Here is a 72,089-nt window from a genome sequence, read left to right as displayed (position 1 = left end):
CATTTGGAGCTCTCTGATCCAGAGACCTCACTGTATTGTTGAGTGACATCACCTAGACAGGTAGGCCCCTTCCGCAAACCCCCTCTCCCTTAAGCATTCCCCTGCCCTCCTCTCCTTCTGGTATTTCCTATGTTGTAAGCCTCTGGACAGTCTTATGCTCTAAGGGATGTCCCCTCTCGTGCAAACATGTCTAAGCACTGCTCAATAAAGCTTTTTGTGTGTTACTGCCTCTGTAGTCATGTATTTTTCCTTCGTCAGCCCTCAATTCCTCAAAACCCCTATAAGCACACACTGGACACTGACTGGCTCAGCCCATCAGAGCCCTTCTTTGGGGGAGTCTTAATTTGAGGAGGGAGAGATAATGAGCATTTGGCAGCAGGGAGCAGAAACAGAAAGGCATGCAGAGAAAATGAGACAGTAAGCAGGAGCCACAAGGCAGCAGGAGCCATGAATCAGATGGAAGGGGCAGAGCACTCAGTCAGTGGTAGCAAAAGACAAAGCACAGACAAATTGGGTTGGAGTGGCTGTATGGTGAAACACTGGGTAAAAAGCCATGGATATGTACAGCCAGCTAGCAAGGAATAAAATAGTACAGGAGCACCCAAAAGGGCATTTTAGTTCCTGAACCACATTCTGGTTTCTACAAGGTCAGTGTCCTGGTTCTAGCCCTGCCATGAGGACATGCCACTCAGTGTAAATTTTATTCTGAAAGACCTTTCTCCAGGCAACCCTAGTATGTCTGTATTCTTCATATCAGAAAGAATCAGCTTCCATATAAGCTATAGAAAGAACATGGACAAGGTCTGGAATGAGGAACCGTGTGGTGTTTGGGGGAATTCCAAGCAATTTGATATTTCTAGATAAGAAAGTACAAGTTGGAGAGGTGGTGGAAATGAGATTACAGAGGTAATGGGGTTAGGTCATGGCATTCTTGTGTGTGCTCTGCTGAGAGTCTCCAGTGTCATCCTACAAGGAACAAGTGGGCTTTTAGAGACAGTAGTGATGAGTCAGACTCATGTTTTCATCAGGTTACTTCAGCAAAGCATAAGAGAAGTTTGAGATGGGCAAGCCTGGAGGCAGCTAGCAATCTGGGCAGAAGTGAGAGAATGCTTAGCAAGATGGAGAAGATGGGACATAGTCAACAAATATTCAAGAGGAAAAAGCAGCAAGAGTTGATAACTTATTACCTGTTGGGGTGGAAAAAATAAACTTGTGATGGATAATTCCTGTTTTCCAGACTTGGGCACTGGATGAATGAGATGAAAGAGGAAATTGGGCTGGAGAAGGGAGGAGGAAGAGGAAGACTCTATGTTTGAGGAATGCATAAGACATCAGGTGGAGAAACTGAGTGGGCAGCTGGCTCCATGCATCTTGGCTTCTGGGTGAGTCCTAAGTCACATCTCGGTAATAGCCACTGCGATCACTCACTCATCCTTGTACTGTTGAGTCTGTGCCCTAATATAGACCAGTCCTTCAAACCTCTTCTCCATCCCAAAGCCATCCTTTGGTATGTCATCAAAGTTTCCTGTCACCAACACCTTCTCAAAGCATTCCTTCTTTCTGGACTTGAATGGGATCTCCTTCAAAGACCTTCTTGTGCTTACAGCTCTCCCAATGAAGCCTGGTTTTTATTTATCTTCCACTCATGCAGCACAAGTTCTTCACACCAGGAAGTGGAGTTGGAGTTCTTGATTCACATTTCCACATACCCATCATTTCTTCTGGAAAGTTTCTGTTCCTTTGAGGATCACTCCATTTGTCTTCTGTCTTCTCTCTCATTATTATAAATGACCAACATCCTCATCACTTTCTTTCATTTGCCAAAGAAGGTGGGTTCCATTTTCACCGTCTTCTTCTCTCTTCAACATTTGCTTCATTCCACATGAATGAAGATTTCTACTTCCATATGGATGAATCATCTTCCATCTTGGATCCCCAGTTCCTTGACTTAATCATCTCTAAAGACTTGTCCATTTTGCCTCTGGCCTCCATTCTTAGGGTCAAACCCTACATCATGACTTCTGAAATGACAACTTCAAATGTACCATTCTAACTACCACCTCCTATCAAAGACTCCACTGAGACTCTCTTTTAACCTTAGTGGAATCTTTGGACTTTTGGTCTTCACTTTTTGTCACTATCTAGAGTTATCTACATATTTATTAAGAAGGTAGTTTTCAAAGCGAGATGCCAGGTTAATTTCTGGGAAAGGCTAAGATGGTGAGAATATAGCAATTTAAAAAAGGAATCCAGGGATCCCTTGGTGGCGCAGCAGTTTGGCGCCTGTCTTTGACCCAGGGCGCGATCCTGGAAACCCAGGATCGAATCCCACGTCGGGATTCCGGTGCATGGAGCCTGCTTCTCCCTCTGCCTGTGTCTCTGCCTCTCTCTCTCTCTCTCTCTCTGTGACTGTCATAAATAAATAAAAAATAAATAAATAAATAAAAATAAAAAATAAAAAAGGAATCCAGATTTCAGAGTTTATCTTGGTGGTTTGGAAAAGGGAGTATGGGCACTTGCAGAGAGTTGGACATCACTAATAGGTGGTTTTCACCATAGCTCATAGCAGGAAAGCAGAAGAAATGCTGGAATCTATCCCTCCCATAACTCTCTCACCACTTATTGTATGCCTGCAATGTTTTTTGGCTCAATCACTGGGCACTTAATTACGCACTCTAATTTTTCACATCTGTCTGTCTGGAGCCTGGAATGTGGTCATGGAAAGCCCCCTGGGCCTGTATTCAAAACAGTGGATTTCAGATACAACTTTTCCCTTCAAGATCTTGAGCAAATCATTTAACTGCACCTGAACATGTAAATAACAGTCCTGGCCTCACCAAGTGATTATAAAAATCAATGAGATGATAGATTAAAAAAAACATATAGTAAGCTTTAAAATGTTTTAAGAACATAAAGTCTAATATATCCTCATTATATTTGAGAATAGGAATTGTGTGTTCTTTGTGTGATTCATCAAGCATGGTGCTCAAATATTTGTAGAATGAATGAGTGACTTATTGAATGAATGAGTGAGCGAGTGAATCAATGAATGCCTATGTGCAAGCTGAGCCTCAAGCTTTTTGGTCCCAGTCCCACAAGGAGAACTGGCTACCTTGTCAAGTTAACACTGTTAATACTATTTATTTGTTCATTCATTCATTCATTCATTCACTCATTCACTTATTTGACAAACACATTTGCTGCCTACCACGTGTGGTAACATGAGTTCCTACTTGCTGTCTCAATCAAAACTGTGCCTGATCACCAACAGTGTGCAAGGATTTCTTTTTCTCTACATCCTTGTCAGCACTTGTTACTTCGAGTCTAGCCCTTCTGATGGATATGAAGGATATCTCATTGTGGTTTTGATTTGCATTTTCCTGATGATTAGTGAAGCTACAGGAGAGGGAATATAGTCGATGGTATTGTAATAGTGTTGCATAGTGACAGATGGTAGCTTCACTTGTGAGCACAGCATAAAACAAAAACAAAACAAAACTGTGCCTCTATCAGGAATTTATTTTGAACTCTATCCTACAGATGAGGAATCTGAAGCACAGAGAAGTTATGCAACTTGCCTAAAATTACACAGGTAGGGTATTACAGAGGTTAAAATACAGATGGGTCTCCTAGAGATACACAGAAACCAACATTGAGGGGTGCTCCCCAAAGAGTATAAAAAAGAGAGAATAGCAGTTTCCAACAACAGTTTCTAAATGCACAGGTATTGCCCAAGGGAGGACACAGAAAACTAGCTTAGGATCCATTAGGCTCAGTCTCAGAGCATCAGTTGTCTTAGGTCCTATTTTCCAGGAAACAGCCTCTAAGACAGGAATTTGTGTGCTGGAGGACTAACACCACGAGTAAACACCTAAAGAGGGCAGGTGGAGGTGTTGGGTATCGCTGGAGCTGTAATAAAGACCTCAGCCAGCCTTATAGGGGAGCTCTGGAGCTGTCATGGCCTGCAGTGAGTTGGGATGGGCTTTTATACCTCTGCATGGTCCAGTCATTGGATGCCAACTGTCCCTAGGGACCGAGTCTGAGCAGGACCGTGGGCAAGGCAGTTTCCCAGGGAGGGACTGAGCTCTAACTGTCAGCAGATGATGCTACAGCAGCTGGGGGACAGAGTCCCTTGGTTCTGAAGGTGGGTGTGGGCAGTGAATCACATCATTTTACAGCAATGTTATTAAAACTTCTAAAAATCAAATGTGTTAACTAGCCTGACTTGAAGAGAGATAGAGACCGGAAAAAAGCAGAGCTTGGAGACAAGGGCTAGCAGTATCCATAGAACACCCGTAACTCCTAACATTAGGATCTTCTTCCAGGGATGACTGCAGGCGTCATCACCTCCTGGTGCCAGGCTGCCTTCCCACTATCTAGCCCGAACTCCTTGCTCAATGCCTGAGCTCCCCTGGAGGCATTTGGGCTTCCTGTGTGGTCAGGCTGCAGAAACTAAATAAATATGGTGGCATCCTGCCCTAACAGGTTAGCTCTCTGGCTATACAGGCTTGAACACCATTCCTAAGTCCCATCACTTCTGGGACAGCGAAAAATCAAATTTCTGACCTGGTAGCCTGTGGTCCACACCAAGGAAAACCCTTTTGCTGTCTCAGAAGCCAACAGGCTTTTCCCAGGCCTTTACCACAGATGTGGTCATTGTTGGTGATTCTGGAGCCTGCTGAGGAGCAGTGGAATCAACCAAGCAGGTAACAGGAAGTATAGGAAATTCATAAGAAAGAGAGATTCAGGCTAAGAGATACACAGCCAGACAATGACTGTGGAAATCCATGTGAGTCGTGATGTCTCTGAGTGGACAGGTGTCCCAGTGGTTGAGGTTAGCACAAAACCATGGAGTGTGTCAGTGTGGGACTGGGCATTAAGAAGATGAAGAAGCTTGAGTGTTTTAATGGTGCAGAACCAAATGAAGAAGAGTACGCACATTTATTTTGCAGGGATTAACTGAGCTCATTCTGTATCATGGGAACAGTTTGGTGCAAGAAACCCAAACCCAGTCAAGCTAATTTCAGTTAAAAGATGTCATTGTAGAAGACTAGAATATCTCACTAAGTTCAACAGGAAGAAGATAGCCATAAGGACAGAGAAAGGATATGAAACATCCCTAAAATGGCCCTGGAGGAGGAAGAAGTCTTCGTGAAGACTTCAAAGTCACTTTTTTATAAATGACTTGACCTCGGTGCTTTTTGCTAACACTTGTAGACACATGATGAAGCAAAAGCAGGATTAAGTCACTGATAGTCAAAGACTCTTTACAAAAGCTGAATTTTGTACACATTTATGAAACATTCATAAACATTTTTTATCAACTTCTGGAGAGCAGATTAGAATGTCAAAATGTGGGGCAGGCCGGGTGGCCCAGCAATTTAGCGCCGCCTTCAGCCCAGGGCCTGATCCTGAAGTCCCGGGATGGAGTCCCACGTTGGGCTCCCTGCATGGAGCCTGTTTCTCCCGCTGCCTGTGTCTCTGCCTCTCTGTGTGTGTGTGTATCTCATGAATAAATAAATAAAATCTTAAAACAAACAAAAAAAGAATATCAAAATGTTATAGAAATCAGGGAAAAGTTTAACTGAGAGATAAAAAAACTTTAGATGCATTAGTACTGTGGCAACCAGCCAGATCATTCCAATTATGTCCCTAATTGGGTCCATAAATAATTTATAACCCACCATTTGTGTCTGCGGCAAAATATTTCTAACAGCAAATGCTTAAGGCAGCTAATGATTTCCGATTTTGAATTCGTCCAAACTCCTGTAGACTGTTGATCTCACAGCCCCTCTTGAAGAAATTTGGAGGGGATTACCCAAGTGTGGAGAGAACTATCTTCAGTGTCTGGTTGGAAAGGACTGTCCAAGAAGCAATGAACTCAACTCACTTTGCTGTGAACTTTACCACTGGATTTCAATTAAGGTCAACAGCCAAATCCATGAAAATCAGAAATAAAACAGAAAGCCAAGCTACCAATGGTCCTGTGATTAGCACCCAGATTTTTCTCATTTCTTCATCAGAAGCAGAATTTACTTTTTTCCTTTCTGAGAGTCTACACTGAGTGTTTCAGGCATCCACATTCTGCTTGTTGATTTCCACAGCTTCTCTAGTTCTTTTTTTTTTATTTTCTAATTGAAACTTAGTAATATATGTATCTAGTGGATGAAGTGCACGTGAAGTGTCTTCACGTTAGAGCTCAATGAACATTTTTGCTAATGGATTCACTCATGTGACCACCACTCACTTTGAGATATAGAACATTCCAGCTCCCCACAACACTCTCTTACTGCTTTCCAGGGTGCTCTGCTTCTCAGTGGAAACAGATGGAGAATGAGGCAAAGGCTCCGAAGCTTCCTTACCACAGGGCTCATGTGCTGTCCATTGCACAGAACCCCTGAAAACACTTCCTTGGTGAGCTCAACGTCTCAGCAACTCTGAGCAGATCATTTTTAAACTCAGATGCCCCAGAGGGTGTTTGATAGTGAGATGGGTGTGGGGCCAACCACAGGGAAAGGTTTTATTTGCTCCTTGCCAAAAGCCTTTGAGGTTTCCAAAACCCCTTCTCCATCCAGAATCGTAAGGGAATAATCTGTAATCCCTGAAAGGCACTCGCCTAACCACACAGGACAGGTGGCAGCCTGGATGTTCGGTTTGGCCAAGGTTACACTTCAAAGCCATTCACCACTTGTCACTGCTGAAAGATGAGACTTAGGCTCCCCAGAAGTCCTGCTTTGCCAAGACCTTGCATTATGCATCCAGAATTGTGCCTTGGGGTGGGTGCGGGAGGCAGTTTTCTCTTTTATACATGGCTTTTGACTCCTGGGGAGGGATAGCTACTAGCTCCTACTCATTGCACATTTATTAAGCGCCAGGCGCTGTGATGAACATGTCTCATTAATCTGTAACTGCACTGACCAATATCTCCATTTAGAAATAATGAAACAGAGGGGAAGAACACAGCTAGGAAAAGGTAACGTCAGGCTCCAGAGCCCGTAATCCTGCTCCACAGCCTTGGCGCTTCCCCAAATGGCCCTGCTGCTTCCCAGAGTTTCTGGGCACCCTGGTCATGCTTAGCAACCTTCCTCCCGCACCACCCCGCCATAGACACGCAGACACACACACAGGGACTCTGGCTTTGGGCTAGGAAAGGAAGTACAATTCACCTGACTTATGAGTTCATTAAATTCCTGAGCTATGGCTGCAAATCAACACTTTATAAATGAAACCCTTATTTCCTAGAGGCACAAAGTTATAAGCTGGGGTTCTGTTTCCAGAAATCCATTTATTTCATAAAAATATAAAAATTGATTATGAAAATAAAACAAAGCACACAAAACACCCACACATACATAGCAAGGATTTATTAAGTAAGAAAGCAAATGAGAAAACTAATCTTAGGAAGGTTAAATTGGGTGGACTTTTCTGCAAGGCCTGGACTGGCAAGGGTTTCTGAAAGCATGAGTTAAATGAGATTGAGATTGGAGATGTCTTCCATGTTTTTGAGTAAAATGTCCCTGGAGTAAAAATAGGCATTCTTCACTGTTCTGAAGGCTTTCAAATTGAGCTCAAAATCAGGAGCATTTTTCCTAAAACTTCTCATGGCATGAAGGCATCTGAATTTTTGAATAGCATTGTTGCTGTTCTGGTCATCTTTTTTGCTTCATTAGAAGCTGTCAGATGGGGGCACCTGGGTGGCTCAGTCAGTTAAGCATCTGCCTTTGGCTCAGGTCATGATCTTGGGGTCCTGGGATCAAGCCCCGCATTGGGCTCCGTGCTCAGTGGGGAGCCTGCTTCTCCCTCTGCCTCTCCCCCCACACTTGCTCTCTCTCTCTCAAATAAATAAATAAAATCTTTAAAAAAATGTTGTCAGATGACAGCAAATGAGGTTTGGTCATTATAGTGGGCTTTTTAGGATGAGAAAGAATGTAGTGATGGGAGTGACAGCTCCTGTGGTGGAGAGTCAAGGGTTAGCCCCATACTCACAAAGTCTCTGGAGCAGCCTGTCTGCCCTGGGCCCTCAAAAGCCTCTCTCTGCCTGGCTGCCAGGGCGCCCAGGATCTCAGACAGTAGGAATAGAGGTGGGTGGCATAGAGACACACAGAGTGAGGGGCAAAAGTAGTGGGGAAAGAGGAAGGAGTGGTTTCCAGCCAATGGCTCTTTCATTTTTATAGTCTGCCCAAAGCCCTCAGAGCTGAAAAACCAGCATCTCAAAGGATTGACGGCAGCCTGGCCCTTATCTTAATGCGCATGGGAACCACTTGCTAGAGAGTAGGCTCTGATTTGGCTTGATGGAGGTGGCTTAAGACTCTGCATTTCTAACAAGCTCTCAGGTAACGCTAAGGCTACTAGTCTGAGGCCTTCATGCTCAGAAGCAAGAGTTCATGGATCCGATGGTCGCAGAGCAGTTGCCTATGTCTTTACTTTCTGCAAAGCATGTCTTCACCCAAGACAATATTTCCTTTAGATCCCTATGCAGGCACATTTAATTTTGGCTCATTAGTACTTTTACTCTTGGTAGTTTTATATTTGATCGTATCAATTGGTCAATTCAACATTTGAAGGCTTCTATGAGTCACAATAGGATAAGGCTTTCTGAAGGGGCTCTGCTGAAATTCTCTGGCTTCCCTTGCAATAGAACCTTCTCCAGACTCTACTCCCCATTCCCTTTCCCCCCAGAAATCTAGCTCTGGAGCTGTCTGGGTGGCTTAGTCGGTTAAGTACCTGCCTTTGACTCAGATCATGGTTCCAGAGTCCTGGGATAGAGTCCCACATTGGGCTCCTTGCTCAGTGGGGAGCCTGCTTCTCCCTCTCCCTCTGCCCCACATTCCTGCTTGCTCTCTGTCTAGTGCTCTCTCTCTCTCAAATAAATAAATAAAATCTTAAAAAAATCTTGGTCTGATCATTTTCATTCTTTTCTATTTGACTATAGACTTCTTGTGACTGATAAATCCTTGCTTCAGTTTGCCTCTTCCGCCATCGTTAATAAAAATGCAGTCCATGCTGGTGATTTTGTGTCCTTGTGAATGCACAGGAAATTTGAAATAAATGAATGAGGTACAGAGTGTAGTTGAGATGCAGTTCTGGGGCTGGGAAACATGCTTATGAAATATAAATGAGCAAACATGATTTGGGCTGAATAAAGCTTTAGGAGGTTTATCATGAGCTGACAACTGCCTGAAATGGGACCCCAGAATTAACAAACTGGACCTGATACCTGAGGGGACAGCCATGTGGCACTAAGTGTCCCTGCCCCCACCATGGCCCTGGACCACAGGCCTACCTCGGACATTTGCAGGGCTTGGGGAAAGAATACAAATAAAGATCCTTAAAGTTATAAAATAAGTTCACAAATGGTAAATAAAATGCTCTAACCTCTACCATGACACATATCTCTAAGACCACCTGGTCAGTGTCCAAATTCTCATATCCCTTGGATTTTTGAGCCAGAACATTATGGTGTCAAGATAACCAACCCCTTGCTGTGGCTCACTCCACTTCCCTTCCCTTATGCCCTCAGCTACATTCCACACCAAAAGGGACATTGCCCCCTTGTGTCTGGGCCCCCTGGGGAGTTCACACCTACAGTATGCTCTGTCCCAGAAAGGAGGGCCCCAGGACCCACGCAGCTTCCTGAGGGATCAGGTTGGAAAGAAAATGTCTACGTCTTCAGAATGGATCATTGTGAAGTAAAATCTCCAAGGATTCTGGCCGTGAAATTGATTCTCCTGGGATATCCCACAGGCCCTGCTCTGTGTGTTGGGTTCTGCTCTGGGACCCATGCCTGATCTCTTAGGCTAAGTCCATACGTGGATTTTCAAGTTTACTCTGTTAAAATTGGCAATTAGCTCTTTAGAGAAATCTGCCTCATTTCCCTGGCACCGATAATAGTGCCTGGAGGGGGGGGGGGGAAGATAGGAACCTTCCCTGTAATTTGATTCATTTTCTGTTGGAGAGAAAAGCAACCAGAGTGCAGGCTTCTGCAGTGGCTGATGGCTTAATTGCCACATGCATCTGGGGGGAGCACTAACTTGGCATCCCTATGCTTGACTCCCTGGCACTGGGAGGCAGCTGACACCTGGAGGGAGCTGAAAACATTGGTGGCTGCCACCCAACAGTGAAGAAGGAGTTGGAAACATCCTTCCTTTTCCTCCCGTTTAAATCACCTCTTTATTTTTAAGGACCGTGTGATTTGGTGCCATTTTGGCCACCAGAGATCGCACCTTAATTGTTCATGTATTGTATCTCCTGTACCCAGTGCAGTACCTGGCACAGGTCAGGGGCAGCAATGTCTGCTTGGTAAGGACACACTGGCTCTGGGCTGGCTCTTTCTGCATGGCCTTATAACATTCGGGACACAGAAGTGGTGGCTTTCAATCCATACTCACAGTATGCCATGTAAGAGGACAAAGATGGTCAATCTATTTGCCATGGCCAAGTAATTGGAGACACTGTTCCAAATTCTAGGCTCTGGTAGATGTTGCTTGAAATGTTGTAGGAAAGAAGCATAATATGGGCCATCCTATCTTCCTGAATGAGTAAAGAGGAGAATTAGTGCTGCTACTGCCCAGCCAGAGGCCCAGGTAGCTTAGAAGACCCTTGACACCAGAAGTATGCCAATGGCATGGTTTCATTTATTACTGGTGAGGATTTCTTTTTCTTCTTAAATGTTTTTCTACCATATCAATCCCATCATATAAAGGTGCTAGCTTCACGCAGATTGTTAACCTACAAATTTAGGAAGGGAAGATAGTGGACCATTGTCCCAGTAGTCAAGAAATTTCAATATGTTAGTTGATGAAATGCCCCAGACTTGTGCTTTGGAGACATTTGACATGAGAAGATTCACAAGGCAAATATCATGGAAACCCTTAGGAAATCACCATGTTTCACAATTAGAACTGCTGCAGATCTACCAGCAAATGATAAACTGGCCAGTCCACACCCAGTTATCAGATATTTGTTGAGCACCTTTTCAGTGCCACCAAGTCCTGGGACCAGGGCAGTGAACTGACATCATCCCTGCCTCATGGAGCTCACAGCACTGCAGGTCCTCATTCCTGTCCCTGAACATCTCCTGCAGTGAAATGCTCAAGTAGTGAGTGGCAGCCAAAAATGGGTTGTGTTCTAGACCTTCCTGGACTCTGGGCTCTGGGATATTAGGGCGGATGGCTTGGATTAATCAGCCGCCAGCCTCTTTACCACTATTTGTCAACGATAACATCAAGTCCAATCAGCTCAGTGAGTTGGAGTTTGGTTACTTTTTCTAATAATCTTCTTTTTTAAAACGAAAAATAATTATCCAAAGTCATTGCTACTTGGTAAGGAAAACATGATCATCAGCTGGAGGAAACATTTGAAATAAATGTTAAAATCTACAGTTAGTATACAAAATCATAGCTTCCTAAACACTATGTGTTTCTTATAGCCTTAGTCCATCATAGTATGATCATAAAACCTTTAAAAATCCGAATACTTTTTCCTACAAGGCGCTTTCATGGTGGCATCTTAACCTTTGAAGACAGAGGAACTCCTGGAACTCAATAATGAGAACACCACAAATTATTTTCTGGCTCTTAGGATATAACTCAGATTCATTTCCATAAACATTCCATTCTGCCCAGGTGGACTTGTCCTTGTGTTGACCAAAATAGAAAAAATTTGCAAAATTTTTGCAATCAAAGCTAAAAGACATTTTCAAAAAACAACCATAGGATGCTCCTAAGAACATGTCTCTATCTCTATCCACTTAGTGAACTACACCTTTCCCCAACGCGACATTTCTTATCTATTTAAAATGTGATTCATGCCCTTTGCCCCCTCTCTGCTTGCTTGTTTTCTCTCTCTAATAAGTAAATCTTTACAAAAAAATTTAAAATGTGATATATGCACCCCTCTGTTTATAGCAACATTATGTATAATAGCCAAGATATGGAAGCAGCCCAAATGTCCATTGATAAAGAGGTAGTACATATATATACAATGGAATATTACTCAGCCATAAAACTGAATGAAATCTTGCCATCTGCAACAACATGGATGGATCTGGAGGGTAGGATACTAAGTTAAATGAATCAGAGAAAGACAAATACCATATGATTTCACTTATATGTGGAGTTTAAAAGACAAAACAAATGAAGTAAGAAAAAAAAGAGACAAATAAAAACACAGACTCTTAACTGTAGAGAAAAACTGGTAGTGGTTTGCCAGAGGGGAGGTAGGTAGGGTGAAATAGGTGAAGGGGATTAAGAGTACGGAGTAATGTATAGAACTATTGAATCAGTATATTGTACACCTGAAACTAATATAACACTATATGTTAATTATACTGGAATTAAAAAAAATTAACAAATAAAATTTTAAAAATAAAATATCATAGTCATCATTACCTTGGATTTTAGCTGATAGCTGCTTCTGCTTGAAGGCAATTTTTGAATTAAATATAGTTTTAAAAGATTTTATTTATTCCTGAAAGACACATGGAGAGAGGCAGAGACATAGGCAGAGGGAGAAGCAAGCTCCCTCTGGGGAGCCCAATGCAGGACTGGGTCCCAGGACCTTAGCCGGGATCACACCTTGAGCCAAAGGCAGATGCTCAACCAACTAAGCCACCCAGGTGCCCTTGAATTAAAGATTTAAGCATATAGCCAAACAAAAGGGGGGGGGGGAAGGATGAGCACCTATATGTAAAAAGAAAACAAAGGGAAGGGGAATTGATAAATCAGCTTAATAGTTTGGAGAAGAACTCAGTTACTGTCCTAAAAGAGCCCAGTAATGCTCTGAAGCAGGATTTATACTGCACCATTTTGGTGAAGGTGAAGATCTGGATTCAATGTATATATTTTATTTCTTCTTTAGTTCTTGCCTAGGAGGGACAGACATACTCTGAAAGCTTCCAAGCATTCATGTTTTAAATATGTTATTCTCTGTGTAGTAGCCCCATCTTGTACCTCCATGGGAGTCCATTTCAATGAAAAGGAAAATGTGGTCTAGAAATTTCAAGAAAGTACATCTCCATTACCAACCCTATTTTGTTGATTTCTGCTGATTTTCTTCCGGAACATTTCAAAATCTGGTGGTGCAGTTACTTGTTATAATGGGAGATGCTATTTTTAACTAACAATCTCAAAAACTGTTCCACTCTGATTTTTCATTTCCCATAAGGACATAAGCACAAAACCTGTTCCAAAGGCAAGTAATTTCATATTTCAAGTTAGAAATTCACCTTACCAAAATAGACACATTCCATCATGAAAAATGTATTAACTCTTAGGGATTTTTAGTTCCATCTTGTTAACTTCCATCTAGCAAAATTTTATTTCATTTAAAGGGCAGAGGTAAAAAAGACAGTGTCATGGTCTATAAGTTTCCTGCCTTCATGGTCCAATAATTTTAAAGAGATAGTAGAAATAGTATCTATCTGCCATATGTGCCAAAGTGGAAAACGTTAGAAGAGCAAAGCTTTGAAAGTTGCCAGGCTGAGCCACTTGGCCCCATCGCTGTCAGGGAGACAGGACAGTGAGGTTTCCTATTCCCAGAAGTAGGGAGTGAATATCATGACTCACTTCACCTAGAGGATGGAAAACAGATCATTTATCCTTATAAAGTGCTTCATTTCAGTTTACCCAAGTATGAAAGAAGATTCGTGTCTCCATATCTGGCCCATTTTTCACAACCCCGTTGGGTTCCTACTAAATTCTTCTAGGTACATTTATCTCTCTCATCTTTGAATTCCTCATTGGTCATGGGTTCCTCAAGCTGGAAGGATTTGAGAAAACACCACCCTTGCTAGACCTAGGGCTTCCAAAGGAACAAGATTTAACATTATTCCTCTTTGGTAAGGTGGCATTTGCAGGTTCTAGAGATTAGGGCATGGATATCTTTGGGTGGTATGTTAGGATTCTCTAAAGAGAAAGAAAAACTAGGATTTATTTATTTGTTTCTTTGTTGTAGGGATTGTCTCACACAAGTATGGAGGCTGAGAAGTTCCACGAACTGCTGTCTACAAGCTGGAGAACCAGGAAATCTGGTAGTGTAATTCAGTCCAAGTCTGAAGGACTGAAAACCATGGGAGTCAAAGGCGTAAGGTGCAGTTCAAGTCCAAAGGCCTAAAACTCAAGAGTCCCATGGTGTAAATTCTGGTCCAAATCTGAAGGCCCAAGAACTAGGAGCTCTGTCTGAGAGCAGGAGAACATGGATGTTCCAGCTCAAGCAAAAAGAGAAAATTAGCCCTTCCTCCTCCTTTTTGTTCTATTCAATCCTCAATGGATTGGATGATGCCACAATGCTGCCCACCTACATTGGTAGGGCAGTCTTCTTAGTTTACAGATTCAAATGTTAATCTCTTCTGGAAAAAAATTCACAGAAATTTTTTTATTAGAAATAATGTTTTACCAACTATCTGGGCATCCCTTACCCCAGCTGAGTTGACACATAAAATTAACCATCACAGGAGCTCATTATTCTACCACAGTGATGGAAACTCTGATCTTTGTGACTCCAAATGCCATGCTCTACCCAAGGGCATGCCCCCTGCTCCTGTGGTCCACACAGCTCCTGTGGAGACACACACACACAGAAAATGTTTCTCTGGGAGTCTACTGAGATACCAAGACTTCTCTGAGCTCTGCCATGGCCACTGGTGGGCACAGCAGCAGCAATAAAGTCAAGCCTTGGTATGGTGGTCCTGAGCCCTCTAGGTACCGTTAGGGGTGAGGGCTTTTCTCTCTGGAGAAGGTGTTGGTATCAGCTAGAGTCTCAAAGGGACAACTGTAACCACTTTATTGAAGCTACTTCAAAAAGAAATGGTTTCACAGTACACTAAGTACTTTGCTGTGGACAAAATTTTTAAAAGTCAGATAATGTAAATGGTGACTAGTAATTTAAAATAAAATATTAATCATCACGAGAAGAAGAGACTGGGGGATTTATAAAACTAACTCCTCACCTTGAATAAGAGGAAGCTGATTTGTTTAAAACTGATAAATCATGAAATTACGGCCTAATCATATTACTTAGAAATATGCAGGAAGCAACCAGAAAAAAAGATGAAAAGAGCTAAATGTTCAGAAGTTTCTGGGGAGCAAAAGCTGGGGATAGGAGACTATTTTGTAGTTGTTTTAATTATAAGCATTTCAGGAAATTTTCATTTAAAGCCAGACCTTAAAAAAAAAAATCCAGACCTATTCTTAGTATAGAACTAGGAAATGTAATAGTTGGAAATTGGACAGATCATTTTAAGAGCTTCCCTAGTACAATTTCAACTCGTTTGCAAAGAGAAAAAACATTTTGCTGTAATATGTAGAAACTAAAATCATATGTAGATTAATACGCAAGTCTTTATTTCCCTTGCAATGCAAACTCAGCACAAATAAGCAATTAGGTCAGATTTTAAAGACAGACAAAATCATATCTACTATGCTTCCACTAGCATTTGGAATAGTTTCAAATAGACATAATTAATTAGGAAAAAAACCAAGTTAATCTTTCCATATATACATAGAGAGAGAGAGAGTGCAAATACTGGCAGATTTACCTTCACCCTCTGGCAGGGAGAACCAAACTATAATCCTGTTAAATACCAGACCTCATCTCCCAGCAGGGCCAAGTCCTGCCTTTGGTGGAAGACTCACTCTAAAGAACATGGCATTTCCTACCTTATGCAAGGCAGCAGCAGCCATTCTGAGTATGTCACATAAGGGGATACATAGGCTAATTGCAAATGCTCTTAGGCAGCCTTCCTTGGAATCAGGACATGGACTGCAGCCCACAATCTCCATGCAGGGCGACCCATTGGGGGTAGGCCTCCAATCATGTGGTCTTAGCACTGTCTCCAGGAAGTGGTGAATTACCCACACTTCAGTCCACGTTGGCTCCAAGTGGGTGGTTCTCTCCTCGGGTTTGATAATTTCCTATAATGATTCACAGAACCCATGGACAACTTTACTACTACTGCTGGTTTCTTATAAAAGATATTATAACTGAGACAAATGACTAGCCAGATGAAGAGGTCTGGAAGGGTCCTGAGCACAGGAGCTTCTGTGGAGTTTGGGGTTCACCTCCTTCCTAGCATGTACATCCCTTCACCAACCCAGAAGCTCCCCACCCCTGTCATTTAGAGTTTGTAGAGAGGCTCTATTAGACAGGCATGAGTAATTGAATTGAATTGGCCATAATGATTCATCCGGTCCCCAGCCCCTCTCCTTTTCATGAATAATGGGGGTGGGGGGGGGTGGGGGCGGGTGTGTGTGAGTGAAAGTTCCAATCCTTTAACCACAGACTTGGTCCTCGGGTAAACAACTCCTATGCTGAAAACAGAATGAAATGTGAATGCTGGAGTAAGTTTACCTAGTTTTACCTGCAATAGTCACCTGTTCTTAGTTATCCCGTAATCCAACTGGCTTTCCCTCAGTTCCCTAAGAAACAGGACATTCAAATTTATCTTAAACTCATTTAGAAAAGAACCATTCATGGACATATACCCAATACAAATCCTGTGGGGCTCAGAGAATATTGAAAGCCATTTCAGTTGAATTCTACTGATTGATCTTCTCCTTATTGAAAAAAATAATTTTTTAAAGATTCTGTTTCCAGCATATTTGGAAAATATTAATATGCAGAAACTAAAATCATATGTAGATTAATATAATAATATTAATATTAAGATCACCAGCTTGTTCTCAAAACACCCCTTCTGACTTTCTTGACTTTTATTTTCTTGACAGAGGAAAGGGTCATGTGGTAGCACGATTCCTCTGATGAGAGTGGAAATCCCTCACGTATTGATAGAAAGGTGCAGTGGCCTTGGCAGGGCGAGCTGCCTTGCTCAGGAAACCCCTTCCGGCTGCATACTCTGACGGTCAGCCTACCCTGAGGTGGGCAACTCCCTGTGTATTTCTGTCTTCAGAGCTTGACCTTTGACACAGTCTTATTTATTTTATTTTATTTTTATTTTTTTATTTTTATTGAAGTTCGATTTGCCGACATATAGTATAACACCCAGTGCTCATCCCATCAAGTGCCCCCCTCCATTTTAAAGGGATCTGGAATAAATATTCTAACCTTATTCTAGAACTAACTTTACATCTTTCTCCCTTACCAAGGGAGAAAGAAAGAATCCTAGGATATTTGCACACATACATACATACATAAAATATTTTTAAAAATAAAATAAGAGAAAATCGGGCCTTAGAAGAAAGGCACTGTGAAGATTAGCAATGGAGTGAGAAGAGGCTTTAGAGGAGATCAGTTCGGTGCACAGTTGCTAAACCACCGCAGTGTTTTGCTAACAGAAATCTGGAGACACTTTACTGGAACAAAACCATATAAGGAAATCCCAATTCTGCAGACAGCTGAGACACACAGAGTCAGTAGCAGTAGCACCTCGGGGGTTTTGTTTTGTTTTTCTCTGAATTGTCCCCTTTGCTGTTCTGTGACTGAATGTATTATAAAAATTAAGCATTCTCTATCTCAGCTTCCACACAGACATTTGAGTTAAACACGAGAGAAAGGCCATCTCTGGGCTCCTCCTTACCCAGCAGAGGTGCCCTGCAGGAAGGAGCCCCCTACCTCCAGCCTGGGACAACCTTACCAGGATCCAGGCACCCAAAATGCTGAAGGTCCAGGGCCTGAGAGAGCCCATGGCACCAGGCACCATGGGGACCCTGTTCTGGTTCTACCCAGCACCTGGTCCTCTCTGCCCACCGGTCCCTAATGACCCAGCCCTCTGTTACAGAAAAGGAGACAGGACACCCTTCCAACTCCCCCTCACCCAGCACGGCCTGTAGTGTGACACTCAGCCCCTCAGAGAGCACAGTCTCCACAAAGGGCCATTGTGCAAGCACATTTCCTTATAGAAGCATCCTGGCTTCCCCTCTGGACTCTGTCCCAGGCCTCAGGACTCTCCTCCAATCCCCCTGTTTTCCTTCCCAAAGAAGAGCTGCTTCCTCATGACTTCCGGCCTTTATTTTTTCCAGACAGATGTGTGTACTCTTGGTCATTCAACTGTTCCCTTATCAGTGTCACACTTTCACAGATGTTATTTTAGTAATATGCAGACGGCCTCAGCTAAGGACTGGAACCATCAATCTCATCTAATGGATGGAGGAGCTGAGGCTGCGAGCCTGTAGGAGCCCAAAGCACACAAGTCCCCCTCAGAGCCGGCTCCGAATGGGTCTTCTGCCACCGCACAGGCTGCTCACTCTGTTCTTCTCAGGACCTGACTTCTTTATAGCCCATAATATTTGTGATTGATTATCTCTTGACTTGGCAAGAGCTCCATGTGGAGACTGCGGCTGGAGCTTTATCATCGGAAAGAGCTCAAAATACTGTGGTGAGGCTGGATGTCAGCACCAGTCTGCGCAACGGCCTCATCCTGCAGCTTTAGGAGAGGGGCTGGGACTGCGGGCGGACTTGGAGGGAGCAGCCCCAGAATTTCAAGAAATCAATTTCTGTTGTTTGTAAGCCACCCAGTTTATGGCATTTTGTTACAGCAGCCTGACTGTTGTTAAGTGTAACTAATGAACAGAAATTTGGAGAAGTTAGGCTCCAAGACCCATGCAGGATAGACCTTTCTTCAAGGCAGCTCCATGTGCTAATGTCATGCCCATCTTACAGATGGGAATTGAGACTCAGAGAAGTTAAGTAACCAGCCAAGACAGAGCCAGGATTTGGACCCCACTTCCCCAAGCCCACCTTCCACTCTGCCTCTTCCTCATCTTACTTCAGGGACCCGAAGAAAACAAGAATCCCCCCGCCAAGGCCACTGTCCTACTCCCTGGGCTGGTCCCCAGTGCTGCCCACAAGTCAAAGGACCAAGCTCTTGGCTAGAATAGAAGGTCCAAAATTTGGTTCCCATTCTCTGTGCCACATAAAAATGTGCTTGCCTTCCCCCAGACCTTAATCCCTTTTGCCAGTGAGTTTGGGTGGTCAAGGCTTTGTGGGGGCAGCAGAAAAGTCTATGTATTTCAATCTCTGAAAGAGCATGTCTCAAGTCTGCCTTGGATGGAACTGTACTAAGGATTTCTGTCATCCCACAATTATCCTATGTTCACAATGCTGCCTTCAGGCACAAACAGAAGCTACTATCTGGGGGACCCTGGATGGCTCAGCTGGTTGAGTGTCCAACTCTTGATCTCAGCTCAGGTCTTGATCTCATGGTCGAGAGTATAAGTCCTGCACTGGGCTCCACGCTGGGCATGGAGCCGACATTAAAAGAAGAAAAGCAACAGGCAGCAGCTACTACATGCTCCGTTGGCCTTTGGCTGGTGCATATGGAGTTGAACCATCTGTTGGGTGGTTTGCCTGAGATGTGTCCTGCTGTTGGCAGTCCATACTTATCAAAACGGGCTTCTCTAATACAAGAGGAGGCTGTGCTGGAGGCCAGTGAAACACGGTAGGAATTAGACTCATGCCCCCTTCCCTAGATTCCCTAGATGCCTTTAGAACATCATCTATCTCCTGACACTTGCTGACTAAAATACTTGCCTCTTCCACAATTGTATTTAAAAATATCAGGTAAAAGTAGAGCAGGTTGGGGAACTTGGGAAAGAGTCCCTGACAGCTGTGTGGGCAAGAGGCCAGCGCACCCTGTGTGGCTGGTTATTCTTTCCCCAGTCTCATGAGCAAGGCAGGACAGGGCTGTTATTCCCACTTGTTGGAGCCCAGAGGTGACTCATCTTGCTGCAAGTGAAAGAGCCTAGGCTTAGAATGAATTTCCATGAGCCTCTCACTCTCCTTTTTAGGCACTCTCCCAGCTGAGGATAGAGACAATACTATACTGGCCTGGAATGAAATAGAGCAGGTGTTAAGATAACTACTTCTCTTACCTGGGTTGTCATGGTGTGTGTTAAAAGATGTGGGCCTAGGCTTTAGACAGTCCTCCCTCTGGGCCTTGAGTGGTGTGCTGCTCCCATCAAGCCTTGCATCCCTGCCAGCTCACTCACCACAGAGCTATACAGAAAAATGTATGGGAAGGCATCACATGGTCTTATCCATGGATTTTCCTCTCTTCTGTGCCAGTGGCTTAGTGACCGACTCCCAACCATGCCCCATTCCAGGTGTCTTCTCATCTTTGCCACCACTGCCAACTATCTGCCCAAAGAAATAAAAATAAAAGCAGAATGAATTATCCTTTATCTTCCATCATTTCTTCTGAACAAAATGGAAGAAGAAGACTCAAATGGGAGAGAATGAAAGATAATGTTGAGGTCTGATGACACGGTCTAGTTAGACCTAAGGAAATTCAGCATCAGCCACACAAAGCCTCCTCCTGTAACCAATGCTGAGGGATCAAAACATGGAGCTCAGAGCTGGAACTCAGATCACACTGTACAGCCTCAGAAGTAGGGCATGTGGATCCTCCATAATCGTAGAATAGAAGGCTCAATTTACTGAGCTTTTTCATCTTCCTCAGGTCTTCCTGTGTTCTATTAAGTTTAGAGATTGTTGTTGACTTTACCTTAAGTGGAGTACATTAGGATTTTCAAATTAGGGTGCCTGGGTGACACAGTTGGCTAAGCGTATGCCTTTGGCTCAGGTCATGATCCTTGGGTTTAAGATCGAGTCCCCCTGCTTCATGAGGAGCCTGCTTCTCCCTCTGTCTCTGCCTCTTTCTCTCTCTGTCTCTCATGAATAAATAAAATCTTTAAAAAAGAATTTTAAAATTAAGTTTTTAAGTTCCTGAAGGCAAAAACTTGTTGGTATCATCTTAGCCTGAGAGTCACATTCGGAGCAAGATCATTTGCTAGATTGAGTCTTCCTGGTCGAAGACTATGTCTTGGGAAATGTGTATGTTAGGATAAGCAGCTCCTTTGAAGTGTTATTATACACAATCTGAATTTCACTCATAATGTACTAAGAGTAACCAATGGTGAGAAGTCCATGTCCTCATGGGGGAAAAAAGCATTTCTCTCTAATTTTTTTTTGAGAAGTCAATGCCTTGGACATAATGTTGCTTCCTCTGAAGAATATCTCTTGATAAGTAGAAATAGTTTTCAGGCAAAAACCTGATGTTCCAATTTTAATCATCTGTTTCAATATTGTGTAAAATTGTAGTATGAAGATAATTTTTTCTGAGACGGTCATTTTTTTTTGCAAGTTGTATGAGTTTTTTAAATCACAAACCCATAGGATGTCCAATAGTCAGAGACTTCTGATTTCAAGCTTCTGTCAGAAAAATAGTTTACAAATCAACTTGCCTAAAACAGAAGTCATTATTTTTAGTTGTTAATGTTGGTATGCACACACAGGGTTAAGTCTGGGGGTGTAGGATTCATACTTCCCAAGTTCAAATCTGTGTTTATTACTTACTGTCAAACTTGGGCAACTCGTTAAACCTTATTAAGCCATAATTTCCTCATCTTTAAAATGAGAATATTAATAGCACATTCTTCATGTGAGAATTATAAAAGTTTATAGGCATTATTAATATCAATGATCTTCTGTGTACTTCCATAGCCTTGAATTTTCATTTGGCCTATAGCCCACATCACTTTTGATTTTTTAAAATTAGAGTTTTTTATAAAAGTTTTAGGCTTACAGAAAAATGGAGAAGATAGTACAGAGAGATCCCATATACCCTGTACTACTTCCCCCTATGGCTAACACCTTACATTACTATGGATGCTTATTACACCTAACAAACAAATATTGACACATTAATATTAGCTAAGGTCCATGCTTTATTCAGATTCCCTTAGCTTTTACCTAATGTCCTTTTTCTGTTTCAGAATCCCATCCAGATACCACATCATATTTAGTTGTCATGTCTCCCTAGGCTACTCTTGACTGTGACAGTTTCTCAGACTTTCCTTGTTTTGATGACCCGGACAGTTTCAAGAGTCCTGGTCAGGTACTTTGTAGGATGGCTCTCTATTGGAATTCATCTGATGTTTCTCTCATGATTAGACTAGAGTTATGGATTTTAGGGAGGAAAAGTATGCTGGTAAAATGCCATTTTCATTACATCATAGTGTAAAGAGAACACACTATCAACATGACCTTTCACTATTGATGTTGACCTTGATTACCTGAGGTAGTGTTTGTCAGATTTCTCCATTATAAAGACACTACTGCTCTGCTCCTGCCCTTTTTCCATACCATGCTCTTTCGAAGGAAGTCACTACGTATAGCCTACACTTAAGAAGTGGGAATTTACCCTTCCTCTCTTCAAGAGCAAAGTATCTACATAAATTATTTGGAATTCTGCATTGTCTCTTCTCTCCTATATATTCATTCATTCAATAATTTATTTATACAGGGACATCTGGGTGGCTCAGTGGTTGAGTGCCTGCCTTTGGCTCAGGGCGTGATCCTGGGGTCCTGGGATCAAGTCCCACATCAGGCTCCCAACAGGGAGCCTGCTTCTCCCACTGCCTGTGTCTCTGCCTCTCTCTGTGTCTCTCATGAATAAATAAAACTGTAAAAAAATAATTTATACAGTTATGGTCTCATGGATATTTACATTACATTTGATATTTACATTATTTACATTATATTTGATATTTACATTACATTACATTAATCCAATACTACTTTATTTCTTTACTCACATTCTTCTGCTTTGCATTGGGAGATCTTCAGTTGGTTCCTGTGTCCCTCTGATGCATTCCCATCAATGTTTTTTTATTGTTGTTGAGTTTTCGTTTTTCAGCATTTCCTTTGAGGCACTACAAGATGCTCCAGACTCATCTCGTATATTTCCTTCCCTGGTCCTAGAATCAGTCATTTCTCTAAGAAGCTCTATTTCCTTTAATGGAGAATGGTAATAGAAACCAAGGTCTGGGATCCAGGGGTGCTAGTTGCTACTGGGTTTCACTTCTTGTAGTTACATACACCTCAAGGGAATACATGTGTGTCTACTAACCCATATATATGCACATCTATAAACGTTTCTATGTAATCCTCTGTAGCTATGTTAAGTAAATGCAAATTCATCTGATGTCTCCAACTCTAATCCATTAGACATGGATCATTCTATTCTTCTAATCCCCTTTCTTATCTATAATTTTCACTCCACAAACAAGAAATTTGGCTCCTACCTTTTGCCATCCATTTGTTTAATTGTATGATTCCAATATACATATATATCAGTGTCAGAATTGTTAATCTGTAGTCCCATAAAAAACTTCATCAACTCGAGTACAGTGCTTGTGTGCAATTCCTTTTATCTTCAGTGTTACAGACTCCACTCATTTCCTTTTATTTTTTTTGAAATAATTTTATTTATTCGTGAGAGACACAGAGAGAGAGGGAGAAATGTAGGCAAAGGGAGAAGCAGGCTCCCCACGGAGAGCCTGATGAGGAACTCGATCCCAGGACCCTGGGATCACGCCCTGAGCAGAAGGCAGATGCTCAACCACTGAGCCACCCAGGCACCCCCAGACTCCACTCATTTCCAGAGTTACTTAGGTCAGCATCATTTCTCCTAGCCACTTCAGTGATATTGGAAATTGTAATTTTCCAAAGTTTTTTTTTTAATATTTTATTTATTTATTTGAGAGAGAGCAAGTGGGGAGAGAGAGAGGGACAAGCAGTGCACTCAGAGCTCTGCACTGAGCATGGAGCCAGATGCAGGGCTCAATCTCAGGACCCTGAGATTATGAGCTGAACTAAAATCAAGATTCGGGCACTTAACCAACCAAGCCACCCAGGTGCCCCAGAGATTGTCATTTTTGAACCAATAATTAAACACTTGGACACTATATCAATAATAAAGGAATGTCCTATGATTAAATATAAATTATATTTTATTTTTCACTGGCTTGGGAAAAAGAAAGTTGTAGAAAAAGATAAAAAGATCAATTTTTTGAGATAAATAAAAGCTCTAATATAAATTATCACCAGTAAGCTTTTCATACATATATTTTTGACCTATTTTTTTTATCAGGTGTGTCCAATATTGTTGATGCCACCTACCAAATGTAATTCACTTTGGCTCCTGTCATCAAGGAAGATTTTCTCCTCTCTACTACTGCGTTTGAACCTATACATGATTTTTTCCTGAGAAATAAACTTTAGGATCTTGAACCACACCAAGCCTTGACCCCAGGCTGAAATGAGCCATACTAGTTTCTTATTAGGCTAAATCCTCTTTGTGCATATCCATTTTTTAAAAATTTACAAATTAAACTGTTTCCCTCACCTTGACACCTCTATGTCTGTGTCTGCCTCTACCTCTATAACACACACTTACTCAAATCCTATTGAACCCCAGACAGCAAGAGACTATAGTCTGAACAAAAACAAATTATGTTGAAGGTGTAGGGCATATATCATGGCTACAGGAAGGTCAAACTTCAGGAATGCTTAGCTCCAAACAGTGAAAGCAAAGAGATAAATATGTCAACTTGAAAATGTCCCTTTCCTTGACTAACCGTTTTTTTTTTTTTTTTGATAGTGCAGAAAATTTGAGGTTAAATAAAGATATTTTTGAAAATAACTCCTGTGTTCCTAAAACACGAACGAGGCAGGACAGACATGACAGTGACCTGCATCATTGCAAAGGGAATTTCTGAGGCAGTTTTAATGAAGTGGCAATTTTGCAGACAATGTAGAATTCAAAAACACTAAGGAGATGTTAGGCACCAACATGCCACGCATGTAAAACAGCATCTGGCAGTTTCCCGTTTGAGGACTCCTGTGCCAGCATTTCACTTAGATAAGAAAAAAAAAAAAAAAGTCTTTTTTCAGCAATCTTCTTACATGCTTTAATTTGACACTATCTGAAAGTGATACTTAAGTTGTGGTAAATCACATTTAATTTAATTGCAGCAGTCTGCTTGCTATTATTTTACTATTGCTTCTTTTCTCTCTAAGCTCTCCAAGACCCCGTGGAAAATAAAATAGCCCTTAATTGAAATGCTTCCCTGCTGGATGACTTTTTGCCCATCTAGGTCAATTATTCTGACCTATGCTAAAGCAGGAGCAGTCATATTTGAAGATCATGGAAAGCTAAAAAATACAACTCAGCTCTCAGAACTCGGCATTTGCCTGTTTTTATCTCACTTGCTCCAGTGTAACTTCCTTGAGAGTCTAGATCTTGTCTGGCCCTGTATCCACAGCACCGTTTCTCTGCCTCGGTAATGTCTGAGTAATGAGTTCATAAAGTGCCTGCTAACTGTGAGGCTCTGGGCTAGGGCCTGGGGATACAGATAGAGAAGACCCAGACCCTACCCTCTGGGAGGCTAGAGGGAGGGAGGACAAGTGAATCGGTGGTCACAAGACACGGTTGCCAGGCTACAGATGCGTCTGTGTACTGAGAAACTTTGTGCTGGATACTGGCTTGTCCTTCATATTCATTATCACTCTTTCCACAGCAGCTCCATGATGCAAGAGGAGAGAAGGAGACCGGGGTCCACATGAGTTAGTGAATTCTCAGGGTTTCATAGCTACTTGGTGGTCAAGTTGGGATTAACAGCTGGGTCCCTCCAGACCATGACAGAGGTTGCCATGGAGGTGCAGAGAAGAAGGGAATGGAAATCACTGTGGGGGCAGCCCCGGTGGCTCAGCGGTTTAGCACCGCCTGCAGCCCAGGGCCTGATCCTGGAGACCCAGGATCGAGTCCCACGTCGGGCTCCCTGCATGGAGCCTGCTTCTCTCCCTCTGCCTGTGTCTCTGCCTCTCTCTCTCTCTGTGTCTCTCATGAATAAATAAAAACCTTAAAAAAAAAATCACTGTGAATGGAGATAGGATGGGGGGAGGGCAATTGGCAAGGCAGAGTATGCACCCCAGAAATGGTGAGGAATCAAAATATTTTATGTATAATGATTAATTCTGGAAATAACCTTCAATACCTGAAGCAACTTCCTTCACTCGAGAGACTGGCAGACCGTCACTGAGATCCCGCTCAAATATCTCTAGGGACAGGAGCCTATCTCCTCATGGGGCAGGGAGCCCTTGGCACATTCTGACCACACCATCTGCTCCACTGGGGAATCATTAATCAAAATGACGTTATAAAGAGGAAGGAAGAAGCTCCTATTTGTCGGAGTATATAGGTATATAAAATTCTTAACAAAGGCTCAGAGAAATAAGATATTCTAGATACTACCACTCAAAATGCTATGCCATGAGGAGTTGGCAGGGTCCAGAGAAAGACTTTGTGTGGATGTCTGCCTGGAAAAAACAATGGATGTTGAAATTTAGTTCAAGAAAGAAAAAAGAGGATACTTCAAATGATGTCAAACCGAGCCTTTCCATTTGTGTGGGCCAAAATTAGCTTGTTGAGAAAGAAGTGCCAGGTGGTCTATGACATTCAGGGTATTGGTAGCCTGAGAGTAAGGTAGAAATCATATGTGACAACACCCACCAGGGCAGAGCTGCACACAGTGTGGGTCAGCAGGCTAGGACTCACTTTCTAATCTTCCGGCTCCTATTTTCCTCATCTGCATAATGAGGAATTTGCTACAGATCTTGCTAATGTCCTAGAGTGGGTTCTAATTTTATTTTACATTGTTTGTTGCAAAAAAATTACCTTTTTTCCTCTAGATCTGATATAGCTTCCTGGATGGAGAAGCATTTTCCTTTAGGCATGTTTTCTAGGAGTCTCTGGATCTAATGCAGTCTGGAACATTCAGCTAAGAATCTTCTAAACACTTTAGTCCCTTTCATGGGTCCATGGTTTGGGCCACCTTCAAGAAACAATTTCACCATTCTCCAGCCAAGCTTGGAGATGGGAGTTTGTAGAGAAACGAAAATCTGGGCTATAGGGGTCTCTGGAGACTGCACCTGAGGTCCAGCTATGCTCTGAAGCACTGAGAAGAGGGGTTTGCTCTATGCTGTTCTCAGAGCTGGGTCCCAGTTTGAGGAAGCAACTGGAGCCTCTTCCCTCTTTCATTAGGCCCATTTGCATCCCTTCCAACCTTTGGTTTCTCCCTCTCCACCACACACTCAATCCATCACCATCATATTGCTTAATTTTTCCACCACAGAAGCTATGGGTGAAGGATATTTTCTGGGTGGCTAGAAAATTCTGCATTTGACCATATCTTGGGTCGTCTTTGGTTGCGTGCTGGACGTGGCATTTGTAAAATATTTGTTGAAACAATTTAAGGCCAAGGATAATATTCCCTTCTTCCGAAGAGGATTTGATTTGCCTTTGCAAAGGACCTTGGGGAACACGCCACCTAAGATCGTTAATTCATGTACAAACTCTTTACAAAGCAGCATAGAAATAGTTCAATATTTTAACAATAGGGGTGTATAGTTGTCTCCTAAATGATTATCAGCCTTGACTGTCACCACTACTTAGAAAGGTGAAGTTCTTGTTAATATGGCCATGTAACACATTGCCCCCAAATGTAGGATTTAAAATCACCACCACCACCACCAGTGATTATCTTTCATAGTTTCAGTGAGCTAGTTCAGAAGCAGCTCAGCTGGGTGACTCAAAGTCAAGGTCCCTCGCAATGCTGCAGTTATATGTCTCCTAGGGCTAAAAACCCCACTTCAAAGAGGCTTCACAGCCAAGGTTGGCAAATTGGTACTGGCTATTGGCTGGAAGTATCAGTTCTTCTCCACGTGGGTGAGAGCAACTTGAGTGTTCTCACTAGGTGATAGCTGGCTTCCCCCGAAAGAGTGATCCAGGAGGTCAAGGCAGAAGCCACAATGCCTTTTGTGACCTCGCTTCAAAATTCATACACTGTCATGTCCACAATGTTCTATTGGTCCCCTAGCACCAGCCTTGATTCAATATATGGGGGGAACTGGCAAGGACATGAATACCAAAGGTAGGATCACCATGGGCTGTGGCGGAGAATGACTACCACATGTGGGGATTAGGGCTCCCATCCAGGTCCATCCGATGGCAATGCCCTTGACCTCACTGTGCTGCCCTCCTCAAGCATTCTCTTTGAATTTGGGGGTCCTTCTGAAAGGGAGATTACCTAAAGCCTGCAACAGCATGGAGTAGATAAGCTGATTATATTAGGAATGCCGTGAGAGAGGTGGAGAAGCCTGGATCCTTGGGCCTGGTATAAGGGGAGAGAAACAGGGGACACTGAGCAGAAGACAGGCCTAAGGAGCAGAGCTGGGAGGGGCCAGTTTACGGCCACCCACTGCGCATTTTGCTTTTGCTGATCCTGACATCGGCTGTCAGAAAGTCTCTGTGGGTGAACCTTCGAGCACTCTTTTATACCATTAACAATCCTCCTGCAAAGTGTCCATTTGATGGGTTTGGATTTTCTTTGTGACAGGTTTCTAGAAGACACATTGACTTGTTCCTGCCCTCCTCCCCCAACACCGTTCCCCCTTGAAAGTCTGCAGCCTACCCAGTTAACCTGGGCCTCAGGAAACTGTTCATGTCGCTCCCGCAGGGTCTGTGGAACAGAGTCTCAGCTGGAAACAAGGCAGTGAGCAGCTTGATGTTTTTTCTCCTTTTCTTCCAGTTTATTCTATATTGCCATTTAATAAGTGTCTCTTTGGGGGTATCTCTATGCCCATTATTTAAACTCTGAAAACTGAAGCCCTGTGGCTTTCACAGGAAATAACCGTTGAGTCACTGTGGTGAGATATACAAATATTGTTCTAAATTCTTATCACAATGACCACTGGGATCATTTTTCACAGAACATAATTTTCATTATTTTGAAAGACAGGCCTTGAGTTGGGATCTAGAAAGAGGAGCTCTTTCCTTGGAGGTTTAAGCTTTCATCACTAGGTTTTTCCTACTCACATTTCCTTCTTTCCATACTCCTTTGTACGGCCTCCCTTCGTTTCTTCCACGTTATTGCTAACATTACTAATAAGACCTTGGGACTCCTAGCTTGACAAGTAAATAACTGTTTACCTGCTTCTATCATTATTTTCAGCCAGGTCATTATTTGTACAAATAACCTCATTTAAGGCAAGTCCTAACTCAGTAGAGAGGACAAACATCATCCCATTTTACAGATGAGGAAGACAAAGCCCCATAGATCCGTGTCTCTCTAGGGCTGCTTAGATCAGAGCAGGGCCTGGTACCTCCCCTACAGTGTGCTGCCCTCCCTTAGGATCATTCTGCCCCACCTGGGCCTGGAAAACCTAAGACTCTCTATGCCCGCATGTCTTTAGCTATGGAAAGTTCTGTTGGGGTGGGGGGTGGGAACTGCCTTAGGCCAGTTCCGTTCTGAGGTGTTCCGAGAGTCTGGTGGACTCTGTTATCTTAAAAATAACTATAAATCTTTTTTCCTTTACAGTTAAAAGAATAGGTAAAAAAAAAAAAAAAAAAAGAATAGGTCAAACACAGGATTATGGAGAACAATTTAAGAACCAACCAGATTTATCGGAGTTGACATTTTGCTACAGATGGTTGAGGTCTGCCTGCCTCTTCTGAAATAGAATGCTACAGAAACAATTCCTTCTCTCCTTCCTCCTTGTGGTCTCCTTTCCAAGGCTGCCCCCATCCTGAATGGTGCCTCATGCATTTGCATGTCACTCTACTGTTACGCACAAGAACGCATCTTATATTACAGCCATCATCATCTCTGTGCTTTGGAAGAACTTGTGTGAATAGTTTTCTCCTGCATGTGCCCATTTGAGGCTCACTTCTGAAGGATGCCCCGGACTGCTTCGGCTCTCCTGAATGTTTCACTCCTCTGGTTGGGCCTGGATCATCTCACGAAGAATACGGGGAGCATCCAGGACATTAGCAGTTCCTACTGCAGCAAGGGCTGCAGGCTTGCACAGTGCCGGTGACTGCGATTCCCGGAGAGAGGCAGAAAGCAGGGACTAACCTCGTGCGTGGTCTGAGTTGCATGCACACCTACCGCCCAGGAGGGTTCCGAGAGCTCACGTCCCCCCACAGCCTGGAACTGGAGTCCAGCCATTTCACAGAAGGAAACCAGGCCCAGAGAAGAGAATGATTTTCTTAAGGCCACACTTCCAGACATTGGTAAAGCAGGGACCAGACAAGACAGCTCAGGACTCAGCACCACCGTGGCCCCAGCGCCCTGGTGGGGTTTTTCCTGCCCTGTTCATCCAGCAAACAGGCCACCATCAATTTGGTGATTTTCTTGCCTCTGCTCTCCCAGCAAACTGTGACCGCCCACGCCTGACACCGGCGGCCGCCGGGACTCCCGCGCCTCCCGCCTCTGGGTGAGTTGGCTCGGAGCGCCCTCCCGCGGCCGGCAGGGAGCAGCATTCTGATTCCCGATCGGAGCTGCAAAGCCGTTGCAGCCAAAGAGCTGGGGTCGAGCGAGGCCCTTCCACCGTGAGTGCTCCCCGGTGCACGCTCTGTACAGGACACATTCACTTGTCCTTGCATCCCCAGAAGCACTGGCTCCCAGCCGACAGTCTCTGGGTGTGCCAGGCACCCTGTGACTGGAGCTGCTGCAACCCCAGGGAAGGAGACGTGGCTCTTGCCTGGAGCAGTTTAACGTTTACTGGGTTCTCAAGAGAGGCACCCCGGGGGCCGCCAGCCGCAGAGCCAGAGCGGCCAATGCCGACCCACAGAGGCCTGGGGGCTACAGAGAAGGCAAGAAGGCAGTGTCCGCCACGGAGAGGCGGCCACAGAGATTTGGGAGGCCCCTCCGGGGAAGCCAGTGTCTGAGTGCTCAAGGAGAAATGAATTTCCATTGTGGGAGGGGACAGACCTGGCCTCCCTTCCGCTTTCCCCTTCTCCAGGGCCTTCTCCTCGTTCCCTTCCTCCTGACTCATCCATCAACTGCCCCAGTTGTTCTCCAAAGCGCCACTAGGCAAAATGTCCACGTGCCAGGGAGTTGGGCCTCTTCTGATAGATGTGCCCTCTCTGCCCCCTGCCATGCCTTCCATGGTATCTCACGCCCTCCCACCTGGATGCCTGAATCCTGCACCGGCCTGTGTGCTGTAGAAATCAATAGGGAGGCACCCGGGCTGCAGGGAATTAGGTAATTAATCCAAGGCAGCCTGATGGAGGAGTCCTATTGCGGGTGGAGGGGGTGGTAGGCAAAAAGTACCTGTCCAGAGGCGGGTTCCATTCATCCGAAATGTTTGGGATGTGGGTGGGGAGCTTGGGAGAAGGCTGAAGCACAGGGTGTTTGGTGAGGAGCACCTCTCTCTCCTCCAGGGTTCGTTTTCATGGGGACAATGTCACAGTCATCTGCAACTGTCATCTAGTTTCCAGGCAAAAGACAGGAAGGTAGCAGAATTGTCTTGAATCTCATCTTGACTCTGGTTGGCCCCAGCTGGATCATCTTGGGCAAATCACTTCACCTCTCTGAGGCTCAGTTTCCTTGTCTGTTAAGTGGACACGCTGCTTTATAAGGTGATCGTGAAGATTGGGGAAGATAGTACCTACTACCTCCCTAATGCAGAGCCTTGGCAAAGGAGAACTGTTATTAAGAGAAGCTCCCCGATTATTTGAAACACGTTTGATCTATTTGGATTCGTTACTGAAATCCACAATGCCTGATAGGTAGCTCACCTAGAGAATCACAGGGCATTAGTAGGAAAAAATGTAGTTCCCGAATTTGTAGCATGCTCGGGCTGCTATAACAAAATACCATATACTGAATGGCTTAAACAATAGAAATTTATGTCTCACAGTTCTGGGGATGCAAAGTCCAAGATCTAGGTCCAGGAGGGTTTGTTGATGGTGAGGGATCTCTTCCTGGCTTGTAGAGGCCAACTCTTCACCATGTCAGGGATGCAAAGAGAGGGAGAGAGGAGCTCCCTGGTGTTTCTTCTTCTGAGGGTACTAATCCCATCACAAGACCTTCACCCTCAAACTTCACCTAAAACTATCTCCCAAAGGTTCCTACTCCTAAAACTATCAGTGGGGGCTAGGGCTTTACCCTATGAATTTTGAAGGACATAACTCATTGTCACCTCCAGCCCAAGCCTTGGCATCCCCTGAGGTGCCCCCATGCCACCCTGGGCTTCTGGGAACAGGGAAATGGGACTTGGAGACTATTATTCTGAGATCTTCCTGACCTTCCTCAGCAGCTAAGTACCATCTTTTAGGTCTAAGATGGTGATCGTTAAGAGCTGGGTAATTACTGGGCACCCTATCCTGACAAAGGTGAACATGTTTTCAGGAACTTGGACTCATTAGACCTCACAACAAGACTTCGCTAAAGTGGCTCTGAGCACTACAGGGCCACACAGAGGAGAGCAGATGGGGCCGAGGCTCCAGAAAGTCGCTGAGCCAGTGGTTAGCCCCAACATTCCCCTTCAGGCTAGTCTGTCTCCCGTTCCACCTCCCTCTCAGGCCCTCCAGGCTCTGAGGGTCTGTCCCTCCACAGGCAGCTGCTGGCCAGTCGCCCAGGGGCCATGCCGCTCACCGGTCAGCATCACCGCCGGCAGTTGGCTCCCTGGAGACAGTCAGTTAAACCGACAAAGCCTCTGTCAGACTCCGCAGGGCGTCGCGCCATCTGCCGCTCCAGGCTCAGCCAGGAGAGCAGTTCCTGGAACGTTCGGGCTCAGGGAGGCGGCCAACAGTCACAGGGTCGGCCCCGCAGGGACAGGGCATATACACGGGTTGCCCTGGGCCTGCAGACGCGCAGGTCCCTTGCTGCTGGCGGTGGCCAGAGGAGGAGGTGAGGATGGGGGAGCCGCCATCTGCCCAGTAAGAGGTGACAGCGCGCAGCGGGGCTGGGCAGGCTGACAGGCCTCCGGGCTCAGGCCCACCTCCGGGGGCTGGACTCCCTCCTGCGCCCCGCTCCAGGCCTCCTTGAGAGCACACCGGGGACAGGCTGGGACCCGGGGGAGGTGGGGGCTGGGGCTCGGACCCAGGGATTAGGCCAGGATCCTGGGATCCCACCTGTCGGGGTGGACACGGAGCCGACAGTTTCCCGGGCTGCTCAGAAGAATCGGATCCCGGGCACTCAGCTCACGGGGACGTTTCTGCTCAGCGCGTGCCCACAAACGCGTGGCCGTAAGTGTGCATTCACGGGGTGGCAGACACGCCGACCACGCCCCCTTCGGACACCGCCCTCCTCCTCCCTGCAGCCCCAGAGCAGAAGGAGGCCGCTGGAGTGGCTGGCTGCTGACCCGCTCCTGGGGACGAGGACGGGAGGCCAGCCCCCTCCCCCGCACCCCCCCCCCAGCTCGGCCAGGCCAGGACAGAGCCCCAGCTCACCAGCTGCCGCAGGGACACGGCCACACCCGGGGCCACACCCGGAGCCGGAGCCGGAGCCGGAGCCGGAGCCCGAGCCCGAGCCGGGCTGAGCAGCCGGGCTGAGAGGTCAGAGCAGGTGACGGGGCCCAAGGACCCGCTCACCACCTGCACACACTCCCGGGCTCCTGCAGGTTCCCAGCACCTTCCTCCAGGCTCCTCCGAGGTCTCTAGTGCACAGGGAAGGCCTGAAGCAGCCCCCGAGCTCCTCCCCCTGCAGACAGGCAGCCCCTTCGGCTCTCACCCCCTTCTCCCCCCTATAAAACCCTGATCTCCACCTTCCCAGGCTCGCCCCACGCTGTACAGCCTCCCCACCTGCCCACCTGGGCTCTGGCCCTGCACGTCCAACAGGAAGGAGGTCCCTGGCTTTCCTGCCCCGTAGGGACCCAGAGTCATGGAAACGAGGCGAAATTTCCATGACCCTGTTGACGGTGACATTATTTTGTATATGCCCCCCACGCTTGACAACAGCCTCTAAGCAGACACACCAGTCAGCAGGTCGTCCTCAGAGCCGAGCTTGTGCTCGCTGCTGATTCTGCGCCAGCTGGTGTTTGACCGTGCTGCGGGCGTCAAGTGGTCAGACTCCCGGAAGGACCGCCAGGTGGAGAGATGCCGGAGGCCGGGCCCACGGGACCCTGCGCGCATCCCCGGCCCTGGCCACCCTGCCGGGGCCGGGAGGAAACCCGGGGCTGGCCGCGAGGCCTGCCCTCCCCCCACCCGCCCTGTCCACCCCGGCCTCCCGCTCTGAGCAGGACACGAGGCACACGGTTCTGAGAACCGACAGGCAGTGAGGACGATCAAAGCGCTTGGGCCTTTCACTCTCTCCTTTTGCCATTTCCAGGCCGGCGTGGACCGGGGTTGCGAGCTGATGCAGCGGCCGCAGGTGGCCCCGTGGGCGGCTTCCTCCCCCCACAGCATGACCCAAGCCCCTCCCGTCCCCTCAGGTTCACTTTTCCGCCTGGACGGAGCCTGGGAGAGCACAGGTGCCTCCCCGCGGCCCCACTGGGGCCAGGACAGGCCTCGGCGGACCCTGGAGGGACTCTGCGCCCCTGGCTTCCCGGGCCCCTTGTGCCCCGCGGGGCTCCCTCTCGCTGCCCTCCTGGTCTCGGCCCTCACGTCTGCCAGGCCAGGGCCTGGACTCAGAGGCCTGGAGCCTGCCCGCAGCCTCCGCCGGGCCAGCTGGGTCCGCGTCCTCGCCTCTCGGGCCTCCGCCTGCGCCGCCTCCTGAGTGGCCCCGGGAGAGCCTGAGAGCAGGGCAGACAGCGGGAGGGGCAGCCCAGGGACAGGACTCACCGGGGACTGCCCCCCGGGCTGCGGGCAAGGGTGAGCGCCGCGTGGTGCCTTTGCTGCGCCCCCCCCGGAGCCACCTGGAGAACCTACCCCACCAACGACTGTGCAGGGATCGGGCCAGCACCTGGGGCTCTGCGCCAGGGCCGCTCCTCACTGGGATTCGCTGCCAAGAGACACGCGGAGCACCGCGGCCTCCCAGACCTTGGCCATCCGTGCACACCTCAGGCCTCCATCCAGGGGCTCAGTGAGGCCAAGGCCAGAGCTTGCTCAGCAGCCACCCAGGGAGCCACGTTTCATTCCCTCTGGACTTCCCACGCCCGAGGCCTGTGGACGTGGCTAGTGGGGCCACTTCCCGAGGAGGACTCTCTAGGTGAGGTGATTGGTGCTCCTTTCGGGTGTGTTTCCCATTACTGAAAACAAACGTATGTGACTGTTTCGGGTACCCTCACCTTGTAATCATGTTATCACCTGGGGGGCGGGGAGTGAAGTCCCAAGTTCAATGCTAAGCCCGTGTCTCTCTGGAGAAGGGAAGGAGGTCCTTGCAGGTGGGACATGATTGGGGGCACCGGGGACCTCGCCAGGGTTGGTGCGTGCGTGGCCCAAGCCTGAATTTGGGTTTGAGGACCTCTCTCTGGAAGGGTTTCATGACCAGATGGTCCTGGAGATGGCAGCACGGGTTTCGGTCTTCAAAGCATTTCTCTTACTGGGCCATGACTCTTCTCGTTTATTCTCTGTTCTCTTCCGTTCCGTCGTCTTTGGGGCTCATTTGCTGGTTGTTCACAGGGTGTTACAGAGTAATCCCCTTCCAGGGACCCCTATGCCCTGAGAGCTTATGCTGGCCTCCTCCCATTCTTTCTGGTATCTGCTCCTTTGGAGGGGCCATGCTGTTGTTTTCTAAAGATTCCCTGCTGGCTTTTCCTTTTTTCATAATCTGATCATCTTTAACACTCTCCCTTTTTATTGTCCCTGTTTTTTTCTGGTGACATTTTTTTGAGTTTTTACCAGATCCATCATTGATCCCCTGTTATCGTTGGCTTACAGTTTCAAAAGAAAAATATGGTCATAATGGGCTCCGCTGAGACTTCAAAAAAATAAACCTGGTATAGGTCTGTGAGCTTGGATTGGGTCGCCAGTACCAATCCAATCTTTATCCTCCTGTCTGTAGCTTAATCTTCTAAGGTTATGGTGACAGTTTAGTGTTTTGGTTCCAAAGGGCCAAACGAGTCAGAGCTGGCATAGGCACTTCCTGTAGAAGACTCGTTTTCTCATGTCCTTTCATATTTTCCAGGAAAAATGGACTTCATTTATTTCACTTACTGATGTTTCAATTCCTTTCTTGTAAGTGCCTTGCTGATTAGGGAGTGTCACTAAGTAGTTGTCATCCAAGGTCCAAGGAATGGCCAGTGAGACGTGAACCTCCCCTATAGGGGGTTTGTTACTGGTTTGTTGGGCTTTACAGGCAGTGACCTGCCACCTTCCTCATCCCTATAGTGTCTCATCATCTTGAAGTAGCCATTCCCCCCAGCTATGTCCCACTGCCCCAGTGGTACCAGGTGGACTCATAAATAAGAGCTGAGTTTGTAGGATGTCAGAAAGAAATGTGGCAGAAGAAGTGCAGGGACTGGAGAATCTCTGTGCCCAGACTTCTTTATGTCTTGTCCCCAGGGGTTTTATCTCCTCTCAGTGATGACCTGGCCACAGCCAGCTCCTACTGTAATTGGATCTCAGTGAGACCTTTGCATCCCCCCATTCCTTCCCACTGTGACTCATCCACAGTCACCTCCCTGATCTGCTTGCTCTCTGAGTCCATGCTGCAGAGGGAACCATCCTGACATTGTTCCTTGTCTTCTTTCATCTTGGCCTGTCTCCCACTGCATCCTACCTGTTCACTGTTCCCTATGGAGTCAGAAATGTCCCATGCTTTAGAGGTTAAAAAAAAAAAAGGATTCAGAAAGAGTGGTCTTCACAAGTTGAGGTAAGACCTCATTCCAGAGCTTAGTAATACTGGGCAGCCTCCCGGGAATTCCTGATGTCCTGATTTATTCCTGTCCTTATGAGACAGGATAAGCAGGAGGCCCAAGGAGGGTTGTCCCAGCCTGCCTCCTCGGAAGTCCTGCCCAGTGCACCTGGCCTGAGGTTTCCATGGTGATGGTAAATAAACTTTACCTGTTGCCTCTTCCATTATTGCCATGTCTCATCTCATTCTATTCCATAAGGAATGTCCAAATGTCATTAACAGAATTGGGGAATGGAGCCCAAAGGTGAGGGGCCAAACTCTGGAAGTGGCTGTATTAGAGTCAGAACAGAGGCTGGAGGCTTGGAGGCTCGGAAGTTCTGGGTTCAAGGTCTCCCACCTTGGCAGGAGACCAGTAGTGCCCAGGGGGATTGGGGGCCAAGTTTATACTGGGAAACAAGATTATAGACATGGTCTGAGTAATGATATTTATGTGGTCCCAGCACACACAGCTGGATCTGGCTGGATCGAAGCCTGGATGCTAGAAAGTTGTCTGAGAACAGGGCAGACATGTGGATCAATGTGGGATCTCCCAGGCCCAGAGGCCCAGACATTGCAATGGGGACAGTGCCAAGGGGACTCCAACATGGGGTAGGGACAGGCTGCTTTGTATAAATTTTCAAAATCCAAGTGACAAATTCACAGTTTAAAAGGCTTTACAAGTGCACAAGTAGCTTTACAAGTGCACAAAGAACTTCCTCTTCCTCTCCCCACTGTCTGTCCTCAGACCGAAGCGCTGTCCTTTGAGCTTGTATTTTTAAAAAAGACCTCCTTTGGCTCTCTTTTCATCTCATCGTTTACCCTTGATATTTCTTCCTTAGTCTCTTGTATCTCTACATTTGCCTCTTGCTTTTGGAGATGACTGCTTTATTAGCCTTATAAACTGCTTTATTAATTTGATTGAAAATGTTTGGTCATACTATTCATTTGCCTGTGAACAACATTTTTTTTTGTGAATGATTTTCTCATCCTTTTTCTCATCTTTGATTCAATTTGTGCTCATCCTATTTAGATAACTCATTTAAATGAGTTTAATTTAGTTGTACTCAATTTTTGTAAAGGTTTCATGTGGGCTATGTCTCAAGCTCCAGTATACTTCCTTGTGTCTCGAGGTTTTGTGTGTGGTTATTTTTACCCATCCGAAGGAGAATGAAATGCATCATATATATGAGGGGTTTTATAATTGTATAGTAAACTGTAGTGAGTACTAATAACCTATGTGTCCAACTCTCAGCTTAAGAAATAAACCGCCAATATCTGATGTCCTCTCTGTGCCCCCAAACATTGTATCTCCCTCCTTATACCCAAGGTACCACTATCCTGAATATTGTTTATTAGTCACTCACTTTTCTTTATAATTGTACTACATTTTTGTTATATTCGCAGAATTCATTAACTGTGTTTATATGCCCTAGAACATTATATATAAATGATTTTAGTCTGTATGTCTCTAATGTAGTGGTTGAGTGTCTGCCTTAGCTCAGGACATAATCCTGGGGTCCTGGGATCAAGTCCCACATCGGGCTCCCTGCATGGAGCCTGCTTCTCCCTCTGCCTGTGTCTCTACCTCTCTCTATGTGTCTATCATGAATAAATACATAAAATATTTAATAATAAATAAATAAACAAATAAAACATCATGGTCTGAAACTATGCAGTGGAATAATCCCAATCTTTAAGAAAAAAAAAAACCCTCAGCCATTCCATCTTTCAGTTAGGGAGCCCACTTCTGGGTGATGAAGTATGTAGTCAAAAGTTAGTTCCATGGGCAGGAGCCCATTGCTGAATGTCCTTTTTGTGAAATGAGCTCTTTGATCAGACATGACAGTGGATTGATTGTTGTAATGGTGGAGAAGTCATCCTGTAAGTCTGCAGATGGTGTTGCTGGCAGAAGTAGTGTAGCAAGGAAGGCATATCCATTGTCCTTCAGGGTCACCCCATAATGTCACAGCTGGCCGCCTATGTATTACAGCTTCTTGTGCAAATCCAGCTGTAAACCATATTCAAGTGTTTTCCTCAGCCAGGTGGTCATAAAGAACACGTCATGAGGCCATAGGCATGGGTTGAAGGAGAGGACCAATGCAACGGGTTCATGTCAAAGGAGTCCGAGCCACCTGCTCATTCCATGTACTCATATTTCCCCAACTTCCTCAAACTTCATCTCTTATAGGCCATTTCCATTGATGATAAATGCTTCTGCACATGCGCATCCTTATGGCTACATGTGTTTGTGGTGGGAAACTCAGGCCACGGGATTACATGATGTGCTAGAGTCAGGTGTTCAGTATCTTCAGGTCCAGTAGCAAGCCAGAAGCTTCTCTCAAAAGAATTATATGTCCAAAAGGACACAGATTTCTTCTAAAATCTTAGAGATGGAGCTGTCATTCCCCTAGTCAAGCTTGTGAGAAGCTCCATACATCAATTATAGCTAGCCCAAACACTTTGGGAATATATTATTGGATCTACTGGATAATTATACAGCAGTTTGTATGACAGACTGAACTTACTGCAGAGCCTTCTCTTTCTCTGGTCCTAACTGAAACAGGTAGGCTTATCAGTGTCTCTATAGATGGGTCAAAAAAAAATGTACACACATATGTGATACGGATTGCCTCCAGAATCCAAAAAGGGCCACCAAGAGTTGTGTCCCTTTGTTCATGATGGATGGTACAAGGTGCAGAAACTTACTTTTGCTTTGGAGGACATCTCTGCATGCTACAGACTACTGCGCCCCCAGAAACTTCACTCCAGTGACAAACTCTTGAATTTTCATGACCTGTGTCTTCTACAGTGTGGTTCACTTGTCCTACTAAAGGCATCTAAAATACTTGCTACTTCCTGCTCACCAAATCCTATCAGCATAATGGCAGTATAATGGATCAGTGTTACATTTTGTAAAATGTCAAGAAATCAGTATCTCTGTATTCTAGACCATGACAGAAAACAGAATAGGCCTACTTAGCCCTGTGACAACACTGTGAAGGTATACTGTTAGCACTGCTAGGTAAAAAACAAACTTGCTGGTAGGTCTTGCAAGTTGATGTGAAGGAAAATGTTTTAACCTGGTCAGTAGCTGCATATCAAGTTCCAGGGGCCATGTGCACTTGCTCCAGTAAAATTTTTATATCTGAGCTTGCAATCAGTGAGTCCCTACCTGATTAAGTTAATGATAACCAGTCATTAACTGCATAGGCCAAACTGGTGAGATCAGGTCTTGGACTGTGGCATTAGCCTGTACAATTCCCTGAGTGATGCTGTTTGGCTTTGAGTTTTCAGTTTTACTTCTTGGTAGAGAGCAGAAGTTGCAGGGCCTTTCATGTGTCAAGCATACACGAGTCCTTTGGCTTGTTAATATACAAAAGCCACTTTTAGATTTGGCCAGTGTATTACGTACATAGCCAATGAAAGGAAGAGTAGCCTAAAGTCCTAGCTCCATGTGGTTCCTGTACACACACACAAGACACAGAAATAAAAGGAGCCAGATGGCTGAAACAAGGGTAGGGAACACCCATTACTGAGGAGCTGATTATAAACTGCCTATAAGAATTTCTACATTCTGTGACTCTATTCTGAGAGGGGTGGAGCAGAAAGCCTCAGCCCTCATAAGAACCCAAGAGGCAATGGTGGTAGAAAACGGCCCAGAGCACCTCCTCACAGATATCCCATCCTTCCGTGTTCCAGGGAGAACACAAGGTGTTCTGCTAAGGGTCAGATTACCTGTGATTCAAGCCTTTGCTTGTAAGGTTTATGTGGATTATATACAAGGTTGCTAGGGTGCCAAGGTCAAGCCATCTCTCTACATGTCCACACCCTTGGCTTTTTATATATCCCACTAAGAATTCTCAGTAGCCCATCCCATCACATGCTGTAGGCAATTGCACTAATAGGGACTTAGATCCAATCTGTTATTTGTTTTGGGAAACACTGAACGGGAATGTCTACACTGTCACTCCCATCAGTGTCTTAGGCCTATTTGGAAGATGGTCCACAGCCAGATACTCCATCTGGGCCAATCCAGTTAATATGACATTAACCCAGATGCAGCACGAGGTGTTGGCAACCCCCTCACCCCACTAACTGGCCAGCAGGAGATCCAGAGCTATGTGATTGTCCATTACTACTCGTGCTACAGCATTTAGAAGTCAGTATTCAATGAGAAATGTACAAAAAAAGTAACAATAATGTCAGTGTCCATAAAGTTGATCTCGTACTGCTTTTTCAAGTGGAAGTTATTTCTTCCCGGAGTCAGTGGCCATTGGGAGGTTTCTGACCAAGAGTCTATGTTGGCCAGCAGTTGAGAGTAATGGTGGCAGTCTGGGTTATGTTGGCTAAATGCCCTGTGGACAAGGCTCAAAGTGAGATTATGCTCCTCCCTCCACACCTGATATCCTAGGGTCTAAAGTGTTCTCTTCCCACTAACTGAGGTTGGCCCTCTCCTTCCACAGCCAGGAGAGCTGTATGCTCAGTTCCTGCAGTTGTCACTCAGTTATGTTGGCCCGGCTTCTCGTGTCTTACCCACACCATACACTCAGACCAGCCCTGATGTGCTCAACAGTTTTTTCTTATATTCTTTGTACTATCCTAGAAACTCTCACCACCTGATATGTGGGTCATGCCAAGACCACTTTTGGGAGTTCTCACCTTGTATTTCTGATCATTATCATATACATAATTGCCTAAATTCAGCAAGTATAGCTAGACAGCAAGAGAAACACTGGATTAGAGTCACCCACCCCTTGCCTCTTTTCTACTCTTGAAATTCCAGGAGCTCAGTTTCCAAAATGTAAGCATGAGTGGTAGAGTAAGAAGGCTTAATTATGTGGTTTGGGAACCTTATGACCATTCTGGGCCTTCGGGGTGTCCCAACCTGACCAATAGTCTACTTAAAGGGAGGAGGTACCATTTCAGGGAATTCCTTCATTTAGAACCAAAGTGCCTATATGAAGCATAAGCTCCACTGGGAGCAGAGCCTCAGCTATCAGTGCTCTTGATCAATTTCTCATTTCGGAGGGGCCCATTCCATCCTTTAAGGGCACCTGCTACCTGGCAGTACAGGTCAGGTCAGCTTGTGGATTCCAATGACGTGCATCCTCAAAGGCTCCTTTCTCCTTGGTATCCATATGGGTCACAAACAAAGGTTGCGGGGTGGTGGTGGTGGTGGTGGTGGTGGTGGTGTGTGTGTGTGTCTTGTACACTATGCTGCCATAATGTTTGTCCCCATAGAAGATGAAACATCTTCACCCAGTTCTCCCTCCACGTGGCAATTGCCCACAAGTCAGCAAAAATGTACAAGGTGCATTTTGGGGAGTGTTTCTGCGGGCTAGCATCACTGTCTACACCTCCCTGCATTGAGCAAAGGGCCCTTTTCCATGTGGTTTTGAGTTTTCTTTGGGTGTAACCCATCAGCCTTAGCTGATCCATTGGCAAGCCAGGGTCAGATATCCTCAGGAAACTCGGTGTAGTGAAGCCCCAAGAAGCCCAATGCGCAGACACAGACCCTGCATCTGAGACAGACGTATTTGGTGGATGAATGGGCGATTTGCACATACTGTGAGATGCCATCAAGGCCTGGTTCACTTTCCTGAATATACCATTTCCTCTAGTAATGGAGGTCTGTTGGGCAATAGTCACTTTGTTGGTATTCTCCTTTCTGACTCATCTCAAGCTAATAACACTTGCCATTACTTTGGTAGCCTTTTAGTGTCCACCAGAGTGGACATATTTAAAGTTTTAATTCCTTAATTAAGGAAGCAGATGAATGACAACACTAATGAAGATATGAGAAATTAGGATTTATACAATTGGAGGAAAACTTGCTAAATACAAAACATTACTGTACCAAAGTACAATAAAACTGAAAACTTCAGGGTTTGACATCTTTGCCAGATACAAAAATCACAACTTACCAGTTTTCTATAAGTTCACCTATACTTGTTATAAAACATCTATAGGGGCACCTAGGTGGCTCAGTCAGTTAAAGGTCTGACTCTTGATTTTGGCTCAAGTCATGATCTGAAGATTGAGCCCTGAGTCCTACTGACCGCTGAACCTGCTTAGATTCTTTCCCTCCCAGGGTGCCTGGGTGACTCAGTGATTGAGCATCTGCCTTCGGCTCGGGACGTGATACTGGGGTCCTGGGATCGAGTCCCACATTGGGCTCCTTGCAGGGAGCCTCAATCTCCCTCTGCCTCTGTGTGTCTCTCATGAATAAAATCTTTGAAAAAAATTCTCTCCCTCTCCCCGTTCCTCCTCACTCTCCTATGTGCTCTCAAAAAACCCCCCAAAAAAACTCATCTATAAAACTTCATTATGAAACCAATCATTAATAAGTGACATCCCTGAACAAGTTAGATGATTTCAGGAGGCGTGATAAAAATGTTCTTACAAAGCTATTTGAAGATCATGTGATCATTTTTTTGCTTTATTTCAAAGTTTTAGGTAATTTTGCTAAACGGTTTTTTTTTTCTTTTAAGATTTGAGAGATGGAGAACGAGTAACAGGGAGGGTCAGAGGAGAGGGAGAAGGCTCCTCATTGAGAGGGATCCTGACACAGGGCTCCATCCCAGAACACTGGGATCATGACCTAAGCAGAAGGTAGACACTTAACCAACTGAGCCACCCAGGTGCCTCCTATAGTAGTTTAATTTTGAATACTTCTCAAAACACCTGTACTGGAGACATGTGTGAGCATGTTCAAAGCAGCGTTGTTTGAATTAGCAAAACTCAAGTGTCCACAGAGAGAATCCTAGAAACATAAAATACAGTCATTACAGCAGAGTATTACCCAGCAGTTAAAATGAAGTATGGCTACATAATTCCTAGATGGAATCATATTAATATAACTGTGTCCTTCTGGTAGATGGAGTAACATGTGACCTCCTGCTATTGTGTTACAGATCCAGTTCTTCCCAAGGCCTCATGGTCGGCAAAGAATTCCTCACCTCTGGATTTCAAGCTAAGCCATAGGACTCACTTTGGCCACTGGGATGTTGGTGAGTGAGACACAAGCTAACTGTAAAATTGTCCTTGCCTGGTTGGGCTTCTTCTCTTGTGCACCTGCCTTTGGCCCCATGAAGAGAATGTCCAGCCCAGGTGGCTCAGCGGTTTAGCGCTGCCTTCAGCTGAGGGCATGATTCTGGAGAATCCCATGTCAGGCTTCCTGCAAGGAGCCTGCTTCTCCCTCTGCCTGTGTCTCTGCCTCTCTCTCTCTCTCTCTCTCTTTCATGAATAAATAAAATCTAAAAAAAAAAAAAGAAAAAAAAAAGAAAAAAGAAAAAAAGAGAGAGAGAATGCCCAGGATAGACACTGGCCCTCGGGGAGTGAGATATGCATGGAGCAGGCCTGGAGCCAAAACACAGGCCAGCTGAATCCAGCCCCCCAACCAACCCCTAGATATGTGTATGAGAAATAACCACCAATTGTTGCATGAATTTTGGAACTGTTATACACTATTGGATAGTCATTGACTCAAGAAGACACATGGTGTAAAAATATTTTTTCAAGAACATGTGAAGCAGGGGCACCTGGGTGGCTCAGTGGTTGAGCATCTGCCTTTGGCTCAGGTCATGAGCCCAGGGTCCTAGGATCAAATCCTGCATTGGGCTCCCTGTGGGGAACCTGTTTCTCCCTCTGCCTAGGCCTCTGCCTCTCTCTGTGTGTCTCTCATGAATAAAATCTTAAAAAAAAAAAAAGAACATGTTAAGCTACTTAAATTTTTTGAGCATTTGAGCACTTGTGAGAAATACTACAAAGAAAAGCAAGTGATCAATAAAATTCAGGATAGTGATGACTCTTAGGGTAGAGGAGGAGATAGGATTGTGGGGAGTACTAAGGAGATGTCAAAAATGAAGATAGTGTTGCATTTCTGAAGCTGAGAGGTGGGTATACTGGTGTTCATTGGGACTCTCTATACAGTACATATAAACTTTGTATAACCTCTCACTTGTAATAGATATTTCATTTGATTTAAATTGGGGGACTAAGATGATGTGTAAAAGTGTAGGACATAGCCCTAAGCCATCTCTACCGTGAATTCTTAAAGAGAAACATAAGTTAGAAAACATGAGTTATTGAAAAGGAGCCAACGATTTAGTCAAAATCACAAATAAAGGAGTAGAAAAACCAAATATATGACTGTGAAAGAAAACTCACCAGAAAAGTGAGTCCACAAAGCCAGTTTTAAAAAAAAAAAAGAATTTCACTCTGATTTTAAAACCTGATGAATCCATTAGGTCTATGGCAAAAGTAGGATACAAGAGCTCAGGGCAGAGATAGGAGAGCAGAAGCACAAAAGAGCTGGTGAGGCTGGGGGCCAGGGGGACCATCTTAAATGGTCTGAAATGGTTTCTCCTGGAAGCAGGCAGAGTGAGAGTTCTTGGTACAGACCTATTTGACTCTTGAAACTGAATGAGTGTCCAATTGCCTTGTTTCAAAAATGATTAAAAGTACCCCTTTCGGGTAGCCCGGGTGGCTCAGCAGTTTAGCGCCGCCTTCAGCCCAGGATGGGATCCTGGAGTCCCGGGATCGAGTCCCACGTCGGGCTCCCTGCATGGAGCCTGCTTCTCCCTCTGCCTGTGTCTCTGCCTCTCTCTTTCATGAATAAATAAAATTTTAAAAAGAAAAAAGTACCCCTTTCTACCTCTACCTCGTGTTTGAGCATCCTTGCTATCTCCCCGCCCCAGGGTTCGGGCTGCGGGATCTGGGAGACCCTGTGTTGATCCACTGGTCTTCCCTGTTCTCAGACAACCTTCCAGCACCCAGTCTACCCTGGCTCTGGATGCTGGGGCTGCTGAAGAATACGGATGTTCAGTGTTCCTCAAACCTTGCCTACATTCATTCTTGTTTCCGGGTAGAAACTTGGTCCCCAGTCCCCTGTTCCCCCAGGGTACTGCTGCTCTGTTCCCAAGGCTCCCTGGAACTCAGAGCCTCAGGGCTGTCAGCCCCTGCTCTGACTCCAGCACAGCCACTCCCTGGGTCTGGCCCCTTTTCCCTCTGGATCCCATTCCCCCTTGATTCTGTTGATCACACCTGGACATTCAGCATGGAGTGGGAATGGCAGCAGTGGAAGAGGCGGCCCATGAGGTTTCTTTACCATCACCATGGCAATTTCAGGCCAGGTACAGCGGGTAGGGCTCTGGAGGTGGTGGGGTTGGACAACTCATCTTAGGCCCTCTGTTCGCCCCAGCTCGTTGGGACTCTTGGACATCAGGAATCCCTGGGAGAGAAGACAACGCTGTGGAGCCCCCATTTCAAAGGTCTACCCCACTTCTAACTCAAAGTGTGACTCTCTGAAGACCACTTCTGTGAACAACCATATCTTCCCCTGCAAAATATAAATTATCTCCTGACACCACACAGATCAGCCTGCAGGTGGAGTCAGGGGTAAGAGAAAGGATCGAGCTGGAGTAAGGAAGTGATATTATGGGGGTGATTCCTTCTGGAGCAGACTGTTGGAGAACATGCAGCCTGGGGGAGATTTTGATGATGAATTTGGAGTGGGTGGAGTAGGGGGGATATGAAACTCTGATTGTGACCCAACTATGGCAGGAGTATTTGGAACCAGACTTAAGTCTGGATTCTCAGCCCACAAAGCAGACAGTCTGTGCAGAAAAAAAATGATTCGGGCAGCTCGGGTGGCTCAGCGGTTTAGTGCCGCCTGCAGCCCAGGGCATGATCCTGGAGACCCGGGATGGAGTCCCACGAAGGGCTTCCTGCGTGGATCCTGCTTCTCCCTCTGCCTGTGTCTCTGTCTCTCTCGCTCTCTCTCTCTCCTCTCTGTGTATTCTCATGAATAAATAAATAAAATCTTTAAAAAAAAGAAATGATTCCCCAGCTTCTGATACTTTTGGATCCTTTCCCCCCAACACCCTTCAAATCCAACTCTCCTGTCTTACACAGAGGTGAAACTGGGGAAATCAGGGTAGAAATGACTGCTTCAGGAAGATGAACCACTGCAGGGATGAGGGAGGTGACAAGTCAGGACCTCAGTGTGAAGCCCTAAAAATCAAGCACAAATCTTCAAGAGAGATCAATGACTTAACCACTGGGCCCTGGGATGAAAAACCATGGGGACATCATTGATCAAGATGACAGTGTCCATGGGAATTAACGTCACTGGTGGGTGAAATTAATTATTTTAATTACCTAGTGGAGGGAAAAAGCACCAGAGAGTAGAAGTGCCTGAAGAAGGTTTAGGCAGGTAAAAGGAAAAGCTTCTTTGATGCCACCTAAGCTCAGAAACACCAAGGCCAGAGAGGCCATCTGTAGAGAGAGTGGAAAGTGCATTTTTTCCAATGCATCAAGTGTTAAGGCTACACACCTAGGGATTCAAGACTTACCTAGATTTTCTTGAGTTATGAGAGCCTATACCTACAGCCATTTTTTTCTCCAGAATGCATCACTAAGAGAGGGTACTGATCAAGAACTGAGGAGAAGTTCAAATGCAAGAAGGATTAGATATTATCAAATTAAATTAACAAATTAAACCAGATGATACCCATTAAAAACAACAGCATGGCCCCTCCAAAGGAGCAGATACCAGAAAGAATGGGAGGAGGCCAGCATAAGCTCTCAGGGCATAGGGGTCCCTGGAAGGGGATTACTCTGTAACACCCTGTGAACAACCAGCAAATGAGCCCCAAAGACGACGGAACGGAAGAGAACAGAGAATAAACGAGAAGAGTCATGGCCCAGTAAGAGAAATGCTTTGAAGACCGAAACCCGTGCTGCCATCTCCAGGACCATCTGGTCATGAAACCCTTCCAGAGAGAGGTCCTCAAACCCAAATTCAGGCTTGGGCCACGCACGCACCAACCCTGGCGAGGTCCCCGGTGCCCCCAATCATGTCCCACCTGCAAGGACCTCCTTCCCTTCTCCAGAGAGACACGGGCTTAGCATTGAACTTGGGACTTCACTCCCCGCCCCCCAGGTGATAACATGATTACAAGGTGAGGGTACCCGAAACAGTCACATACGTTTGTTTTCAGTAATGGGAAACACACCCGAAAGGAGCACCAATCACCTCACCTAGAGAGTCCTCCTCGGGAAGTGGCCCCACTAGCCACGTCCACAGGCCTCGGGCGTGGGAAGTCCAGAGGGAATGAAACGTGGCTCCCTGGGTGGCTGCTGAGCAAGCTCTGGCCTTGGCCTCACTGAGCCCCTGGATGGAGGCCTGAGGTGTGCACGGATGGCCAAGGTCTGGGAGGCCGCGGTGCTCCGCGTGTCTCTTGGCAGCGAATCCCAATGAGGAGCGGCCCTGGCGCAGAGCCCCAGGTGCTGGCCCGATCCCTGCACAGTCGTTGGTGGGGTAGGTTCTCCAGGTGGCTCCGGGGGGGGCGCAGCAAAGGCACCACGCGGCGCTCACCCTTGCCCGCAGCCCGGGGGGCAGTCCCCGGTGAGTCCTGTCCCTGGGCTGCCCCTCCCGTGTCTGCCCTGCTCTCAGGCTCTCCCGGGGCCACTCAGGAGGCGGCGCAGGCGGAGGCCCGAGAGGCGAGGACGCGGACCCAGCTGGCCCGGCGGAGGCTGCGGGCAGGCTCCAGGCCTCTGAGTCCAGGCCCTGGCCTGGCAGACGTGAGGGCCGAGACCAGGAGGGCAGCGAGAGGGAGCCCCGCGGGGCACAAGGGGCCCGGGAAGCCAGGGGCGCAGAGTCCCTCCAGGGTCCGCCGAGGCCTGTCCTGGCCCCAGTGGGGCCGCGGGGAGGCACCTGTGCTCTCCCAGGCTCCGTCCAGGCGGAAAAGTGAACCTGAGGGGACGGGAGGGGCTTGGGTCATGCTGTGGGGGGAGGAAGCCGCCCACGGGGCCACCTGCGGCCGCTGCATCAGCTCGCAACCCCGGTCCACGCCGGCCTGGAAATGGCAAAAGGAGAGAGTGAAAGGCCCAAGCGCTTTGATCGTCCTCACTGCCTGTCGGTTCTCAGAACCGTGTGCCTCGTGTCCTGCTCAGAGCGGGAGGCCGGGGTGGACAGGGCGGGTGGGGGGAGGGCAGGCCTCGCGGCCAGCCCCGGGTTTCCTCCCGGCCCCGGCAGGGTGGCCAGGGCCGGGGATGCGCGCAGGGTCCCGTGGGCCCGGCCTCCGGCATCTCTCCACCTGGCGGTCCTTCCGGGAGTCTGACCACTTGACGCCCGCAGCACGGTCAAACACCAGCTGGCGCAGAATCAGCAGCGAGCACAAGCTCGGCTCTGAGGACGACCTGCTGACTGGTGTGTCTGCTTAGAGGCTGTTGTCAAGCGTGGGGGGCATATACAAAATAATGTCACCGCCAACAGGGTCATGGAAATTTCGCCTCGTTTCCATGACCCTGGGTCCCTACGGGGCAGGAAAGCCAGGGACCTCCTTCCTGTTGGACGTGCAGGGCCAGAGCCCAGGTGGGCAGGTGGGGAGGCTGTACAGCGTGGGGCGAGCCTGGGAAGGTGGAGATCAGGGTTTTATAGGGGGGAGAAGGGGGTGAGAGCCGAAGGGGCTGCCTGTCTGCAGGGGGAGGAGCTCGGGGGCTGCTTCAGGCCTTCCCTGTGCACTAGAGACCTCGGAGGAGCCTGGAGGAAGGTGCTGGGAACCTGCAGGAGCCCGGGAGTGTGTGCAGGTGGTGAGCGGGTCCTTGGGCCCCGTCACCTGCTCTGACCTCTCAGCCCGGCTGCTCAGCCCGGCTCGGGCTCGGGCTCCGGCTCCGGCTCCGGCTCCGGCTCCGGGTGTGGCCCCGGGTGTGGCCGTGTCCCTGCGGCAGCTGGTGAGCTGGGGCTCTGTCCTGGCCTGGCCGAGCTGGGGGGGGGGGTGCGGGGGAGGGGGCTGGCCTCCCGTCCTCGTCCCCAGGAGCGGGTCAGCAGCCAGCCACTCCAGCGGCCTCCTTCTGCTCTGGGGCTGCAGGGAGGAGGAGGGCGGTGTCCGAAGGGGGCGTGGTCGGCGTGTCTGCCACCCCGTGAATGCACACTTACGGCCACGCGTTTGTGGGCACGCGCTGAGCAGAAACGTCCCCGTGAGCTGAGTGCCCGGGATCCGATTCTTCTGAGCAGCCCGGGAAACTGTCGGCTCCGTGTCCACCCCAACAGGTGGGATCCCAGGATCCTGGCCTAATCCCTGGGTCCGAGCCCCAGCCCCCACCTCCCCCGGGTCCCAGCCTGTCCCCGGTGTGCTCTCAAGGAGGCCTGGAGCGGGGCGCAGGAGGGAGTCCAGCCCCCGGAGGTGGGCCTGAGCCCGGAGGCCTGTCAGCCTGCCCAGCCCCGCTGCGCGCTGTCACCTCTTACTGGGCAGGTGGCGGCTCCCCCATCCTCACCTCCTCCTCTGGCCACCGCCAGCAGCAAGGGACCTGCGCGTCTGCAGGCCCAGGGCAACCCGTGTATACGCCCTGTCCCTGCGGGGCCGACCCTGTGACTGTTGGCCGCCTCCCTGAGCCCGAACGTTCCAGGAACTGCTCTCCCGGCTGAGCCTGGAGCGGCAGATGGCGCGACGCCCTGCGGAGTCTGACAGAGGCTTTGTCGGTTTAACTGACGGTCTCCAGGGAGCCAACTGCCGGCGGTGATGCTGACCGGTGAGCGGCATGGCCCCTGGGCGACTGGCCAGCAGCTGCCTGTGGAGGGACAGACCCTCAGAGCCTGGAGGGCCTGAGAGGGAGGTGGAACGGGAGACAGGGCTGTCGTTGGCGGAACACAGGCTCTCTGAGTCACTTCCTTACGGTTCTCCTCTTTTTGCTTTTCTACAGGTTTATCAAGATGTAACTCAGATACCATGCAATTTACTCATTTTAAAAAAGATTTTATTTATTTATTCATGAGAGACACACAGAGAGAGGCAGAGACATAGGCCAAGGGAGAAGCAGGCTCCCTGTGGGGAACCTGATGTGGAACTCGAACCCAGGACCCCGGGATCATGACCTGAGCCAAAGGCCGTCACTCAATCACTGAGCCACGCAGGTGTCCCCAGTACTCATTTTAAATGTACACTGGTTTTTAGTATACTCAGAGTCACATATCATCGCCACAAACTAATCTTAGAACATTTTTATGACCCCAAAGAAAAACTCTCTACTCATCTGCAGTCCCCCCTCTATTCGCCACCCCCCTCCCAGTCCTAGACAACTACTAATCTACTTTGTCTAGAGATTGCCAATTTGGACACTTCATATAAATGGAGTGATACTGTATGTGTTTTTTTATAACCAGCTTCTTTGACAGAGTGTTTTCAAAGTCCTTCCTTATTAAATCATATATCAAATTTCATTCTGGCGGTGCCTGGGTGGCTCAGTCGATTCAATGTTAAACTCAGGTCATGTCTCAGGGTCCTGAGTTCAATCCGTATGTGGGGCTCTGAGCCGAGTGCAGAATCTGTTTGGGATTCTCTCTCCCTCTTCCCCCCCCCCCCGCCTTGCACACATGCGCTCTCACATTCTCTCTCAAAAACAACCACTTCATTCCTTTATTGCTAAAAATATTCTATTGTACGTAGAAACCACATGGTAATCATGCATTTATCAATGAATGAGAATTTGGATTATTTCCACTTTTTGTCTATTACAACTAAAACTGCTATGAACATTTGTGGTGTTTGCATGGATACAGGTTTTCCTTTCTCTTGAGCATATACCTAGGAGTGGAATTTCTGGGTCAAAGTGTTCAACCTTTTGAGGAGCCACTAAACTTTCCTTTTTTTTAGGTGCCTGTGCCTTTTAAATTCTCACCCACAATGTGTGTGTGTGAGGACTCCCATTTGTGCCCCAACCTGACCCTTGTTCCTACCTGTCTTTTTGACAGACCCCTAGGGGGATGGTATCAGCATTCATCCCAGTGAAATGGTGCCTCATTGTGCTTTTAATTTGCATTTCTCTAATGACTAATGGTGTTGAACATCTTCTCATGTGCTTTCGGCCTTTGTAGATCATCTTTGGAGAAACATCTATTCAAATCTTTTGCTCATATTTTAGTGGATTTTTTTTGTCTTTTTATTGAGTTGTCAGAGTCCTTTATGTATCTTAGATAAGGGTCTCTTACCAGAAAAAAAGTATCTTATCAGATGTATAATTTGTGAATATTGGCTTCCATTCTGTGAGCTGTCTTTTCACTTTCTTGGTGGTGTCCTTTGAAGCACAAAATTTTAAATTCTGATAAAGTCCGACTTATTTTTTCTTTAGTAACTTGTACTTTGGGCCTCATACCTAAGCAATCATTGCCTAACTCAAGGTCACAACAATTTACTCCTATGTTTCCTTCTAGAAGTGTAATAGCTTAGCCCTTACATTTAAGTCTTTGATCCATTTTGAACTAATTCTTGTATATGATGTGAGATGGGGATCCAAGGTTACTATTTTGCCCCTGGCTAGCCAGTTGTTCCAGCACCATGTGCTAAAAAAACTATCCTTTCCCCAGTGAATTATTTTGGCATCTGTCTCAAAAGCAATTCATCATAAATATAAGGGTGTCTTTCTGGACTCTTGATTCTAGTTCATTGATCTGTGTCTATCCTTTTTTTTTTCTTTTAAGAATTTATTTATTTATCCATGAGAGACACAGACAGAGGCAGAGACACAGGCAGAGGGAGAAGCAGGCTCCATGGAAGGAGCCTCCGACGTGGGACTCGATCGACGTGGGACTCGATCCCTGATCTCCAGGATCACACCCTGGGCCAAAGGCGGCACTAAACAACTGAGCCACTGGGGCTGCCCCTATGTGTCTATCCTTAGTGCTAGTACCACACTGTTCTGATTTCCTGTAGCTTTGTAATAAGTTTTGCCACCAGGAAGTGTGAATCCTCCAACTTTGCTATTCTTTGGCCAGATTATTTTGGCTCTCCTGGGTCCCTTGACTTTCTGCATGAATTTTAGGATCAGCTTGTCAGCTTGTTGGACATCAGCTGGAGTTTTGATAGGCATTCTTTTGAACCTGTAGATCCACTTGAGAAGTTGTATTTGTCAGGCTTTGCCAGAGAAACAGAATATATGTATATGCACAGGCAGGTGGGAGCAGAGATGCGTCCCTGCCCATCAGTGTCTCCAGGTGTCCACATGCACAACACGGCTGACACCACTATGTGCCCTGTGACATGAGTCCCGGTGACCCATTTATCACTGAGAGCCCGCCGTGCCTGCACACTGAGGTGGAGCCATAGACCCCACCACCCTCCTTGCTCTCGAGAGATCCACAGGGCTCTATCTGGTACTCTGCAGTGATCAGTAACATGCCAGAAGACCCTGGTGCCAGGCACTCTGCTAAGGAGCAGGTCCTCTGAAACCACATGTTGCCCCCCCAGGGATCCTCCCAAGGCCACAGGGTGGGGGTCCCACGTGAGAATCTTGCCCACGCTGGCTGCTAGTACTGATGGGAAGGGCATCTCCTAGGGTCTCTGGGCTGGAATTTATTTATTTATTTATTTTTATTTTATTTTATTTTTTTATGATAGTCACAGAGAGAGAGAGAGAGAGAGAGAGAGAGAGGTAGAGACATAGGCAGACGGAGAAGCAGGCTCCATGCCGGGAGCCCGACGTGGGATTCGATCCCGGGTCTCCAGGATCGCGCCCTGGGCCAAAGGCAGGCGCCAAACCGCTGTGCCACCCGGGGATCCCTGGGCTGGAATTTAAAGTTAGAGTTCTGCTGTAACCAGATGGTCATCTGGCTGCATGTGAAGCCCACCTGGGAGCCTTCCCCAAGTTCCTGCCACTGCTCCTGAAACAACTGTTTGGTGGTGCTGAGTGAACATCAGGAGTTGTAAAGCACCCCCAGACAAATGCAATGTACAGCCGAGGTTGAAACCCTCTGCTCCAACCCTTCACCCTTCTAGTAAGTACCTCATTGTCACTTGGTAACTCCCTCATCAAAACATCTGTTGCCATCATGGTGACCGACTGTCTTGGTGTGCCCAGGGCTGAGAGACACTCTGAGGATGTGAGCCTTTCCCTGCTAACACCAGCTCAGTCGTGGGCCAGTAGGGATGGCTGGTCATCCTCGTTGCCATACACCAGTCCCAACCTCCAGCCTCATCTTCCCCTGTACCAGGGCCTAATACTTCCTCCTCCAACCCAGCAGTCTATCCTCAGTGACTCCCATTCTTATCTCAACCCTCAAACTCATTCATTTATTCACTCACTGTAGTAATTCTATCAGCAGCTGCATAGCCACACCCCTCCTCCCCTAACGGGGACTCTCTTCACCTGAGATTGCTATATGCTTCCTTTACACATTTCAGGGGGACTTGGTTACTCTATGGAGCAGCCATCTCTCCACCAGAGCGTGGGGGTCCCTCATAAGTCCCAAGCCTCAGGCACACAAACCCACCTGGGTCTTTGCGCCAATACCTAAGAATTCCTCCACCATCCCCCAGTGTATCCTCTTCAATCTCCTGCTTCCTTATTGACAACATTCCTAATCCCAAATCTCAAACCCAGCTATTCCCTAAGACTCTTGTAGCTATTCCATCTCCAACCCAGAGACCACACTCAAATCTAAGGGATGGGGAGGGGGGCTGGGTAGTCCAGTCGCTTAAGCCTCCAACTCTCGATTTCGGCTCAGGTCATGATCTCAGGGTTGGGTGATTGAGCCCCAGATGGGGCTCTGTGCTCTGTGGAGTCTTCTGGAGATTCCCTCTCCCTCTGTCCCTCCCCCTGCTCCTGTGCCTGCGCTCTCTCTTTCTCAAATAAATAAAATCTTAAAAAAAAAATCTAAGGGATTTTTTTTCAGTGTGTTTCACTCTTGAGCTTCCCTGGAGGCTGGCTCACTGCTCCATCACGGGTGTTAGTTCTCCCCTCACGGAAGCCTGGCCCTGCGCTCTCCCAAAACCAGCTCCGCGGTTTATTCCTTCACCCCCCAACCCCCTCCCACTCCTGCACCCCTCATTCAGAGGCCTACCCAAAGCTGACCCTGCCAGGCACTATGCAAGCACTGACACACAGCCACAGACAGGCTCACTGCTCCTTTCACTGTGGCACAGATATTTAAAAAAAAAAAAAAAAAGGCTCTGTTTTATGGAAGGTTGAGTCTGAGACGCTCAGTAAACACCAGAACGAGATGGTCAGGAGCCATTCACTGTCAGGTCCAGAACTCGGAGGAAAGGAAGTGTGGACGAGAGGAAGGCATGGGGGAGGGGGGAGTTGGGGTGTGGACAGCAGCTGCAGGGACTTGCTTGTGCAGAGTGGGAAACAAGGAGAGAACCCGAGGCTGGCCAGGGGCGCCCCACAATGAGTTCCTGTGAGAGACGGCCGGCTGGGGTCCCAGGGGCACGGGGGCTGGCCTAGTGGCTCACCCCTCCTCTGGAGGATGCCCCTTGAATCCTTCCTGCTGTCTCCCTGGAGGCCTGTAGCAAAGACCTGCCTGGGGTGAGGGGCACAAAAGCAGAGGTCCCTCATCTAGTGATGGGACAGACGGCACAGCACAGCACAATTCACACCCTGCAGCAACCAGGATCCGGGAGAGGTTCGAGGTATTGAGCTACCGTGTGCCTTACACATTTTTCCTTTTTTTTTTTTTAATTTTTTTTTTTAAATTTATGATAGTCACACACAAAGAGAGAGAGAGGCAGAGACATAGGCAGAGGGAGAAGCAGGCTCCATGCACCGGGAGCCCAACGTGGGATTCGATCCCGGGTCTCCAGGATCACGCCCTAGGCCAAAGGCAGGTGCTAAACCGCTGCGCCACCCAGAGATCCCGCCTTACACATTTTTAAACCCCGAGGAACAGCTTTAAAAAGGCAACCGAAACCCCTGCCCCCTGGAACTTATATTTTGAGAAGGAGCATGGGAAGAAGCAACAAATAAATACAGAGAGAGTGATATGGGGCTGGGAGATTGCTGAGATTAAAAACACTTTGATGTGGGGACACCTGGGTGGCTCAGCGGTAGAGCCTCTGCCTTCTGCTCAGGTCCTGATCCCCACGTTAGGGATCGAGTCCCACTTTGGGCTCCCTGCATGGAGCCTGCTTCTCCCTCTGCCTGTGTCTCTGCCTCTCTCTCTGTCTCTCATGAATAAATAAATAAAATCTTAAAAATGGAGGAGGAAAGGGAGACTTCCTGTGAGCAGCCTTACAGCTAGCTGCCCCTGTCAGCTGGGTGAAAAGTGAAAGGTATTAAAGCAAACATGAATGTATTTGTAGGGAAGTAGAATGGGAGGAACTAATTTACACTGGGTTTTGTACAGCCACTTTGGGAGTCAGCGTGGTCTTATCCAATGAAGTTGAGCATGTAACTTGGACCCTGCCAATTCCGCCACTAGCTGAAACTTCACACCTCTGTCCCAGAGGACAGGTAAATCTTATTCAAAGGAACAAAACTAAAAACAATCCAAACGTGCATGAACAGAAGAATGGAGGAATAAATTGTGGTAGGACCACTGCCATGGAATACTCCATAGAGGTAAAAACATGCAAACAAGCTCTCTACACTTCAGTATGCAAGAAAGTCACAAACATGGTGGGGCAGCCAAGGAGTCCAGAAGAATGACACGGTGTAAAGAGATGCACAAAACACTTCAATGCATTCTTTGCATATATACAAAGAATTGTACTCAAGCTACAAAGCAAGGCAATAGATTGAGAACCAGGATTCTGGATCTAGGTTTCCAAGGATGTGGCTGGTGGTGAGCACACGGCGGGCCTGTTTCTGGAGCCAAGCGGTGGCTACACAGGGAGAGATTATGTGATTAGTTCTCTTTCTGCCTCATGGATGCAGTGTATGTGTTCTTTCGAGTTTGGCTACTGCATTTCGTTTTTCAAGATGGAGTAAAACACCCACACGCAAAAATTTAGTTTCAGTGAAATTGCTGAGCATCTGGACCACAGGGCTCAATCCTCCTCTGGACAGACTTCCTGCTAAAAAGTGATTTGGGAGCTTACCTCATTCAAGAGTATGCAAGGTAAGAGCTGGAGAGAAGTACAACAACAAAATGAAATAATTGAGAAGAAAAAAAAGAAAAGAAAAGGCAAAGCAAGACCCACTGAGAATGCGCACCAGAAGGTTAGAACAAAGACAACTCTGACCCAAATGGTTGGCACAAATCCCCACGCAGCCACGGTGAGATCTAACAGCTCCCAGAACAGAAGAGGAGACAGTGGGATGCTGTGACCTGGAGCTGGCTGAGCAGGCGGGGTGGGGAGAAGGAGGCACTAGGATAGAAGATCTTGGTGACTCAGCTCCAAGAGGAAAGAATGGCTTTCTGAGGGTCGGGCTATGGGGACCGGTCAGGGGAGGAGTTTTCCTGAAATAAAAACCTCTTAGAAGTTATTCTATTTAGGGGAATAAATAAGTTTGATTTTTAAAAAACAGAAAAGAGGGCACCTGGGTGGCTCAGTCGGTAGCCTTCGGCTCAGGTCATGATGCCGGGGTCCTGAGATCGAGCCCCACGTCGGGCTCCCCACTCAGCAGGAGTCTGCCTCTCCCTCTCCCTCTGTGATCTTTCTCGCTCTCTCTCAAAATAAATAAATAAAATCTGAAAAGATAAATAAATAAAAATAAAATAAGCCCCAGAAAATAATAGAAAGGGGGCCTTTCTTTGGCCATGAGCCAGCACTGACCAGAGTTGCTGTCCCCTGGAGGAGTCGCAGGCCTCTGCTGGCAAAGCGCTGGCTCCCTTCCTGGGCAATCCTACCGTCATCGAGGCCCTCCATAAACACAGCCCCTCCTACCCGCCAGAGTCTGTCCTCCTCAGGCTGGTCCCACTGCTGGCTACCAAGGACACAGAAACAGATGGGCTCCCTCAGTCAAACCTCTGCCCCTATTCCCCAACTTAAGTTGCTGAGACCCTGGTTTCCTGTGCTCCCTGTTGCTGCCACACTGCTCCCCAGGTCCAGAGCCCCAGGCTATAGCACCTCACCTTTCCCTGAGTTCCCAAAACCTGGCCACTCACCTGGGGACTCTGTTCCTCTTTGTTTCTGCTCATGGCATCTGCACACCTGGACTGTTAACCTGTGGCAATGCTACTCTCTTTGAACCTCAAGATATTTTTTTTCAGGGCACCTGGATGGCTCGGTGTTGAGCATCTGCCTTCGGCTCAGGCCATGATCCCGGGGTCCTGGGATGGAGTCCCACACTGGGCTCCCTGCAGAGAGCCTGCTTCTCCCTCTGCCTATGTCTCTGCCTCCCTCTCTGTTTCTCTCAGGAATAAATAAATCTTTAAAAAATAAATAAAAGATATTTCTTTCTAGTGCAAACCTGAGATGTATAATTGACTTCACTGTGGACAGATGAGGTGGGGAGAGAGAACTAGGAGCTAGAAGTGGGGGAGAACAGCGCTGATAGGTCTCTCTGAGACTGGGACCTGGGCTGGGACAAGCAAGGGGCAATTCTCAGAATCAAGTCGGACTGAGGGGAGTAGTCTGAGGTCATGAGGGGGGATCCTTTTGCAGCCCCTACCCTCACACCACAAGGGGAGCTTAGATTGGCCAGGAGGGCACAGAAGGGAGTAAAAGGCTAGTTGCCCAGCAATCAAACTAGAAATCCATAATGTAAAGATAATGAGAAAATCTCCAAAATACTTGAGAACTAATCCACACGTTCCAAATAATCTAGGAATCAAAATGGAAATCTTGGGAAATTTCAAAAATAGAATAAAATGAATAAAAATATCTTGCCGTCTGTTCTCCTATATTTAGAACAACCTTGAACAACTTCATGGGCAAAGTGACCCACTTTGTGAAACCCATTTTTTGTGTGTGCAGAGGTATGGGTGTCTAGAATACATATACGTAGATGTGTGTGTAATGGCACTATGTAATCCTTCTCAGAAAGAGTAGGACTCGCCAAGTCAGCAACAGCTCCAGAATGCATCAGAAATGTGTTCCCCTAAGTATCACGAGATGGCAGCACATGCACACAGCATTTGGAGCTCTTTCACCCACTCATTAGGTCGCGATTAAACAGACCTGCAACGCCTCTGCCCTCTGGAAAACCCCACACTTAAAGGTTTACAACGAAGCATGCTTTCATGCTAATGTATTGCAAATGCATGAAGAATTTCTTTAGGCAGATACATAGATTCAAAGGATGACCATAGATCATGTCATTAGACTTCTTTACCTCTTGGTAAAGAGTATGTGTCTTGCACCTGAAGTCAGAAATTAACCATATATGATAAAAGAATTTCTTAATCACAACTTAACTGCTTTGGTTCATGGCTTGAGACTAGCTGTGCTGGACACTTTCCCTGCATCTCATTTGTTGAGAATTTAGCCAGATGCTGGACCTATTGGTGATGCCTTACATGGATTATGCTTTAAAATTTACTGCAGCCGTTTGGGGGGGCGATTATTAATAGCTTAGTTTTACAGACGGGAAAAGTAAGGACTGGAGCCATTAGGAACTTTGGTAACAGCCCAGAGCTAACGAAGCCCTTGAGGTGCCCTCTGAGCCCAACCAACCTGACTCCCAATGGCCCCAGTACACGAGGAGTCCTCTAGGTGACGCTCATGTCTAGGCTTTTACTGATTCATGATTCCCTGAAGTCTAGAAGGAATGATTTAACTGAAGGGGTCTTTCTTCTTTCATCAAGAATATTTTGCTATTAATATGATCATTGACATGTTCGATCTAATACTGATTGAGAATAGCCCTTAGTTTGGAAGAGTGAAAATAGTAACTAGCAACTTATTGTCAAAAAAAAAAAAAAAAAAAAAAAAAAAGCTTCAGCGGGTTAAGCCCCTGACTCTTGATCTCAGTCTGGGTCTTGGTCTCAGGGTTGTGAGTTCAAGCCCCATGATGGGCCCAGTGTTGGGCCCCACACTGGGCATGAAACCTATTTAAAAAAAAGTTTCATAACATTACATGGACACCTGATGGGTGTTTTTTTTTTTTTCCACTTCAGTAATTGTAGGACTAAAATGACATTGACACCCAAAGTGTCATTGGTTGGCAAAAGATTGCTAGAAGTGCAGATCTCAGGTAAGCACATACAGCTCGTTTTGCATGGCCCACATCCAGACACAGGGCTACTTTGGTGTTGGGCAGGGGCAGGAGAGGTGGCTGGGTGTGAATGGTTACATCCTTCTTTTAAACTTTGGAAAGTTGGCCTTTTTCAATTCCTATTTATGACCATGATTGGATGAGATCAAAATACTCGACAACACGTTGTACTTAAGTAACTGGATGGTGAATGGATGAAAAGACAGGTAGGCAGGCAGGTAGGAGGGAGACAGGTGAAGTCTGTTTGATGCACTTTTACCTCACCTGCACAGAGAACATCCATGGGGAATCCTGCCTCCCCATGGCCACTCCAAGCCTGGCAGTTCATACTCACCCACCTGACTCAGGCACTCAGGCACCAAGCACATTTGGGGGAAGGAAACAAAATTCAGTTCAGGATAAAGAAATAGGAAATCAGAAGTCCGTGTCTTATTATTATTATTATTGAAAATGCCAAACCCATCTAATGCATAGCATTGTGTGTGTATAGTTAACGGTATTATGTTATGTACTTGAATGTTGCTAAGAGATTAGATCTTAAATGTTCTCACACAAAAAAGAAATATAGGGTAGCCTGGGTGGCTCAGGGGTTTGGCGCCTGCCTTTGGCCCAGGGCGTGATCCTGGAGACCCGGGATTGAGTTCTGCGTCCGGCTCCCTGCATGGAGCCTGCTTCTCCTTCTGCCTGGGTCTCTGTCTTTCTCTGTGTGTGTGTCTCATGAATAAATGAATAAAAATCTCTCTTTTTTTTTAAATCTCTTTTTAAAAAAAGAAATATAATTATGTGACATGATGGAAGTAATAGCTAACACTATGCTGGTAATCATTTGGGGATATTTAAGTGTATCACATCAACACATTGTACACCTAAAACTCACACATGTCATATGTCACAATTAACAAAAAAAAAAGAAAATGCCAAATCCTATCAGAACGTATTTGGCATATGGGTTTCCACTAGAAATAATGTCTCTGATTTCTGATATAGCACACTCTTGGTATATGTGGCTTATATAAGCTATATAAAGCCTTCATATTAACCCTGTAGGTTGGGCATTAACTCTTTCTCCAAATCAGGAGAATGTGGTATCGTGTAACTTTCCTAAGTGATCTATCTGGGAAAAAAATGAATTTATTTAAGTGGAAGTCTTTTGCACCTTGCTAAGGAGAGTGAAATATCATCTAAGAGAATCAGGGATTAAATGCATGAAGAACTGTTAGATATCGGGCCAGCCCTGCAGACCCACTGAGGCTGGCTAGTGGCTGAATGTGGTGGAAGCTGGGTAGAAGTGCTGCTTGCCCTTCTCCAGCATGTTCAGTTGTGTGGGTCAAGATGCAGACTTGGAAGTGAGGTGGATGTAATCAGAGGGGTGTGATGAAGCAGGACAGGGTGGGGCCTGGGGGCACAGGTGAGGAAGGGAGTTCAACAACTGACTGTCTAAAGCTGGACAAGGCAGGAGGCATGCTGTAGTTAAGGATGAATCAATGCACTGGTGGTCTTGTTGGGAGGAGGACACACAAGGAGGTGGAACAGTGATAGGAGTGAGGGATGCATGTTCTGTTCTGAAGGGGTGTCAACAGTGGGCAGAACAGGTCTAGGGTATGACCGTGGGAATGAATGGCTGAGCAGACAAGATCATTGGTGGAGAACTGAAAGCCCTTATGTTGGAAATATTATTTAAAGATGTTGATATTTCCAAGGCTCATGACTGGAGAGTGTTCTAGAAAGTGACAGTGAGCCAGGAAGGGAAGTCTTCAAGGAAGAGAGGCATCTACCCAGGCTTTGTGGTAAAAACGAGGGAGGATGTCCCAGGACAGTGAGTGTTGAGGAAGATACTCATCCACCTTCAGGCCCATAGATACACGAAAAGTCTAGAAAAGACCCAAAGCTTGAGAGGGCAGCAGGGAAAATGAGGTTTCACTCAGATCTGCACAGTCTAATATAGCAGATACCAGCCACACATGGCTACAGAGCACTTTGGAATGAGCAACTGAATATTTAATTGAATTCCAATTAAGTTAAAATTGAAGCACTATAAATATTTTTTCTGTTAAACACAGCTTTAATGTTCTGGCAGGACTAAATTTCACTTTAACCATCAAAAAACCAAATTTAAATATACCCTAAGTGTAAAATACACATCAGATTTCAGACAGTATGAAAAAAAGATATAAAATATCTCATTAATATTTCTATACTTTTTTCTTGTTGAAATATATTGGACTACATAAAATATATTTTTGCATTTTAGATCTATTGTGTTTGATGAAATACATTTTAAAAAAATATTTTATTTATTTATTATGAGAGACAGAGAGAGAGAGGCAGAGACACAGGCAGAGAGAGAAGCAGGCTCCATGCAGGGAGCCTGATGTGGGACTCGATCCTGGGACTCTGGGATCACGACTGAGCCACAGGCAGACACTCAACCACTGAGCCACCCGGGCATCCTAATAAAATATATTATTAAATTAATTTTATCTGCTTTTTTATTATTGCAGTATAATTGACATATAATGTTATATTAGTTTTACCTGCTTTTTTTCTACTTATTTTAATGTGACTACTAGAAAATTTAGAATTACACCTGTGGCTCACATTATATTTCATTGGGCAGTGCTGGATTAAAGAATGATGATGAAGGGACAGCTAGAAAAGAGGTAGAAGACACAGGGCACTTAGCTGACACCTGCCCAAGTGTTCCAGAAGGCATGGTGGAATGAATAAATAAATAAATAAATAACCAACAGCATGTACTGAAAAACAAAAACAAAATTCAAAAAGAAGGAAGGTTTCAGGGGTTGGCTGGGCTGCCGGAAAATGTCAGTAAGGCCAATGGATAGTCACATGAGGACGAGTGTCACAGGGCTGAGAGATGTCTAGGGAGCCCTGAGATACTTGCGGTTCCAAGAAAAAGCAGACACCAAGGTCAGAAAGAGATAGGTCCTGATTTTCTCAAGGTAGATACTGATGGTGAGGCCGTGACTTTAAAGGCAAGGGAGTGATCCAGTTCTAGTCAGGGACTCCCATTCACTCTGTCAAAGGAGGTAGGGAAAACAGAAATACTTTGAGGGAAGCATCCAACAGGATTTGCTGATGGATTGGACATGGGGCATGGAAGTGTAAGAGGTGTCAAGGTGTCACTCTAAGATTTGGCCTGAGCAACTGAAAGAATGGAGTTGCCTTTAAAAAAAAAAAAAAATTATTCATGAGAGACACCAGAGAGAGGCAGAGACATAGGCAGAGGGAGCGGCAGGCTCCCCATGGGGAGCCTGATGCAGGACTCAATGCCAGGACCCCAGGATCATGACTGGAGCTGAAGGCAGATGCTCAACTGCTGAGCTACCGAGGTGCCCCTGGAATTGCCTTCTATCAAAAAGGGGAGACCACAAGTAGGATGTTGAGGGGTGGTAGTGGACATCATGACTTCATATGGGGGTATGTGAGATTTGAGGACCCTGTCGGACCTCCAAGTAGAAATCTTGAAGGAGCAATTGGCTACAGGGATCTGCAGTTCACAGGAGAGATGAAGCTAGAGATATAAATCTGAGGGTCTTTGCAACTAGGTTGTAGTTAAAAAGCTCTTTGTTGTGAATTCTAAGATCAAAGAATTCTAGATCATCCAGTTATCTCCTTATAGCTTGCTGAGTAATCATGATATAAATAACTTCCAATTTATTTTGTAGGGTGACTTTTTTTTTTTTTTTTTTTTTACAAATGTATCTTCCATTGACATTTGGCCCAATCTAGTATTACCCCGAACCCAAAGCAGCTGATAGAAAGTACAAGGTCCAGAAGCCAGGTTGGTATTTCTACATTTTATAACATAAAGAATCTATAGCTTCTCATCAAGAACTTTTTTACCCTCTGCTTGCCCCTGCTTACAAGATGCTCTTGCCTCATTGCAAACATTCCCCACACACACACACTTGGATTTTGTAACAAAAAATAAAAACACTGGGTAAGAATTTTGGGGGTTGAACCAGCCCCATCACCCCAGCTAAAGAAAGCCATTTATTCCTTGTTAAGCCAACTGGTAAACAAGCAGTCCTCCTGTCCAGACTTTCAGCAGAGAGGTTCCCACACAGAAATTAACCAACAGCATGTACTGAAAAACAAAAACAAAATTCAAAAAGAAGGAAGTTGCATCAGATGAATCTGTCTTCTCTTCTGCAGTTCCTTGGCTAGCTAACACAAAAACACCAATAAACTCTTGTTTATCACCTTTAACCCTAAGATAGTTCTGCATTCTACTTCCTTCCCTCAGAGCCCCTACACTGCCCATGCAACCAGTACTACAGATGCCTCTTTGCATGGACATAACTGGAAAGGCATTTAAAAGTGGCTCCCAAATCAAAGAGGGGATAAAGAACCACAGAAGTCAGGGGCTGGAAGCGTCTTTTTTTTTTTTTTTTTTTAAGATTATTTATTTACTTTTTTGAGAGAGAGCAAAGCAAGCAAGAGAGAACATGAGTGGAGTGGGGGAGAGGCAAAGGGAGAGGGAGAAGCAGACTCTCCACTGATCAGGGAGCCCGATGCAGGGCTCCATGCCAGGACCCTGAGATCATGACCTGAGCCAAAGGCAGACGCTAAACCGACTGAGCCACTCAGGTGCCCCCAGGGGTTGGTTATTTTAACGAACTGATTTCATCAATAAGGAAACCAAAGTCCAGAAAGGTGAGCTGACTTGCTCAAGTTTAGAACTGGTCAGTTTTTGCCTTCTCTTAACTTTTTGTTACAGAAAATTTCAAGTGGATACAAAAGTAGAATAGCATAATGAACTCGCAGATACTCCTCACTCAGCTACAGTGAGCAGCATTTTGCCAGTGTTGTTCTATCTATCCCCCCTTCTTTCTGTACTGGATTGTTTCAGAGCAAATCCAAGGTACATCACTTCTCTTGTACTACTTTAACATGCTTCTCTAAATCATATAAGAATATTAAAAAAATTAAAACCTGGGCACCTGTGTAGCTCAGTTGGTTGAATGCCTGACTTGATTTTGACTCAGGTTGTGCAATCCCTGGGTTGTGCAATCGAGCCCTGCATCCAGCTTTGCGCTTAGTGTGGAGCCTGCCTGAGATTCTCTCTCTCCCTCTGCCCCTCCCCTGGTTCGTGCTCTCTCTTTCAAATTAAATAGATAAATAAATAGATAGATAAATAAAATCTTTTACAAAATAAAAAAATACCTTTAATAAAATTAATGATGATTCTTTTAACATCATCTAATACCTGTCGGTATTCACTTCCCCATTTATCTCAAAGGTGTCTTTATAGCTGGATTGTTTGAATCAGGATTTAAAATCCCACACATTGCATTTGGTTGTATGTTTCTTAAGTCCCTATTGGTTTACAGCAGTCTTAGCTCTCTTTTTGTTTTAATGCCATTGATTTCTTAGAGAAAGTGGATCAATTGTCTTTAGAATATTCTATGTTTGGTTTTCTTACTTCCTATGGTGTCATCCATGTCCCATGGTGCCCTATCTATATTTCCTGTACACTGGAAGTCAGGTGTAGAGGCTTGCAAAGATTCAGATTCAGCTTTTGAGGCAAGAAGAACAGGGAGGAGGCAAACTGGAAATTTGCTGTGGCTGGGACGCCTGGGTAGCTCAGCGGTTGAGTGCCTTCGGTTCAGGGTGTGATCCCAGGGTCCTGGGATCGAGTCCCACGTTGGGCTCCCTGAAAGGAGCCTGCTTCTCCTTCTCCCTGTGTCCCTGTCTCTCTCTCTCTCTGTCTCTCTCATGAATAAATAAATAAAATATTTTTAAAAAGGTAAAGAAAATTTGCTGTAGCTACCCTTTGGGGGCCATATAATAGCTCCTGGCCATGTCTGGTGGTGCTAAGACCATTCTACAGGTACATCTGGCACTGGCCTGATCCCTCCATTGTAAAGCACTCCATCAACTTTAACACTGTCGTTCCAGCATCTCATGATGATCACTGCCTGCATTCATTGTTTCATGGTGCTTGCATTTGATGAATTTTCTGATTCTATCATTCTTTTTGCTTCTATTAGCTGGAATTCTTCTATAAAGGAAGACTTCCTTAGCAACTAGTAGGTTTTCCTGATATACAGCTGATCCAGTAAAGGGAGGATAAACACTTGAATCTGTACATTTATTTACCAATTGTCAGAGAATTGGGTGACTTCTAATGGTGACAAATGCAGGGTTTTCTGTTGTTTCATTTTGTTTTTGTATGATTATGATGTTTCAGTCCATTGTAGACATTATCCATTTTGGTGCCTGAACTGTTCAATCTTAGGCAAATGAAGGTCCCTTCAGATGGATTGTGTGTTCCTTTGACTTCATTCCATTAGCCTTTGACACCTTCCTTGCTTTTGGCAGAGTGAGATGCCATGCATGTCTCCTTCATGCCCTGCCCTAGACCTGTTAAAATGTTAAAATCTATTGTCTGCTGGTCTGGAGGGACTTGTGTGACATTCTACTGCCTCTCTTGATACCTCTTATTCCTTTGAGCTTGTCTGGCCCTTTCCTCCAGCTAACAGTCGTGGTCATTAGATGCTAGTCTTAAACATCTCTATGCTTGGCAAAGTACCTTGAGAGTTACACTTTGTGAGTTTATATGCCACTTTTCTTTTTAGGCCTTGGAAGTCCTTTGCATGCCCAGATCTAATGCTTTGCTTTGCTCTTTATTTTGCTTTTGGTTTTAACATGGCTGCTTCATAACCACATAGGCAGAAACAGGGAGAAGGAGAAGAAATCAGAACATTCTGGAGATTCAGGTGAGCCCTTGGAAGAATCCAGTTTCAATTCAGGCGTTCCTTTATCCCTTCCCTTCCAAACACCAGTCCCCTTGGCCCAAGGAAGATAAGCTCAGTTGAGGCAGGTTCTGGAATGGACATTTTGACATCCAATATCCAAAGAACAAATTTCCACCTACTGCTATCCACTTCTGACTCTTCCTCCGTTTCTGAGGATCAGAGATAAGGGACAGACAGCAGATGTAGGAGCTGCAGAAGCAGGAGGGAATGAAGCTCAGAGCTGGAGGTGAGACTCAGGGATGTGGAGGAATCAGGGAGGATGAGGAAGAGAGGGGAGGCCATGGGGGGCGGGGTGAGGCATGAAGATGGAGTGAAATTACCCAGTGCTCACATACTAAGCTAAAAGTCCAGTGGAATAAGCTGGAAGTCCAATGCTTTGTTTGTTTAGCATGGCAAAGAGGTTGCAAAACAATTTTGTCCTGAGATTGCTCAGGTCAACAATTATATCCTTTGTCATTTGCATATCAAAATATCCATACTTCCAAATGGGATGAGACCATCACTCATCCTGTTCAGTGTAACAGAAGGGGCCATGACCAGCTCCCCATGGAGGGATGGAAGACTCAGCATAAAAGGATGGGTAGATCTTGGATTTAGACAGAGGGTATGTGGCTGTGGCCCCTGACTGCCCAGAGGCCAGGACTGGGATATTCCAATTGTGAGTCAGCACAGGGGCAGGTTCTCGGTGAGGCCTGGAGCAAGGCTGTGCATGCCAGACCATCTAGGAAGCATCTGGTTCCAGACTGGTAAGTTTATTTCTCCCTCCCTCCCATTGTCAGCCAAGAGCCCTCACCCAACTTTGGAGGGAAGCCCAGAACTTGTTGGGACACCATGGGGGAAGCTGGCTAGATTACGGGGTCACAACATGCCAGTGACTGTTTGCAACAAATATTCATTCAATTTCAATATTAGCTTTACAAGTCATCTCACTGAGGAAGGTCCTTGGTGACCAACCCATCTCAGGATGAGCAAGGGGCCCTCACTACCCCTAATACAGCTCAACTTTAAACTGTTCTGATGATTAAGGCCTCTTAAAATACAGATGAAATGTGCTTACTCTGTGGTGTTGGTCACATGGCAGGAACTCAATAAAGGCTTGTAGAATAAATGAATAAATGGAGGAACAATGTCTTTTCTTGGGAGAAGCAGTTACCAGAACCAGTCTTTCCTGGTGTGTCAGGACAGTGTCCCTGGACCCTTGAGTTTATCCTAAGCATCCCATCTCCCCATCACCCACTCTGTGCTTTAAGAGAGCCAAGATAGAATGGCTTCTCCCACCCACATGGCTTCCAAGTGCCTGCAACCTAGTCTCAAGTGTTCAGACAAAAGAGACAGAGAAATAGGCTGTCCCCTCCTTCCTTTGTTGCCTTCCCCAGAAGGAGGCTTCCTCCTTCATGCCCTGGAATGATATCATGGCTCCAGTGGGCACCTGTCCCGATGCAGAGAGCCATCCTTCCTGTTCCCAGAAGGGAAAGCATCTCTTTCCAGGTTACAGAGCCCCGAGTGGCCTAGGGAGTCCCAGGCTGATTCTGCCCCTCTCTTGGAGTAGAAGACAGCAGGGACAGTGTCGCCCAGCTCCCCTCTTCTTGCTCTTCACTTCTCCCAGCATGGTTGCCCAGGGCCCCAGCCACACGGTCAGCTCCCCAAGGGCAACATCCTTACCCGCAATCTGAGTCCATGTCCTCAGCTGGCCCTTGGGGGAAGCTGTCTCCCTGAAACAACAAAGATTGAGTACTAAGTATTCTTTTTAAATGATGCTGAAAAGGCTACCCAAGAGGTTGAATTTTTCCCAAGATGTACAATTCAGTGGAGAAAAGCAGAGTGTAAGTAATATACACCGTGTGAGCACACACACGCTTAAGTTGAAGGCAGGTCTGAACTAGCCTACCCAAATTAGTATTATCTCTCAGGCATTATTGTGGCTTTATTTTTTTTTAGACTTTTGCCTATTTATATTCTAAATTTCCTTAAGGTAATAAAGTTGCAATTGAAAAATATTTTTAGGAAAAAGAAAGTGAGACTATACCATGTAATGGACCATCCACCCATCCCAGGGTATATGTTTGGAGGTGTTTTTCTGACAAAGTCTGGAAGGAAGCCCTGAACAAAGGCTGTTCCAAGACTCTGCCTTGCCAGGTTCTCTGGGACACACTCCAGGCATTCAGGAACATGAGGGACCTGGTATGACTCCAGTGTCAGGGTACAGACCTGAAGTGCTATACTTAGGTCATTTTTATTTGTCCAAGTATCTATTGGGACTAAATTGCATCCTCTCAAAATTCACAGATTGAAGCCCTAACTCCCACTGTGATGGTATTTGGAGATGGGACTTCTGGGAGGTAGTTAGGTTGAGATTAGCTCATGAGGGTGGGACTCTTATGATGGGATTGGCACCTTTACCAGAAAAGGGAGAGAGAAAGATTGCTCTCTTTCCTTGCGCTCACACTGAGGAAAAGGCCATCTGAGGACACAGCAAGGCAGCTTTCACCAGGAACAGACCATGCTGACACCTTGCTCTTGGACTTCCAGTCTCCAGAACTGTGAGAAATCAGTTTCTGTTGTTTAAACCACCACCCAGCCTGTGGTGTTTTGTTATAGCGGCCCAAGCAGAGTAAGACAAATAACTCATAAATCAAAAGTACAACTCAATGTGTTGAGTACCATGGGTGGGGTAATGAGGCCAGAAAGTTCTGGATAAGCTCCTCCTCATCTGCAGGCTGCTCCATGTCCTGAAAGTACAGGGGAGATGCCCAGAAACTGGGCATAGATACAGGGTGGAAGGGGAAGGAGCTTTTGTGTGTTAGCGTTTTGTTTTATAAAGATTTTATTTATTTATTCATTAGAGACACAGAGAAAGGCAGAGACACAGGTGGAGGAAGAAGCAGGCTCCCTGCGGGGAGCCCGATGTGGGACTCGATCCCCGGACCCCGGGATCATGTCCTGAGCCAAAAACAGACGCTCAATCACTGAGCCACCCAGGGGTCCCTTGTGTGTAGGGTTTTGATCATTCTTGGCATCAGCTACATTTTCACCAGCACATGTGCAATGTAGCTGGACAAGGAGGTTCGTTTAGCTTAAGGGGACTGGTCTGAGTAAAATGAGGATGAGAATAATTCAAGGCTATTGTTCTTAGAGAGTGAAGAAGGGACACCCCTCCCCCACCAGCCCTTTTCCCAGGGCACGCTGGCCCCGGGCCTGCATGAGCAGTGATTGGAGTCTGAGTAGCAGCAGGACCATCTGGTGCTCATCCCTGGGGTTCTCTCTGGCAGGGCATCACCAGGAATCCACAGGAGTCACCAGCTGATGATACAATGATCTTGAAAGAACCAAGCACCTATCTCACACTAGGTGAGGTGCTGTACACTTACCTCTAACTCTGCTAGCTTGGGACTCAGATAAAGAGACTGAGGCTCAGACAGATAGATTCACACAGATTCACAGATTCACACCAGAATTCCAGTGCATTAGATGTTGTAGATGTTGAGCCTCATGAAAGGGTAACCGTTGCTCACTGTTGAGGCTCCTGTGCCTGGCATACTGCCAGCATCAACTGGGCGAAAGATAGCTTGTAGGTGTCTCTGGATTATGTAAAATCATGAGCATTTCCCACACCTCAAATAGTACCCTGCAGGGAAACTGAGGACTTGACAGCAGAAGCTGGGGCACTGACCCCTGTGTATACTTGACCAATTATTCCATCACAGGATATATCACAAGGACCAAAGCAGAGCAGTCACTGCTTCTGCATTTTTGGCATCACCAGCCTTTGGCTTCCTTCTCTCTTAATGTTTCCTAGACTTAAAAATAAATGCAAGAGTGGGACACCTGGGTGGCTCAGTGGTTGAGCATCTGCCTTTGGCTCAGTCCTGATCCCGAGGTTCTGAGATCAAGTCCCACATCAGGCTCCCCCACAGGCCTGCTTCTCCCTCTGCCTGTGTCTCTGCCTCTCTCATGAATAAAAAAAATCTGGAAAAAAAAATGTGAGAGGTGAAAACACTTGGGGGACTCCTCTTGAGCCAAAGGCATTGGTTCTCAAGCCTAATCAATATGTTGATAGAGTTGTTGGTTCAGACTCCAAACACTTTTGAGACAACCATGAAATGCCTTCAGAGGGGAAGATGGTGGCTCCTCCCTGGAATGGGTGAGTCCTTGCTGATTCCCCAAGGCAGGAGTAGGTTGAGTCATGATACACAAATCTTGTCCTTTCAGTAGAGCCCTCAAAACATGCCTGGAGCCTGGACTCCTCTCTCTCCATCCCCCAGCTCCTCCCAATACCAAGCCAGGAATACCTTCATCACACTCCTTCCTGAAACCTTGGTCCTTCCCTCTTAGAACGGCCTTGTTAAAAGTCAACGCAGACGGACCTCCAGTTCCATCTTGAATAGAGACTCTTGACACAAGAAACTGTGTTGCTGAAGATTGCTTAAAGGTTGGTTTTTAGAAACTTGGATACCATTTACCCATTGGGCATGTTCTACGAGGCAGTGGAGAGTCCCAGGCTAGCCCACCACAGATGAATGTGGCTGAACCACAGCGTACATCTTGTCTGAATTTCTGGTCATGGGGACAAGAAGAGAGAGGTAGACAAGAGGCTTGTCTCTTTCCTGGTTCAGGGCCATACCAGGCAAAATGCTGTGTATTAGTTTCTTTTTTCTTTGATGGGCTCCCACACCCTCCTTTACATCCTTTATCTCTTTACCTGGGCCCTGGTCTCCCATACCATCTTGAATACCTGTATTCTGGAAAGCAGGACAAGGCCCAAATATCCTGTGCTCCAAAATTCTCAGCCTGTCCTCCTTGCTGATGAGAACACTCCCCAGCACTTGCATCCAGAAATTGATCCACACTCAGGTAAAGGACTCACTGGATCCAAATCTTCCTATAGCTGTGTTTCCAAGAAAAAGACTACAAACAAATGTTTTTTAAGTTAACTATATTTTTGCATCACCAATTCCTTTATTCTGTTATTACTGATTTCTGGACTATTGATGCCCCAGAATTTCTGATATGTTGTTGGTCAGAATTTCCACAGGTAGAGGGTAGGAATGTCTCCCTAAGCTTTCACCTGAAAAGCCCTGCATAATACCTCTTACCTCTACCTTTGGCTGCAGGAAACCATGACACACACTATGGAAACCTTGTCCTGAAGTTTTTGCATTTTTGAAATAGGCCTATGACTCTAATAAACTAAGTGTTGGAATTGCTGACTGTGTAACAAAATGTAAAGGAACTTTCCTGGCTCATGTGTGTGTGTGTGTGTGTGTGTGTGTGTGTGTGTGTGTGTGTAGCAGGGACACAATGGGGGGCAGATCCACGGTAATAACTCTGATTTCTTCCTGATTATCCTGCTCTGTTCCAGACCAATATGCCCAGCTGCCAATGGGACTTTCCCTTTGGGTGTTCCCGGACACTTCAGACCGGCCAGGCCCAAAGGTGAAGTCCTTACATGCCCTCATGTCAGCACATGTCATAGCATCCACCCAACTGCCCGAACTAGAAACCTTGGAGTCTGTATCACCACCCTTCCCTCCCACAGCGCCCCCATATGGAGTCCTGCAGATCCTGCTGCTCCGTGGCTTTCCCACCTGCCCCACATCCTTCCTGCCATGCTGGTGGACCATGCTGGTGTCATGGGCTGCATTACTTCCCTCCGGACTGACCAGCAGGCTCATCTTCTCTGGACAATGGCAATAATAATAGTAACTGCCTCACTGCATGACTATGAAGAAAAAACACCCTTATAAACACGAAACCATAATCTCCTCTCACTTTTATTAAAAGGTCACCCACCTGGTAATGTTTCTTATGTGCGTGCATCATCATTCCAGGGCACTGCGTGGTGCTAAGGCCACAAATGGAGGAGATATTTACTGTGCACTTGAAGGGTTGATGGTCGGATGAAAAGTGACAGGGAGAGTTTCTGAGGTCCTGAAATTAACGTACATGTGGGGACCATGGGATGGAGACACAAGGGAAGAAGCAAGTGGCAGATTCAATCCAACAGAACTGGGAAGGAGTTCATGAAGGACAGAGGGGGACCTGAGAATCACAGCCGTCAAGCAGTCAACAGCTT

General features: G+C 46.3%; 2 long non-coding RNA genes across 9 annotated transcripts; one reads left to right on the top strand and one right to left on the bottom strand.

Moving 5' to 3' along the window:
* Positions 1-24,354: 24,354 nt before the first annotated feature.
* Positions 24,355-32,977, bottom strand: LOC140618138 (uncharacterized). The gene is made up of 2 exons (XR_012018344.1): positions 32,238-32,977; positions 24,355-31,584 (listed from the first exon to the last, which is right to left on the bottom strand). It is a non-coding gene; the product is annotated as an uncharacterized lncRNA (long non-coding RNA).
* Positions 27,653-71,625, top strand: LOC140618136 (uncharacterized). Of its 8 annotated transcripts, XR_012018342.1 has the most exons (8): positions 27,653-27,728; positions 28,194-28,349; positions 29,175-30,187; positions 31,022-34,730; positions 43,271-43,366; positions 65,930-65,977; positions 70,349-70,445; positions 71,376-71,625. It is a non-coding gene; the product is annotated as an uncharacterized lncRNA (long non-coding RNA). The 8 variants fall into 8 exon arrangements; XR_012018343.1 differs by lacking the exon at positions 65,930-65,977; XR_012018341.1 differs by lacking the exons at positions 65,930-65,977; positions 70,349-70,445; positions 71,376-71,625 and adding an exon at positions 51,838-53,996.
* Positions 71,626-72,089: the final 464 nt, after the last annotated feature.

This window comes from Canis lupus, chromosome 26 (genome assembly GCF_048164855.1).
Source record: "Canis lupus baileyi chromosome 26, mCanLup2.hap1, whole genome shotgun sequence".
NCBI classification, from domain to species: domain Eukaryota; kingdom Metazoa; phylum Chordata; class Mammalia; order Carnivora; family Canidae; genus Canis; species Canis lupus.
The sequence above is the reverse complement of the archived record's forward strand: the minus strand, read 5'-3'. Positions and strand labels throughout refer to the sequence as shown.